At 45.8% G+C, this 71,504-nt stretch overlaps 1 long non-coding RNA gene across 1 annotated transcript; it reads right to left on the minus strand.

The window, feature by feature from the left end:
• Nucleotides 1-31,554: 31,554 nt before the first annotated feature.
• On the minus strand, nucleotides 31,555-48,448 carry LOC115598461. Its single transcript, XR_003987674.1, has 3 exons — nucleotides 48,002-48,448; nucleotides 42,595-42,763; nucleotides 31,555-31,743 (listed from the first exon to the last, which is right to left on the minus strand). It is a non-coding gene; the product is annotated as an uncharacterized LOC115598461 (long non-coding RNA).
• Between the last annotated feature and the right edge of the window lie 23,056 nt (nucleotides 48,449-71,504).

Consider the following 71,504-nt stretch of genomic DNA (forward strand, 5'->3'; position numbering starts at 1 on the left):
TCCAACCCCATCCTGCCATGGTCAGGGACACCTCCCACCAGCCCAGGTTGCTCCAAGCCCCATCCAACCTGGGCTGAGACACTGCCAGGGATGGGGCAGCCACAGCTTCTCTGGGAAACCTGGCACAGGGGCTCAGCACCCTCACAACAAACTATTTCTTCCTAATGTGTAACCTAATCTCCCCTCTTCCACTTTAAATCCATTGAGATCTAAGAAGTCCCTTTCCAGCTTTCTTGTAGATCCCCTTCAGGTGCTGGAAGATATAAGATCTTCTATAAGATCTCCCTGGAGCCTCCTCTTCTCCAGGCTGAACAACCCAACTCTCAGCCTGTCTTCAGAGCATCCCTCTGATCATTTCAGTGGCTCTTCTTTGGACTTGCTCCAAGAGCTCTATGCCTTCTTTATGCTGGGGACTCCAGAACTGGACACAGAACTCCAGGTGGGGTCTCAGAAGAGTGGAGTAGAGGGTGGGGGAATCATCTGCTGGCCACATTCCCTTTGGTGCAGCCCAGGATGTTGTTGGTTTTCTGGGATGCAAGCACACCTTGAGTTTCTCATCAGCCATTACCCCAAAGTCCTTCTCCTCAGACCTGTTTCAACCCAGTCTCCACCCAGCTTGGATGGGGCAAAGGCAAAACAATGTGGGCTGAGAAAAGAAACTGGTGTCATAGGTGGGTGCTGGAAGTCTTTTAACTCCCAGATGTTTTTCTGTTTGTAGTGATGTGTGTAGTGTTTGCTAAGAACCAAACCTGATTTCATGTCTGCTCCTGGCAGAGCTGAGGTACCAACCAGCAGCATGTTTAAAGCAGTGAAGTGATGCTTGGATTCAGCTCCATCTGTGCCCATGGGGACTGAAGTGAAGTGCTGCTGTTCAGCTCCCATTTCAGTGGAATTTGCTGTGGGTGATGACTCCACATTTCTAAATTCTTGCCTGTTAGCTGCCAGGAGGAGCTGAGCAGAATTGGCTCCCAGGACTAACAAGTCTTGGTTTCTGCACAGTTAAGCAGACATTGAGCTAAAATGAAGTGGGGTCATAGAAAGGAGGTTTGTGTCTTGTTGTGGCTTCATGCATGACAACAACTTCAGCTACTCAAACAATTACAGCAATAAAATTAGATAAGCTACTTGGCAAACCTTTCCCAGCCTCGTTTCTGGCAGCTGTAACTTTCTTTTATTTCATTTTTGAGATGAAAATGTCTTAGAACTAAAAGGTGTGAACACCTTGGGAGAGAAGAGCTATGATTTTACTTCCCTCTGCCTTTCACACCAGGGAAAACCAGAGCAATGCCCAGCCAAAGGTGGGGAAGGCACTGGGAGGCTGAAGCCATCCTTGTCCAGCAGCTCCTGGGATGCAGCTGTGTAGGGGAGGAATCAGCATCTGATGAGTAAGTGAGAAGCTGTTACTTGTGCTCTGGGTGGTGAATAATAAACCCGATGATTCTTGTGTTTGCCACGAGAACAATCAGCTCACCCCCACCTGTTTCACTGTTAATTTATCCCTGATGGAAGTGACTGTGGTTCTGTCAGCTGCCTTCAAACGTGAGGAATGGGATTGCTGTGATTCCGGGGAGGGAACATCAGGGGGGGACTGGAGGGCAGAGAAGAGACTGTCAAACATCAGTTCTGCTCACTGATTCCCACTCACAGGTGTCCTCCAAAGCCTCTCTCCCCACTCCTGACTCTAACTTGTGTGGCTCCCAAACTTGTTTCTTTGTGTTGGTGCTGGCAGTGGGGCTGTTGTTAACAGTAATTAAAAGCAACCTGGGTTTAGTCACTCCTTGCCTGATGGTCTCCCCAGTTGGGATTCACCAACCCCACCATCACCAGTGGGATGGGCAGGAGGTGCCCAGGGGTCTCTGCAGAATAAACCAGAGCTGGGAACTGCATGGCCACAGAGCTGGGCATGGCTTAGAGCAGGCAGAGCCACACTGCTTGGTCTCCTTGAGCAAGCTTTCTGCAATAATTACTCATGCTTCTAAAACATAATCTGCCCTTGGGCTATGCCTCTCTCATGCTTCCTTTTCCTTTTCCCTACTGCTGTTGTTTTGGTTTTGTTTTCTGGTTTTTTTTTTAATACTTAATTTTGTGCAGGGCATCTCTGGCCTAATTTGACAACACAGCAACCTGGGTAGGCAGAGTTGTTCCTTGTGATTTAGCAGTGTTACAGTCAGCAACAAATTACCTTTTCTCCTCTGATCAATGTCTGCCTGCAGCTCCTGTCTCCTTTTCCAAGAGGTCAATGATTCTTATTTATCTCTCATTTTCAAACCTAGTGCAGAAAACAGACTTAGCCCTGCAACACTTAGGCTCAAGCCAGCAGAGGAACAACCTCCAAAGTGCAGGATGGGGGGGTCCAGGTGCCCCTGCCCCCTCCTTGTCACCATTGGAGCTCCCTAGAAATGAGCATCTTCTGCTCTTGGAGTGCAGCTGGCACCTCACCTGCCTGCTCAGGGCTCAGCTATAAGTTGTGGCTGAAAAATAAACAGTGCAATAAAACTCTAGGGGAAGATAAACAGCTTAAATGGTAAGGGCAGGGAGGGTGGGGAGTCATGGGGACCCCGGAGGGAGCTCTGCAGGCAGAGGAGGCAATGGGAAGAGCACTGAACCTGCTGGAGGTAAAAATAGTCATGGCAGAGCTTAGAAGATAAGGAAACTCAGAGGGTCAGACAGGGAGGAACCAGTTTGGCACAGCCAAAGTGAGTTTTCATGAGTTACCCACAGCCTGGGAGGCTGCAGGCTCCTGGGGACATGGTGGGGACACATGGGGTGGCACAGGTGTCCTCCTGTCCCACCCACAGCCATAAGAGACCCTTGAGGATTTCTTGCCATGGGTAAATTTGTCCAGTTGCTTTTTTCCCCCAAACTTTGTGTCCAGGGCCCTGCCCTGCTTGGACTCCCCCTTATTTTCATGCTGCTTCTGTTTGTTGCCTCATTATATGATATACTATATATTATATATTAGATTTATATTATATATTGTATATTATATATTATATATTAATTTTATATTAATTATATATTATATATTTTAATATATATTATATTATATATTAATTATATATTCCTGGAGACCCTACACTCAGCCAAGTGAGGGGTGTTACCACCTGAGGTGTACCTGGAGAAGGCTTTTCCTCTCCCAAACCTCCCACCTGCTTCTCTGGGATTACAGGAGAGGATGCAGATCTCCTGTAACATGGAAAAATGGCTCCTGGTTAAGTGCTGAAGAGGGTTTGGCTGCTGCAATAATGTGCAACACCAGCATATGGTAATTAGAGATAAGCAAACAGTTGAAATAAAGATCTCTTCAGTCATCCCCCCCTGTGCACCAGGCAATGGGAGGCACAGGAAGAAACAAGCTCAGAGACACAGGGTGTGAGCAGGTGATTCACTTGCCTTGTGTCTCTCCCTTGTCAGGTTCATTAGATTGTCATTAATTTACACCTGAATTACAGCAAAATACAGGGCTTCCCAAACACCCAGGGTTGTTTTGCAATGCTTGACAAGGAAGAAATGTTCCCAAAGTGAGCTCCCCTCCCTGGCAACATGAGGAAAGGACTGGCTTCATCCCCCATCCCAAAGCAATTTGATGACCCAGGTATTTCTTAAGCCTTTTTTAAAAATTGCATTTATAGAACCATAGAATGATGGAATGTCAGGTTGGAGGAGACCTCAGCCTGAGGTCCAACCCTTCTGATATTCTTCTTTATCTGAGATGTCTCAGCACCCCTTGGACCTGAGACTTCAAACTTTCCAGAGTGGGAGAATCCACCCCTTCCCCTGGGAGACCATTCCAAGCTCTGACTGTCTGAAACCTCCCAGCAGCCCAGGTTGCTCCAAGCCCCATCCAACCTGGGCTGAGACACTGCCAGGGATGGGGCAGCCACAGCTTCTCTGGGAAACCTGGCACAGGGGCTCAGCACCCTCACACCAAACTATTTCTTCCCAATATCTAACAAAAATCTCCCCTCTTCTAGCTGGAAAGCCTTCCCCCTCATCCCATCCCTCCATGCCCTTGTCCAAGTCCATCTCCAGCTTTTTGGACCTCCTTCAGGCACTGGAAGATGCTCTGACATCTCTCTGGAGCCTGGAGCCTTCTCTTCTCCAGGCTGAACCCCCCCAACCCTCTCAGCCTGGCTTCATAGGAGAGGTCAGCCCAGTTCATCCAGTCACTTACCCCTGTCTGCCTCTTTAGGTATGAAGGATCCAGGAAGATGATGGGGAAACCCTCAGCTCTTCCCCCAAACACTAACAGCTGTAGGAGCAGAGGTTTGTCACAGCTTCAGGACTGCCTTGGTTTCCATGCAGCCCTCAGCTGCTGCATGTAAAAAAGCCAATGCTGGCCATAAAATATTGGATGTCTGACTCCATCACAATGATCTCTGACAATTTAATAAGCATTCCTCCTCATGCTTCACAAGCTCTTTCATGGTTTTGACACCCAGCCTCGGGCAGGATGGATGACATGTGCTCCCAGGCCCTTTCCAAGAGGGAGTTGCAGTGGCTGGTACTGAGTCAGCCCCACTTCATCACTGGGGACTGATGCCTTGCAGCCCAGAACCTGAGGATAACCTTGTACTCCCTGACCCTTTATTTTGCCAGGAAACAAGACAGAGGATGTTACCACTGCCTCCTCCAGTGGCTGATGCATAATCCTTGATGGGACAGGGGTTTAATGACTGCAGGGCTGAACTGCAGGGGGAGGAAAGCTTTGTATCCTTCCCGTGTCAGCAGGGATGCACATAAGCTTTTAGATACTTACTTTCCTGAGGTCTGTGAGTGTATCTCCAGTGAATCTTAGAAGAAGGTTATCGTTTTTCTTGTTGTGTGGTGAGGGATATTGGCAAGGAGCTGATACATCTGTTTATTTTCTTCCTCATCTCGCAGGGCGCGCGTCGCACGGTGAACAAGAAGTGGCTGGAAAAGGGATGCTGTTATTTCCTCTTATCTCTGCCTGTGATTTTTGAGATGAGCTGACATGAGATTTAGTAAATATTCAGTTGAAAGGGAAGGGAAATGTTTTCTGCAAAGCTGCAGCTTTTGACTGGAGGAAAGGAAAAAAAAAAAAGTAAAAATTCAGAGATGTTTCTGATTTCTAGGGTAGCTTTGTTAAAAGAAGAGATGGGATGACTGTACCTGGCTGAAAACACCAGGCTGATATCCTTGATCACTACCTCAAGACAGTCTCTTAAGTCACATGTGGCAGCAAATTCCCTATCATAACTCCACCCCAGTTCCTTGATGATGTTTAAAAGGGAAATAAATATGTGACTGGCTGATAAACAGATAAATAACACAAGGAGCAGAGGGGAGATGGAATGGGTCAGGGCAGGACCACAGAAATGTAGTATTAGGGCCTGTTGGGATACTGGGTTAAAAAGTGTCTTGGTATTTATTAACCAGATCTCAGCCAAATGGTGCAAGGCAGCTCCACTGCTCTCAGAAAAAAAGTTAAAAGTAAAAGAAGTAGCTGGTAGCTAGAAGGATCCTGAGCTTCTGTGAGAAAGAAGGGTAAAAAATCTCTCTCACTGTGAAAAATAAAAGATTTAGGGCATTATGATATAGAGATTACAAAAAAACTGCTTGGAAAAGGAGTGGGTTGGCTGATGAGAAATAGGGACATGTGGTTATTCAACTCCAACACCACCTCTGGTGCTTGCTGGCCTGAGGGATGACTTCTGGGCACATGGGAGTCTGGGGAGAGAACAGAGAGCTTGGTTTCTACCAGCTGAAGCCTTGGTTCCCCATCCCATCTGCTGAAGCTCCGTGCAAAGTGTACAAGGATGAAGGGTCTCAAGAAAGAGAGCATCATTCTTGTACCCTGAGCATCAGTGTGTGGTGTGGGCAGATGATGTGTGGGAGCTGCAGGAGGAGCCTGGCTGAGGACACAGCTGCTCTGGGAAGAGGAGATGTTTGTGGATGAAAGGGGAACCTGGATTTCCAGCAGGAAAAGTGGTGACAATGCAGATCTATCCCAAGGGATGGCACCAGAGGAGCAGAGCTGTGGTTACTGCTCCTCCTCCATCCTCTGAAGCTTTTTGAGTCCATTCTTGCTTATTGGCACTGGGATTAGGATGAATGGGTGACTAGACACCAGCAAAACTTGGGATGAGAGTTTCCAGGGGCAGTTCCATGATTCCTGCCTTGTTGTATACTCCGTGGCTCTGCAAGCAAAGGCAAGCAGTGCTATTTCATGGGGTCTGGCACCTATTTCACCAATAGATCAGTTTGTCCTCTTCTTCCAGATAGATTTTAAGCTCACACAATTTCTCTCAGAGACTCATCTGCTCTCTGAGTCATCTCCTGGCTCCAGTGAGGGCATCCCAGAGCCATGGTATAAACCCAACCATTTGGAAACAGCCACTAATGCCATGTGAATGATGACCAAGATCCTGGTTAAAAATAACCCCTTGAGTTTTGAAAGGCTTGGAGATGAGCAGAACTCAGTTCTGATTAGCTGCAAATGTTTGCACACAACGCTGCCCTTTGGGGCTGTGGCACTGGATTTATTACCAAAAAATCCAACATCACAACCCCCCAAAACTTAATTAAATTGAGAATCAACAGTGCTTTGAAACAAGTGAGGTTAAAAGTTAGAAATGCTTTGACTTCTGGCAGAGAAGTGTTCTGAGAGAGGTCTCAGAGAAGGTTATGAAAAGCCAGAAATATTATTCATGAATGTTCAGTTGGCTTTTAAGTAGGAGTTTGCTTTGATTGCTGGTTCCTAGATCTGAGTGGCAATGATCTGTCAAAAAAAGTTGTATTTCATCTCTGGTCCAGGAAATTTTCCTCAGGAACTGTTTGCTGTCTTGTTAGAAGGTTCCTGACTGTTGGCTGATATCTGAAACCCAGCCTGTGAATCCATCCTAGGAGGGCTGAGAAACTTGGTGGAGATGCAGGTGGTCCATCTGGAGAAGAAAAAAGAAGGTGATTACCAGGCATCTGTCAGAGAATCCCAGAGTGGTTCAGCTTTGAAGGGACCTTAAAGATCCTCTAAAAATTCTTCCAGGTAGGGACACCTCCCACCAGCCCAGGTTGCTCCAAGCCCCATCCAACCTGGGCTGAGACACTGCCAGGGATGGGGCAGCCACAGCTTCTCTGGGAAACCTGGCACAGGGGCTCAGCACCCTCACAACAAACTATTTCTTCCTCACATCTCATCTCTCTTCCATCTGGAAACCCTTCCCCCTCATCCCATCCCTCCCTGCCCCTGTCCCCAGTCCCTCCCCAGCTTTCCTGGAGCCCCTTCAGGCACTGGAAGGTGCTCTAAGGTCTCCCCATTGCAGCCTTCTCTTCAGGCTGAACACCCCCAACTCTCTCAGCCTGGCTCCAGAGCAGATCAGATCCTTTGGGATCAATTTTCTGGCCCCATAAAAACCATCTGAGACCCAGTGTGGGCACAGCTCCCACTGCAGCTCTCCAAAAGGACCTCTGAGCTTGGCCATGGCTGATCTTGCAATAAATCCCACTCCCTGACTTCAGCTTCTGGGAACAAGGAGCCTTTGTTTGTGTTTCTGGAAGGTTCTGATTATGCTGTGAGAGAGAAATGTGCCCTTTGAGGAAGGTCCCATCATGTCCCTTTGATGCAGGGTGGCCGAGCAGCCTCCAGCCCACCCCAGGATGCAGGACTTTGGCCATCACAGTTGTCCACTGGGTGTGACTTGGGTTGCCAAGGTGATGGATTTCAAAAGGCCAAATCTGTGCTCAGTTTTCAAAGGCTGAGTTGGTTCTTTTGATCTGTAAACCAGGAGGAAAGGCACATCCAGGACCGATGGCTTTTTTGTTGTTCTGCTTTGTTTTGTTTTGTGGCTGCATTTCCAGTCTGAATGATCTTGGCAATGGAATTCATTGGGTTAAAACCTCAGAGTAAATCTTGACAGTGAGCCTATTCCAGCCCCAGCATGATTAAAGTTCCTAAGGTCACCACTGAACCACAAAATTATTCTTGCAAAAAGACAGCTAAACACCCAGCTTGTGAATTCTTTGATATTTGATGTATCACAAACAAAGTGATGCAACTGAGTTGACTTTTGAAGACTTTTTTTTTTCTTTTTATGCTATTTGGTATCCATGAGCATCCAGGATTCTCTTTGCAAAGGCTGCTGGGTACAGACAATAATTCTTGCTCAGCAGAGCTCATTGGAATAGTTCAGTTTGCAGAGGGAAGTTGGGACCAGCCAGAGAACACATGTGCAAAGACATCTCAAACCTGAATAAAGTCCTGGCACAAGAAATTACTTGTAGATTCCTGGGTTTTAATCATGCTGGGGCTGGAATAGGCTCACAGCTTTTCCCTTGGCCTTTTCTGTTGGCTCCTTAAATTGGTATTTTCTTAACTCTCAGCTAAGAAGGAAGAAATCCTGACTCAGCTGCTCAGACCCCAAGTGAAGAATCCTTATAAATTCAAACCCATCTTCCCCTAATGCTGCTCTCGTGGCTGAGGGAATACAATAACTGAACCCTGCTACTATTTTTGCAGCAATTTGTGTCAAACAAATTTCACCCCCAAATCTTGTAAGTGATGCTTGGAAACAGGCAAAATAATTCTGCATTTCTTCTCCCTCAGCTTGGGTGTTCCTGATCTCTATCACACCAATTTCTTCCTCACATCTCATCTCTCTTCCATCTGGAAACCCTTCCCCCTCATCCCATCCCTCCCTGCCCTTGTCCCCAGTCCCTCCCCAGCTTTCCTGGAGCCCCTTCAGGCACTGGAAGGTGCTCTAAGGTCTCCCCATTGCAGCCTTCTCTTCTCCAGCCTCAACACCCCCAACTCTCTCAGCCTGGCTCCAGAGCAGAGCTGCTCCAGCCCTCCCAGCAGCTCCAGGGCCTCCTCTGGACTCCAGGCCCTTGTCCAAAGCACCACTCTTGCAAGACTCAAAAGGTTTCATGGACTCACGGATTCCCAGACTGGTTTGGGTTGGGAGGGACCTTAAAGATCACACAATCCCTGTTCCCTGCCATGGTCAGGGACACCTCCCACCAGCCCAGGTTGCCCCAAGCCCCATCCAACCTGGGCTGAGACACTGCCAGGGATGGGGCAGCCACAGCTTCTCTTGAAACCTGTTCAAGACCCTCAAATTAAAGAATTTCTTCCTCATGTCCAACGTAAATCTCCTCTCTTTAGGTTTTAACCCATCTCCTCTTGTCCTCTCCCTACACCCCCATGTCAAAACCCTCCCCCAGCTTTCTTGTAGGATCCCTCAGATCCTGGAAATTTGCAATAAGGACACCCTGGAGCTTCTCTTCTCCCTGCTGAACAACCCCAATTCCCAACCCCAGCAACTTTAAACAATATGCACTGACTATCCAGCAGCTCTGCTGGAATAATGTATTCCAGAATTGGAACAAGAGCCATCCTGCTGGAGGCCTGGGAATTTGTAGCTGGTTGTTTCAAGGAGAGAGTGACACTTTATGCTTGATTATTGCCTGGAGCAGTTTTAGGTCCCATTTCTGGAAGCATTCCTCCAGCTCCTCTTTATAGTGGGTCCCATCCTTTCAGAGCAGGCTCACCCATCAACAGCATCTGCTCAGCACCAGGGGAGCTTTAGATTAAATATTAGAAGAATATTCTCCATGGAAAGGGTAACCAAACACTGGAGCAGGCTGCCCAGGGAGGTGGTTGAATCCCCATCCCTGGAGGTATTTAAAAGACATTTAAAAGATTTGGTGCTGAGGGACAAGGTTTAGCACGAGACTTGGTAGAGTTGGCTCATGGTTGGGAGAATGAGGTTGTGGTTGGACTTGATGATCTTAAAGGTCTTTTCCAAGCAGAATGGTTCTGTGCAGCTGATGATCCTTGAGGTCTGCTTTGAAAAGCAAACCCAGAGAAGCATTGCCCTCCTTTGGCCCTGCAGGGATTCAGCAGAAGGGAGCTCATGGCAACCCAGATCCAGTGCAGGTGGACAAACAGGACATCATGAAAACACTTACTGCTCTCTGCTGTCCTCCTCTACAGGGCCAGGTGATGGGGAAACAGGTCATTAATGGCTAATTAATCCCCCCTGAACCCTTGAGAGGACCAGGATAAAATTTGCTTAGGGTTATTCTGACCCCAACCTCCCCAGGACCCCCCCAGCATCTGCCCAGCTGTTGATGTGGCATTTGCAATGGGAAGGAGAGGATGGCTCAGGTGGCCCAAATGGACCAATCACAGCACTCCTTCCTATGGAGGTCTGTATAAAATGGCTGCCAGGACAGCTTTCTGCTGGTTTCTCTGGCTGGGATCTGCTTGTTTGGCATTGCTCCCACTCCTGGTCTCCTCCCTGGAGAAGAACCTGGTTCACTGGGATGGGTCACCTCCTCCTGCCTCCCCACCTAGGACTGGGGTGACTTCAAGGGTTTTGTCACCAGGATCCTGGGATCAGGAACCCCCAACCTGCTGCTGAGTCCAGTCTGGGACTTTTCTGGTTTGGAAGGAACTGCCAAGTGAAGAGGTTGGGTTTCTTATGTACACATTTGTGTATATTTACAATTCCCCATTGTTACTACCACTTTATTAAACCTATCTGAGGTTTTTCTTCAACCTTAAAGTCTCTCCCTTTTATTCCCCTTTTAATCTTCCCCTGGGAGGGTAATGGGGCACCAAGACACCATCTATCACCTGGTTATTGGGTAAAACCATCCCAGACCCCAGGCAGGGGATGGCTGCTAGAGGGAGAGGAAAGCTCATTCTTTGACAGTGTCCAATGAGTAGGGATGGAAAAAAACCCATTTGGGAGGTCCCAGCAGCCTTCTGAAATAGCAGTAGGTGACATCCATCCTAAAAACTCCCCAATCTGCCTTCACTTCCAAACCCCTGCAAAGGGAGGAGCCCTCAGAGAGTATTTAAGCTCATTTGGGAGAGATGTGGAACAGCTGGAGGCCTGAGTAAGCCCTGAGTAAGGTCTGTAATGTCTATGTTCCAGATGTTTCTCTACTGAGTGAGCCTCAATAAGAATTCATCTACCCCCCAAATGAGCAAACCCAGCTGGAATTTCCATTTCTCTTCTGTGCTCTGGAGGGCTGAGCTTTGGGATGGATCTGAGTCACCTACAGAGAAATGACCCCAGAGATCTATTTCCTGGGCTCCTTCTGGATGAGGCTTTTTGGATTTGATGCTGTGAACCTCCTGTGGTTTCCTAGCAAGGTTTTCAGAGCAGAGGGAAGGTTGGGGCTGATCTCAGGCAGTTTTGGTACCTGCTGGTGCCCTTTGAGAGTCCTCCCACCAGGAGTGCTTGCAAACTGCAGAACTGAGCAGCCAGCCCCACACTGGCTCTGAATCAGCTGCTGCTTGGGGAATTTCCATCATGTTTTGGTGGCTTTTGTGTCTCTGTGTGTCATGTAGCCTTGCTGAGCAACACTAAATATTATTCTGGGAGGAATGCCATGGTAACCTGGCAGTGCTGCTTCCAAGGTCCAAGGTAACTTAAAGAGCTTGAATATCCCTCCCCATCTCTCCCTGGTGTCCAACAGATGGAGCCTGGGTGGTCTTGTGCAGTGAAATGAAAGGCTGAGACTCCCAACAAGAGCATTTCTCTCTGTCCTTTCTTGCCAGGCTTTAAGCTTAAAATTTTCTCTCTTTATCTTCTTCTTCTTGTGGGACTGCATTAGCAAAAAGGCTGAAATTTGTACCAGGCTCTGCAGGCAACTGTTTGATCTTCACTGCCTCTTTTTGTTTCATCTTCAGATCAGGCAGAGTGCTGGCCTGGGTGTTAGAATTCTGTGTAATTCTGGAAGCTTTCTGTATTTAATTTTCCAGGAGCCCTTTTTGGCCTGTAATGCTCCTGTAATGTGAGGGGAAAAAAAAAAGAAGTGGAGCAGGCAATGTCCTTTTGTTTAAGCATCATGGATGGTGCTGTTCCCTTAGAATAACCCAAGTTGTTTTCCAGTCCATCTGTTCCTTCAGCTTTCTTATCCATCAGAGAGATAGAGGTATCCAGAGCCACTTTATGGGTCTGTGCAAGTATTGGTGGTTCCTTAACATCAGTTGTAGCTCTTAATGTCTGCTTTGGGAAGGTGTTTTCTTCCAGTGGGATGTGGAGATGGGAAAAGGAGATTTAGATTGGAGTAGGATAGAAAAGAGATTTTAGTTGGAGAGGACCTACAGCAATCACCTACCCAGCTGGCTGAGCACAGAAGTTAAAATGCTGTTAAGGGCATGGTCCAAAGGCACTGAGAGGCTGGAGACATTGACCATCTCTCTATGGAACCTCTTCCAGTGTTTGACCCCCTCTCAGTCAAGAATATTCTGAATGTCCAGTCTAACAGTGGAGGACGTGCTCTGCTCTATGAGGTGGTTAACTATTTCTTTTCTGGAGATGGGGATATGATCAAAATAATTGAAAAGCTTCTGTATCTCAAAAAAACCCCAAACCAACCTGAAATCCCCCAAAAAACCCCAAAACCAAAACACAGTCCAAGATGTATCCAAGAAGAAGAAGAAGAAAATGAGCTCTCAGGTGAGTACCAGGGCTATAAGTGCACCCTCAGAGCTGTGTTTGGGGTGGTAGATGGGGTGCATTGGAAAGACAGATGAGAGCTGCCCAGGGGTTGATTGTAGTCAGGGAAATGTTCATGTGCAGCTGCCCTGCCTCCTTGCTTTGTAATTTGGGAAATTTACAGCTGACAACCTGAGATTTCCTTGCTGGGATCTGGTGGTCACTGCCCATTCCCTCTCTGTCTTTTCACTCCCAGGCCATTTCTCCTCTCTGTGCTGTGTGACAACAAAACCCCCCTGGACTGACACATGTCCTAACAACCCATGACATGCCTGATGGTTGAACCCTTTGTGGCATTATTTGTGGTGAGGTTCCTGACTTGAGAGAAAACCCTATTTAGCAAGTCAGACGTTTGGGCTGGGGTTTAACCCTTAGAGGGCTGGGAGCAAGGAAATGGGACTTGAGGCCTTGAATGTGCTCACAAAGCTGTCAAAGGAGAGAGCTGGAGGTGGAGGATGAGCCAGAGGACAAGGGTACAAGTGGTTCAGGTGTTGTTGGGATTGCAGATGCAGTGCAAGTGCTGCAGGTTTGCTCAGGTGTAAGAAAAGACACCTTGGAGTTGCAGTTTGTGTCCAGGTTTGGGTTTCGGTCCCTTTTGAATGATTGGCTCTGTCAGCAGCTTGAGTTTTGTGGCTTAGATGAGATTGAAGGTTTGCTTCTTGATCTTCCCTCCCCCTCCTCTTCCTCCTGTTTTTTTGCCCATTCCCTGTTTGGAAGATGTATGCTGATGGGAGCAGAACGAGGGAAGTGTCAGCAGAAGGATTTACAGGCAGGCAGAGTCAGGGGTTTTGGAAACAAATGTGCCATTCACCTGAAACATTGCACAGCCAGGGCACAAAGTGCTTTTTTTCCCAAAGAGATTTGCCATGGGGGAACTGCTGATGGGGGCAGAAATTTCCCTTTGGGAGAGCAGATGCCAAGGGCTTAGCTCTGTGCATTCACTGAGGGTTGGGTTGGACTTGGGGTGCAGTGAGGTGGCTGCTGGTGTCCAGTGTCTGTCATAGAATCCCAAACTGGTTTGGGTGAGAAAAAGCTCAGTAAAAGGCTTAAAAACAAAGAAGGGGTTAGAAAAAAAAAGTCCTCAGAATGGCCAGGTATAGAATGAAGGTAAATGAGACACAGGTTCACCAGGAGGAGCTGCAGAGGGGAAAGGAACCCAGCCCAGCAGGGAGAAAAAATGTAAATGGAAAAAAAAAGCAGATGTCTGACTCTCACTGGCAGAGATTTTCATAAAACCATGGAATGGTTTGGGTTGGGAGGAACCAACCATGGTCAGGGACACCTCCCACCAGCCCAGGTTGCTCCAAGCCCCATCCAACCAGGGCTGAGACACTGCCAGGGATGGGGCAGCCACAGCTTCTCTGGGAAACCTGGCACAGGGGCTCAGCACCCTCACACCAAACTATTTCTTCCTCACATCTCATCTCTCTTCCATCTGGAAACCCTTCCCCCTCATCCCCTCCCTCCCTGCCCTTGTCCCCAGTCCCTCCCCAGCTTTCCTGGAGCCCCTTCAGGCACTGGAAGGTGCTCTAAGGTCTCCCCATTGCAGCCTTCTCTTCTCCAGCCTGAACACCCCCAACTCTCAATCTCCTCTCCATCTCCCCTCTTACAGCTGGAAACTCTTCCCCCTAATTCTATCATTCCACCCCTGACATCTGGAGGTGGGTTGAGCAGTCCCTTGTTTTAACCTGAGGAGAGTGTCCAGAAAAAGCAGAACCTCCCCCTTGGCTGTTATTGCTTTTTATTTGCCAATTTCTTGTTACTTTCCACCTTTTAATTTATTTCCTGTGTGACAGTATTTAACACAGAGGGTTTTCTTTCCAGGTAAGGACTCTGTGTATTTAGAACAACTCAGAATATTCTTTTTTTATTAATTTTTTTTTGCCCCTGTCTTTAAAGATGCTCAGGCCAAGTGATCTTTGCTGCAGGAACATGCTGACTACACAGTAGAGCCTTACCCTGAGTGTGAAAGTAAGCAAATTCAATTGCATTTGCTTTTCTTGCATCTTTTTGAGTGGAACGAGGAGATTTTCATGGTAGCATCACTGCAAAACTGAAGGGAGGGGGCAAAAAAAATCCTTTGAAAAGATTTGGCTTGATCAGCTTGTTCTTCCTTTCTTCCTATGATGAAAGAGAAATTGTTATTTTGGACAGCAGAGAAGTCTGCTTCAGGTAGGAGCAACTTGGCTGAGGGCAAAAAGGTGATAGGTGTGGTTAAAAATATGAATTAATGACACTCTTGGGGGTTCTGTCCCCATCATGATGCTGAAACACCCAGAATGGGCAGAACCTCTCTATAAGGTGCAGCACCAAGATGGAGATGGACAACCAAGGAGACCAAAAGGAGAGATGTGGGATGTTAAAAGGGAAAAAAAAAATGATTTTAGTCTAAGATTGCTCCTAAAAGTGACTCTCTTGGTTTTTTACTTCCTTCCTAGATGATTTTTATGCTGTGTCAGCACTGAGTGGATCAGTTCTGGGCTGAGCCCAGGATTCCCTGCAATGTGCCCTCAGCTACTGAGCCAAGGAAATGAAGGCTGGGGAAAAAAATCCAAGGCAAGGCAGGTTTGTCAGACACAGCTGGGATGCTCAGGGAGCTGGGATTAGACACTGATTCCTAGAAGCACCTCAAGGGCAAAATCCTGAGGAATTCCTTGCATAAAATGCTGGCAATCTTATATTGGCACCTGCAATTCAGCTGTTATGGAGCTTTGGGTTCCAGCACATTGATTTTGGTTCTTTCATGGTATTAAGGAATTTATTTGGTATTATACCAGTGTGGATACAACATGGTGTTAAGGGTGTTAGTATTGGTGTTAAGTATTTTCCCATCTCCATTTCCAGCCTCCTTTTCCCCTCACCACTGTCTTTAAACTAATTATTTCTGCCTATTAGCATCAATAATTTTTTTTCTTTTGCTTATTAACAAAGAGGCATAGATTAGATCAGCTGGTTTTAGAAGATAAGTTTTTTAATTATCAAATTAACTATATGCTGCTCAGTTAAATGCTGTCTTTTCCTAATGCAGCCTGTAAAATATTCATTTCTTAATAGCAGATTCAGCTCCCTTCAAACCCAATTTAGTGTTATGCAGATGAGTTCCCTCTTCTGCACATATCATGGAAAGGAATTCCAGTGCTATGTGGTAAAACCTTCAGCATGTTTGAAATAGGAGAATATTGTAATTGTGGCTTAATGTGTTAATGGGGACTGGGAAGAATTGAAGAAATTTGCCCATCAATTACTACACCAAGTGTGGCAAGGTAAGGTGGGAAGTTGGACATCATTATTAATTGGAGACATTGCCTAGAATTTGTTGGATATAACCAATAAGTGGGAATTGGGAAGTGGTTTCCCAAGGGAAGGGGTGGATTCCCCCACTCTGGAAAGTTGGAAGTCTCAGCTCCAGGGGGTGCTGAGACATCTCAGAGAAACAAGAAGATGAGAAGGGTTGGAGCAGAGGGGCCTTGGGGGCCCTTCCCACCTGACCCACCATTCTCTGTGCTGTGGTGTCCCAGGGACTCAGCTCTCAGCAGCACTTTGCATCCTGACACTCCCAACGTGCTGATTCCTGTGAGTGCTGTAAAGTGAGGAAAACTGAGGTTGGATATGGAGCAGGTCAATGAGAGGAGCTTCCTGAGCAGGTTGTCTGCCTAAAGCAAAAGGCAGGGCAGCTGGGGAGATGTTGGTGGCTACCAGTAGCCATCAAAAGGCTTCCTGGGTGTATTTAGCAAAGAAATGGAGACACTTGCAGATCTCCAGGGAGATTCCTCTCCCTTGGCTCCCAGTGCAGGGAATGGGGACCTTCAGAACCCTTGTGCAGCTCCTGCTCTGACAGCACAGGGTCTGGAACACTGGAAAAAGCTCTGGATGGGTAGCAGGAGGCAGAGATCCCCCCCTCAGCCAGCCCTCTGCATGCTGCTCTGCTCACCCTGGGCAGATGCTCCTGGGCAGATTCCCATTGGACACCAGAGGAAAATGTTTCCCCATGAGGACAGTCAGAGCTTGGAATGGTCTCCCAGGGGAAGGGGTGGATTCCCCCACTCTGGAAAGTTGGAAGTCTCAGCTCCAGGGGGTGCTGAGACATCTCAGAGAAACAAGAAGATGAGAAGGGTTGAAGCAGAGGGGTCTTGGGGGCCCTTCCCATCTGACACTCTGGGATTCTCTGATAGATTCTATGAAGCAGAAAAGTCTCATTAGAAATGGGTCCAGTGGCCAAAATAAAGATTCATCTGCTTCAAGATCCTCATCTCCAACAGTGCCCGTCACTAAGTGCCCAGGAAGAGACAAAGACTGTTGTCTCGAGCACAGACCCTATGAGGAGAGGCTGAGAGAGCTGGTCAGCCTGGAGAAGAGGAGGCTCAGGGGAGACCTCATCACTCTCTCCAACTCCCTGAAAGGAGGTTGGAGCCAGGGGGGGGTTGGGCTCTTTTCCCAGGCAACTCTCAGCAAGACAAGAGGGCAGGGTCTCAAGTTGTGCCAGGGGAGGTTTAGGTTGGAGATGAGAAAGAATTTCTTTCTGGAGAGGGTGATCAGGCATTGGAATGGGCTGCCCAGGGAAGTAGTGGATTCTCCGTGTCTGGAGATATTTAAAAAGAGCCTGGATGTGGCACTGAGTGCCATGGTCTAGCAACCGCAACGGTGGTTCAAGGGTTGGACTCGATGATCTCTGAGGTCCCTTCCAACCCAGCCAATTCTATGATTCTATGAAAATAATCTGAATATTAATGTTTTCCTCCCCGAACTCTTCCTGTCTCCACCTCTTTTGAGTTCAGAGCCTTTCTGTGCCAGATGTGCCTGCTGGGTAGGCAGCAACTCTTGCTGGACCTCTTCGTGAACCCCCTGCAAGACCAAAGAGGTCTCTGAGATGACTTTTCTGCTTTCATACAGTGTCACGGTTTAACACTGGCCCGGCAATTAAACTGAATAACAGACGCTCTCTATTAATGTCTCTCTCCTTGATAGAGAAAGGAGAGAGAATAAGGGAGAGAGACTGATGGGTTGGAAACTAAACTACACAACTTTAATGAAACAGTAATGATAAATAGGTAAAATTACTAAATCTATACAAATATACAGGAAAATGGAAACCACATTCCTCCCCTCTCTCCCCCAATAACTCTCACGTCACCACCGAGGCTGTAGGGCAGCCCTGGGAAAGTCCAGGCTGGAATCCTGGGGTCAGCAGCAGTTGGGAGCTGGAGGCAGGAACACACAGATATGGGCTGGGATGGATCAGGAGCACAGGCAGACGAACGGACAGGATCCTTCCAGGATGCCGAGAAGGAAGGCAAGAAGAGAAATCAGGAAATCCAGAAGTCTGGAAATCTGGAAATCCGGAAAAGATCTGGCTCGGCCCTCATGATGCCTCAAATTTATACTGAGTGTGATGTATATGGGATGGAATCCTCTGTTTGGTCAATTCTAGCATCTATCTTGTCTGTTCCTCCCCAAAGCAGGGCTCAGGTGGGACCTCTTTATCCTCCTGGACGGTAAAATGTTTTCCTCAGAGCTGAGCAGTGTCCTTGGCTCTGCACACCAGTCTCTAGCAGTAACTATCAACATCAAGTGTTATCAGTCCTAGAAGCACACACTGTCTGAGAAACTTGCTGTTAATTTCAGCAAGTGCAACTACTTACAAGAGACTGAGCTGAAAGCAAAAGTACAAGACAGAAAATCACCTTTATCCTGGCCCAAACCAGGACAATACAGGGATAGAAAAATCCAGGGAAATATCTGTGACTCCCTGGCAGTTCCCAGTGCTGCAGTGAGTCTGGGGCTGCCCTTTTCCCAGCTGGGGATAGAAGGGAAATGGAAGGAGCAGAAGCCCAGAGGAGCCCTGAGCATCATCATCTGGAGCTGACCCAATCTGTTCCCTAGGGAGGAAAGGGGAGAGAAACAGAGTGGGGACAAAACAGGACAGGGGCTCTGTAGCTGTGTCAGCCTTCTGGCCACCTCTGCTGAGAGAAACATCACAGGCAAGGACCTGAAAAAAGGGGTCAGAGTAGCAAAAAGATGACAAAAAGATTCCAGAGAACTTTCCATGTTCTGGGCAGATGGATTTGTGTTTAATCCATTTTTTAGTCATTGTCTCCCAAAACACTGGGAAAAACATAAATAATAATTGGAAAGGGAAGCTCCGAGCTAGCAAAATCTCCAAATGAACAAAGCATTTTTAAAAAAAAGTTGTTTTTTTTTGGTCTTTTCCAGGAGAGCCACATGGACAAATGGAGGGACATCAGAGACCTGAACACTCTGTGACACCTGGGGACAGGTGAGGCTGAAGAGTTTGCTGAAGGAGAACTTTAACAGTCTGTAGGATTTAAGGATTTTAGAGGGTCAGTAAGAGGACCAAACAGGGAGTGTAGCTGCTGCACTGAAAGTTATGGAAAAAAATAAAAATAAAAAATCAAGCTAGCAAGGTAAGAGAGGCTCTGAGAGAGACCTTCAGGGGCAAGCTCACAGAACACTTGAAATCAATGATGTAGCTTGGATGGGAGCCCTGGGTGGTGTTTGTTAAAAAGATCTTGCAGAACTAGAGAGAGTTGAGAGGTAAAGGCTGAGGTAAGCAAAGCTCTTCTGTAAAGAGCATCTGCAAGCACCTTTCTTCTCCAAGGGGATGAAGGTTTGAGTGGCTGTAAAGGTTGTCTAAGGGGCAGAGGCTGAAAACACAAGTGTCCAGCTCTGCCTGAGCATGAGAAATGGAGGAAATTCAATGAAACTGAAAGGTAAAAAAAATGTCAAGAGGGAAAAAAAATGCTTTTTTTTTTTTTTTTCTTTTTTCCCTCAATTTTTCCCTCAATTTCTCCCGGGTCTATGGAACCACCAGTTGAGGTGACCCCAGCAAGACACACGGTTTGCTGGGTAATTAAAACAGCCAGAGCTGTGAAAATTGAAAGGAGAGGGGGAATCCTCTTTCACTTCATTTAAACCAATCGTCCTCTTTTAGGATTAGCCCGACAGTTATTGTCAGGAGCAGATTTATTTATTTTTTTTCCCCATCTCTTGGTGGTGTGCCCTGCAACTCCCTTTTTGAAGCCTCCTCTGCTGGTGGCTGCTACAAGTCAGTCCCTTGGCTTTGTTTGAAGAAGAGAGTGGATCAGGCCAAACAGTTTGTGTGAATTTACTTTATGTAGAATTAGAACTTGTAATATATGTTAATAGATTTGTGTTTATAACCAGTAGAATTCAGGGATAAACTAAGAAAGAAGTGACCAAAAGCAGATGAGACATGTCAAGACCCTAAGGGGATTAACTTCTGTCTTGGAGATAATTAGAAGTGTAAGTCCTGGCACCACTTAGACAGCTGGGCACTGGGGGAGTGCAAACACTGGCATGAAAGGCAGGATGAGGCTGCCAGAACTAGCAGGTAAGGGGAAGTTTTATTGCAAGGGTCCAATTATCCTCTATAACAAGGGGATGAAGTCATCAAGAGCAAGAAAGGTAAAAAGTTCAACCCTGAGGAAGACTTCGTTACTTCATCTGAAGACCCCCAAAGACCCCCGAACACATCCCCAAAAGGACAACTCCGCCCAGACTCCACCTGTGATGAATATGTATGTAAGGATGATGTGACCTCCCCTTTTACTGTATAAATATCCTAACCCTTTCCCTAACCCTTGGAACTCTTTGTCCAGTACAAGCTGGGGGGTTCCCCGGATCCGAAAATAAATCCCTTTGCTGTTTAAAGACTCAAACTCTGTCTCTAAACAGTTTTGCTTGGCCTTTTTCAGCTTCATGTTCCACCTTGGGATTTTCTCTCCTCCTGACTGCAAATTATTCTTGCTCAGGAGAACTGAACCTGATCCTCAGTGGCTGTAAATTATCCCTGGTCTGTTGGAGCTGTTTCTGCAGGTTTTGGGCATGGGGGTGTTGAACATGGCCCGAGGTGTTGAGTAGCAGCTCTTCTGGATGCTTCATGGGATTCTGAGGTTAAACAGGTGAGCAGGAGGATTTGTTAAATGGTAAATTAATTGTACTTTAACTATCTTGATGAATTGTGCCAGGTTCAGGAGGAAAGCATCCTCATCTGCCTGCTGCAGCAGCTCTGAAGGCTGAGGGAGATCCATGACAACCTCATCATATAATTTAATGTTTATTTCCTGCTTGCTAATTTTATTAAGATCAGTAAATTCTCTTTATTCTTTCCTCAACTAGACAAATAATAAAAAAACCAGACTGAAAATTTATTACTGATAAAGAGGATTTACTGTTTGAAAGAGAAGGAATTTTTATGTATCAAGAGTATTTTATATAAATCATTCCTTTTTTAGAGCCTTTCCTCTAAATCATACTGTGGTGCTAACATGTAGCATATTGAAATGTCTTTGTGGGAGCCAGGCACAAAGACAAGTTATTACTACACTGGGCAAAGACAAATAGATAAGCAAATTAAGTATTATAAAAATGAAGATGAAAAAATGCAGTATATTCTTGATGGCCCATTTGAGGAAATGCACAACTTCCAGGTTTTTTTCTAAAATGTTTGCAGCTGATAGCTTGGATTTTAGCTTAAAAGCAGTAGTTCCTGAGTTACAGACCTGCTGAGAAGTGGGGTTCTACTGTGGAAAGCAAGGTTGGATTTTCAGGTCTTTGAGTGGACCCAAGGGACTTTGCCTCAGTCCAGCCCTCTGCAGGTCTGGGGCTCTGCTGCTGTTTGGGTTTGGGCCAGGAAGGCACTTTAATATCTGCTCATCCTCACTTTACTGCACTGGTGTGTTGGGAGTGGTTTTGGCAGGTCCAACTCTGTCTCATAGGATCCCAGACTGGTTTGGGTTGGGAGGGACCTTAAAGCTCCTCCATTGCCACCCCCTGCCATGGTTCTTGCTGCCCCCATAGCTCATCATCAGCTCCACAAGTGGAAACTGAGGAGATATTTTGGATAGGGTGACATTTCCCAGCAATTTGGTGCACCAGGCAGGAAAACTTCATCAAGAACAAACCTGGGTGCTTTAAACTGGCTGCTCTCCCAGCAGGTACTGGGGGCAAACTGGGAACCCGGAGAGGCTGAAGCTCACTACATCCCTGCCACCCACTTTTCTTCCAAACCTCTCCTACACCAAGAAAATGTTAAGAGCACCCAAAGTCACAATAATAATGTTGTTGATTTTGTCAGGAATCAGCTGGAAATTAAAGGGCTTAAAACCAAGGAAGGGGTTAGAAAAAGAAAGTCCTCAGAATGGCCAGATATGGGTAAATGAAGGTAAATGGGACACAGGGTCACCAGGAGGAGCTGCAGAGGGGAAAGGAACCCAGCCCAGCAGAGAGAAAAAATGTAAAAGGAAAAAAAACAGATGCCAGACTCTCACTGGCAGAGATTTTCATAAAACCATGAGATGGTTTGGGTTGGGAGGAACCAACCATGGTCAGGGACACCTCCCACCAGCCCAGGTTGCTCCAAGCCCCATCCAACCTGGGCTGAGACACTGCCAGGGATGGGGCAGCCACAGCTTCTCTGGGAAACCTGGCACAGGGGCTCAGCACCCTCACACCAAACTATTTCTTCAACACATAACTGTCTGGAATAGTGACTGTTTAAAGGGGAACAGCCATTTCTTTCAAGGCTGTTGGTGAGGTAAGAGACAGGAATCCATCCAGTTGTGGCTGCCCCATCCCTGGCAGTGTCTCAGCCCAGGTTGGATGGGGCTTGGAGCAACCTGGGCTGCTGGGAGGTGTCCCTGATCATGGCAGGGGGTGGCACTGGAAGGTCCCCTCCCACCTAAAACCAGCCTGGAATTCTGTAATTCTGTGTTGGTATTTAACAGCTTCCAAGTCTCTAACACTAAACAAGAGGTGTCTGAAAATTTTTCCTCCCAGGACTATTTAGTCTTGTGATTCCCTTTTATTTTCTCCTCCTTCAATAAGATGTTTGTTTGGGCTTTTTAGTGAGTTTTCTCCAGTAATGAGGTATATTCAGGTTTTCCTGGGTAAATCCTGCTCAGCTTCAGTATCTTTGCTTGTTCACTTGCTGTTCATTCAGAGCTCTGTCATTCCTCCTGCACTAAGACATCCATCTTAAAATTGCCTTTTTGTGTAGCAGCTTCCTGCAGCACTCAGAAGTGCAGAAAACGTTTGACATTCCCCAAATTCCAAGCAGAAAGGGGGAGATGCATCACAAAAGTGATGAACTTTCCAGCTCTGGTTGTAATTCAGGAGGCAATTGAATGGTTTGCTCAGCATCCCCAAAGACAACTGTAGGAACAAAGATGTGAAATGCAATTAGGTTACCAAAATGATATCCTGCTGTTCTACCAACCTGTCTCTCTGCCAGGGACTTGGTATTAGCTGGGGTCACACAGTTAATCATTGCAAATTTCCCAGAAAACTGCTTAATCTGAAGCTTTACCTTTAAGCAGAAGATTTTTCAGTGTAGGTCATGACAAACAGATATTCACCTCTGTTCTAACTTGAGGGTGTTGGGTTGGTTTTTTTTTTTTCCTTCCAATTATTGTAAGTTTTTCGGGGCATGTGGATCAATAAAACTGATTTGTAGCTTGTGTAAGACCTCTGTAGACACAGCTTCCAAAGAACTAACTAACTTTCCCTTGGTGAGAACATCTCAGGTGACAGAGGATGAGAGGGAGACATCACTAAGCTGAACGAGCTGCAGCGTGAAAGATCTGTAATTGAGTTACAAGATGTATGTCTTCCCCTACCTGGATGACCTTTCTTTTATTTTTTTCTCTTTCTTTTTAAATCTCCAGGCTCTCTTCCTTTTAGCAAACACCCAGGGAATGGTGACCCCTGTTGCAAATAGCTTACAGTAAAAGGGAAAGAAATATAGCAGGGAAAGGTTGGCTTCGACTGCTAGGCAGAGCCATCCTGGAAGAGTGGAACATGCAATTATAACTCAGGTTTAAGCAGGTGAAGAAGTGAATATTTTCAAGGTCATCTCTTGCTGTCTGGAGCCCCATTTGTGGCTCTCAGGCAGTGGGTGAAACAGGAGGAAGATCAGAGGGACAACCAAGAGGACAAAGTTGTTCTCGTCTTCCAAGTCCTCTCCATCACTGGGCTGGGATCTCACAGGAGGGAAGGAGTGGAGTCAGAGAGGGGGTCTGGGAAAGACATGAGGAATAAAAGGGCCGTGTCCATAAGGCTCCTCTATTGCTTGTTGTGTTTGGCCCACAGAGAGCTCTACCTGGGGGATGATTTTCCTTTCTCCTTTCCATTTCTTGCTGGATGACAGGAAGCAGCCAGGCTGCAGATGGGTAGGACCCTACATTTGGTAGGGGTATGGAGCAGAAGGGGACTCTCAAGGTCACTGGATCTTTCCTCCTGTACTTTCAGATCAGCTGGTCATGGGTATGTCCTCCAGAAGGACCCACAGAGCATCCCTTCCAAATGCTGCCAACCCCTGAAGGCTGCAAAGCACTTCCCAGTGCCCTGGAATGACCATGACTTTCCAAAGTCCTTTTCCACTTTACTGCCCCACAGACTCTGCAAAATAAGAAGGAGGGAGAGCCACGGACACATTTAAATGAGCTTTTCTTGAAGGAAATCTCACTCCCCCATCATCTGTCCATGTAAGCTACATTAGGCTATAAGCCATGTTGACTAATCCCATTTTGCACTCCAAAGCTAATGCTTTGACCAAATGAATTTGGAGCTGCTGATAAACACAGCTGACTTTTAAAAAAAAATTTGTATTTAACTCCTTTTTCTTTTTTTTTTTTTCTTGGCAATTTGTCTAATCCTTGCTATTTAGGGAGTATCTCCACATTTTATCTTATTAATGTTAGTCATGTTAATGAATACCCATCACTAGTATTAAAAAAAAAATAAAGATTTTAATCCTTAATTCATTCTTATAGGAGCACAAAAGCTGTTTGGCACAAACTAGCAGGATTCCTGACAGCACATATAACTCCTGCTCTAATTGAGTGAATTCTGCCTGATATTCCCTGATGGGATTGTAATTGCTGCATAGCTGGTTAAAAAAAAAATAAAAATAAAAAGGAAAAAAAAAGTCTGCAGCCCCATCCATGATCTCGTCCATCAAATCTTACTGAAAAGACAATGAGCAGTGGCCAAACATTTCCATCTGTGGCCATTAGCAAGTCATTAGATCCCATCAATGATGCTGGGCTGCTCCCCTCTGCAGCACTTGCCCAGCGTTTTCTCAGTCAGATCCAAATCTGAATGTCAAATTGCAGAATCTTCCAAAGATTTGACTTCAAAGAAAGGGAATCCAGCAATTCAGAGCTCAGAACAAAATCTGAAGGGTTATTAAAAGCCTTTCAGCTCTGAAGGGTTTTGTGCAGATAATGTCTCCAAGCCAGCTCAGGACCTGCTGGGCTGTGCAGATGCAGCAAATAGAAACTGATGCTTGCAGCTGCTTTCCAGGTAGATTTATTTAAAAATTCTGGGGTTTTCATGACCTGTAGCTTGCTAAGTGCAACTAGCAGGTTTTCATCTTCAAAGTGGATGAAATACTCAAAAGATTGGTATTATTTGAGTGCAGCCAACTACTTTCCCTCTTTACATTAAAATCTCAGCCATGTCCGGAAGGCTGGCAGAGGGGTTGTTCCCTTCAGCCACTCCAGGTTTGTGATCCAGCCAGCAGCAGGAGAGGGCAGAACCCTTGTGGAAGGAGCTTTTTTTCCCCCCATAGGTGTCAGAAAGCAGCTCTGATATCCAGACAATTATCCAAAAGGAATTATTCCACCTTGGCAGCAAGGGCACAGCACTTGAGTGTCCACAGCTTCATCCTCCTGGGTTACCAAGAACAATGTCTCCACCTTCAGCAAGGCAAGTTGAAAACTCTTTTTTTTTTTTTTTTTTTTTTCCTAAATGTAGATTTTCTGCCATTCCACCTGATCTCTTGGCATGATTAGCAGAGAATTCCAGACTAACCTGCAGTAACACCTTTTTCTTTTTCACTGTCCTCAACGATGTGCTTCCCCCAATTCCAATTTATTCTGCATCTCATAGATCACTGCAGGATGGGCCCTGGCAGCTCAGTGTGTGAACAGACAGCTTGCATTATCCCTAATGGCTTTAATCAGATCACACTCTCTATTTATTCTCCAAATCAATTTCCCAATGAATTTTTAGGAGCTTTTGTTTCCATTATCTCAATTTTTAATCTGAAGGACTTGAAGCTGGGGGACAGTAATCACTTGAGTCCTTTCTGAGAATGATGATTTTTTTTTTCTGTAGGAGTCTTACAACAAAACCAGACCAAGGATTTTTGGGCACCCAATCTGACTTTTACTTTCTCATTGTAAAAGCTTCAGGTTAATTTGTTTTAGAACCAGTGGATTTCGGGAGAAATTAGGCATTTATTTTTACACCCTTACCTTCTTCTTTTGATCAGCTCTTCAAGCCATGAGACTTGAAACCAAATTTGTGGATGATTTCCTTAGTTGGGGCAGAATGTATTATTTCTGGTAGGAAATTCTGTTCTTAGAAACCCAGGTAGGAATTTCAGTTTTACTGGTTATTTCCTCCAGAAATTTGTCAAAGAACTTCTGTAGCTTTGGTGGAGTCAAAAAGGTTTTCATTTCATTTATTTCACCAGTTTTTTAGAGCTAATAATTTCTTCTCTTGATGTCAATTGGTAACTTTACTTGTCTGAAAAGAAATAATTTCATGCATGGCCATGTCAAGTAGATTTAAATTTTTTTTTGCTGATCTGGCCAGAAACCTTGAAAATACTGATAAGTATAAACAAAAAAAAAAAAAAAAGAAGAAAAAAAGAAAATTGTAACTTCAAACAGAATGTCCCTCAAAACACAAAGCCAGCACTGGGGCTTCACAAGGAATGAGGCAAAAGAGCAATCTTTGAGGAAAAGTTGGAATTAGCCTTTTCTCTGCTTTCCATAGGAACCTTATCCATTTTCCAGTGAGATCAAAGGGACTTTTTTCTTGCTTCACTGCAGCTTTGAAGAGCAGCTAGAAAAGCAGCAGATTTAAGTAAAAGAGTGCAAACTGCTCTCAGTTTCCCTTTAGTATTACAGTGTCTGTGTTAAAGTACAGAGGGGAAAACCCTGTAGTTGCTGGTGTTCCTGAGAATACTTTGACATGCACATCAAAGGGAAGAACAATTCCAGCAGAAATAAGGAGAGCTTGTAAGAGCAAGACTTCATTTGTATTTCTTTTCCTCTAATATTCCCATTATCAACATCTCACAACCCTTTAAGATGGGATAAACAAAGTTGTCACAGTGAGATGCTGGCTGTAGTGTTACAGGAGAGAAAATCAGGAGGTTCTGCAACAAAGTGGTTGAAATTCCATTGCCTTTAAGCTGAGTTGGTGACTGACTGATCATGGAATGGTTTGGGTTGAGAGGGACCTTAAAGCTCTTCCATTCCCACCCCCCTGCCATGGTCAGGGACACCTCCCACCAGCCCAGGTTGCTCCAAGCCCCATCCAACCTGGGCTGAGACACTGCCAGGGATGGGGCAGCCACAGCTTCTCTGGGAAACCTGTTCCAATGTTTCACCACCCTCCCAAGAAAGAATTTCTTCCTCCTTTCCAACCTCAATCTGCCCTTTCTCTCCAAGTTTTAACCCATTTCCCTTCTCCTCTCCCTACCCCCCCATGTCCAAAGCCCTCCCCCAGCTTTCTTGTAGCCCCTTCAGATATTGGAGGACCCTCAGATTCTCCCCCTCTCCAGGCTGAACAACCCCAACTTCTTGTGCCTTTCACTTCAAATTCCTTTCTACAGAGAGTTTGCACAATTAAAACCCCTGCAGCTTCCCAGACACAGCTTAGCAGGACAGGTTTTTTACCTGGGCAGCCCCAGCAGAAGGCAGTTTTGTGTTACTGTTAAGAGGACAAGCATTTAGATGAGCTGAAATAATGAGCTGCATTTTGGGTACCTGGTTGCTGCACAAGGCTAATTACAATCTGCCCTTTCACTTCTTCTTGTTGCCTCAATTGGGTGTATTATTAATGGGAAACCATTACACTGCAGCTGAGAAATCCCCACCCAGAAGAAACCCATCTGCTGCATTGCCAACAGCAGCCTGGAGAGAACCAAGCCTGGAAAAGCCCATCTTTTCTTATTTAATGCATCCAGCTCCAGGTTGGTTTGACACAGCAGGGTAGTCTTTTAGAAACCCAGCTGAAAGTGATGGAGGGGTGGCAAGGAGAGCACCTCATTTCAAACTTACACCCAAGAGCATTTTGTGTCAGGATTCTTGCAAGATTCCTTAAATCCAGCCTCGAGGTGCAGACTTGCAAGGGCATAGCAAAGCCAGAACCATTGACACCTCATTTTCTTCCCCAGCACAGTTCTGAATCCAGATAGAATCAGTTTTCAACAATATCACTGTCAGTGTCTTTTTTTTTTTTTTTTCTAGATAATTTCCTGTCAAGGGGATTAGAGGCCTCCAGGGAGAAGACAGCAGCTGACATCCCTCCCTTCTGATGTTGGTTTTATCTGGTATGGATGCTCCCCTGGATGCCAAGGGCTGTGGGAAAACAGAGGGTGGGAGCTGCCAGGTTGGAGCATCCTTGTTGGAGACACTCAGACATGCTCAGAGTTTCCCAGATGCCATCCTTTGTGTGTGGTCTTAAATATTTCCCTAAGAAATCAGGGAAAGATCACTTCTGGTGCAATAATGAGGTGCACTGAAGTAAGATTGGGCTTTGCAATGCTAAATTAGACCCCTTTCATGATAAGCAGCATCCCAGCCCTTCAGAGGATTGATGGGTGTGTTATGGGGTGAGGTGGTGCTTAGGGTGAAGGAGAGCTGCCAAAATCTGCTTCCAAAAGCTCCATCCAAGTGCTCTGCATCTCCTGGGAATACAGTACCTGTGCCACAGCTTAGTACTGAGCTCATCTTAGGAAAAATGGTCCTGAGCAGCAATATCTGGGGGTCTTGGGTTCAGGGCTCTCAGAATTCAGCCCCCATTGCCTGCCTGCCAGCTGGATGCAGAGGTGATGCCTGCTGGGCACTTGTAAGCAAACCAAAGAGGAATTCTGGTTTTTTCCTCCACTGATTAGCTGCACGTAGGAACTCAGAGTTCTGACTCACCCCCAGGTTCACCCCTTTGGCTTAAGAAACATGAAGGGGTGGTTTTTAAAGACCATTTATTTGTTCTGAGCACTTCTCTGGTTCTTTGGTTTCGTATTTGTCCAACTTTCCCCTCCTTAAAGAGCAGCTGTAAACTTTGATGTTTAAAGCAAAACTGCAATTAAATTCTGGTTCTTCAGAGCTGTAAGAAAAGTGTGTCTATTGTAGTTGTAAGGATGTGACTGTGAGTTGGTAACAGAGACTGAAGTAAATCATTTGCTTACAGTGTTGTTTCAGCTGTGGGATTCTACTTCTTTTTTTTTCCCCCTTTGAGCACAGCAAACACAATTTTTTTCCTTTAGACAAAGCTTGTTCTTACTCAGTGCTTTTATTGAATAATCAAAATAATAGGGATAACATAAATAAATGTTCTTATATATAATTTAGGAAGGGCTGTGCTTGAGCTTCCAGGCTGATTTCAGTAGAAATTATTGGGGAGGTTTTAATGCTTTTCAGATTGCCACCCAACTGCATTCTAACAAGTACAGATGCTGCAAAGAAAGTGCCTTTTAAGCTGAGTAAAAGGGAGATTCTCTCTATTTTCAGGCTGTCTGGATTATCAGCTTGGTTTTTAGTTGTCATTTTTAACAGCAATGACAAAAAAACCCCCACATTGCAGGGTTTTAAAAGCAGGCAGCAAGGTTGCTCCTTTCCTGGGACTGGTTTATTCCTTTTCAAAATACAGGGAAAGAAGGAAGGGAAATTGGAGATAAGTTTCAAAGCTTGGTGCTGAAATCATTTGGGTTGGCATCAACCTTAATACATTGGAGCTGATCTCAAAAACTTCTCAAATCAGCTGTCTGCAGAGTCTTAATTAATAATGCTGGAGCCTTCCACCTATTAAAAGGAATCCATTTACTTGAAGGAAGAGAATTACATTCTTGGCATATTTTCCCTGCAAAGCAATTTGTGTTCCCTTCCCGTGCTGCTGTGGCCTTGGATGCAAGAAAAAAAAAATAAAGAAAAAAAGAAGAAAAAAGACTTTTAGGAGTCTGTCAGAAGACAACTTTCAATGGAAATTTCTTCTGCAAACATTTTGCTCCGACAGCTTTATTAGGGCCTGGATGGGAACTGGAGGCTGAAGCTGCTGTATTGATAGGTTTGAAGACAGTGGATGAGCAGAGCCTGCTGAAAGCAATTTCCCAAGTCAATCACAATATCCAGCACTTCACAGAGCTACTCCAAGAGACTTTTGCCTTCTCTCTGCTTCAGGACAGTTCTTTTTCCACCTTTCCACATGTACAGTGTGGCCCCTCTGCTCCTCATCGTTGCCACCCACCCAAAAGCAAAGCACAAAGTGCCTCTGATTTCTGCAAAGGAAAGCTGGGGAGGGACTGGGGACAAGGGCAGGGAGGGATGGGATGAGGGGGAAGGGTTTCCAGATGGAACAGGGGAGATGGAGAGGAGATGAGAGGGAGAAATAGTTTGGTGTGAGGGTGCTGAGCCCCTGTGCCAGGTTTCCCAGAGAAGCTGTGGCTGCCCCATCCCTGGCAGTGTCTCAGCCCAGGTTGGATGGGGCTTGGAGCAACCTGGGCTGCTGGGAGGTGTCCCTGACCATGGTTGGTTCCTCCCAACCCAAACCATCCCATGGTTCTATGAAAATCTCTGCCAGTGAGAGTCTGGCATCTGTTTTTTTTTTTCCATTTACATTTTTTCTCTCTGCTGGGCTGGGTTCCTTTCCCCTCCGCAGCTCCTCCTGGTGACCCTGTGTCCCATTTACCTTCATTTACCCATATCTGCCCATTCTGAGGACTTTCTTTTTCTAACCCCTTCCTTGGTTTTAAGCCCTTTAATTTCCAGCTGATTCCTGACAAAATCAACAACATTATTATTGTGACTTTGGGTGCTCTTAACATTTTCTTGGTGTAGGAGAGGTTTGGAAGAAAAGTGGGTGGCAGGGATGTAGTGAGCTTCAGCCTCTCTGGGTTCCCAGTTTGCCCCCAGTACCTGCTGGGAGAGCAGCCAGTTTAAAGCACCCAGGTTTGTTCTTGATGAAGTTTTCCTGCCTGGTGCACCAAATTGCTGGGAAATGTCACCCTATCCAAAATATCTCCTCAGTTTCCAGGTGTGGAGCTGATGATGAGTTATGGGGGCAGCAAGAATGGGAAGGTTGTGGTTTGGCCAAGCCTGGGTGGAGTGGGAAGAGAGGAGAGGAAAGGAAAGGAAGAAAAGGCAAAAAGGTGGAGTCCAGTAGGTCTTGATTCATTAATCAAGATTAACCCTTGATTCTGAGTTCATTCCTTGCCACCTCCTTTTGGCAAACACATGAAAAGCACCTTAATTCTGCTACTATTTTTTTTTTAATTATTTCCTTTCTGTCCAGCCCAGTTCTCCAGAAAGAATTCTATTAAAGTCTGTGGTACAAATGTGTTTGGAACCTGGAAGCTAAAAAAGCCTCTCAGTCAATCCCTGTTTTGGTGACCAAATCACAGCTGTAGTGGCAGGCTCAGCTAACAGCATCAGAGCTTTCCATAGCAACATGGAAAAAATATCATTTTCACACTGATTTGCATCAGCACCCTTGTATTTGCTGCTGAGCATCACCACATCCTTTCAGATACTAGTAATTTCCTCCCAGCTGACACTAAATATGCAGGTTTGGTGAGGTGTGCTGGTTTTTCCATGCATATTTATTTTAAATGAAGTGCTAAGTTTCCTTGCATTAGCTCAGGGATGGATTTAAGGAGTGGAAAAATGCGAGTAAGCTTTTGTTTTATGGGTTCCAGTTTTTATAATATACTTCCTTCAAGGAAGGCTGAACATGCTTTCCTCATTGACAGAACTCTTTGAAAGCTAATATTTTTACTAGTGTTCACCCAGTGCTGTAAATTAATTTAAAATACCTTTTAAGGATGTAATAACACGACGAGGAAGGGGAATGGAGAGGAAAAAGTGTAGTGAGAAAATCAAATGGAAATAATCAAAGCTGATCGTGCCAGCCAGCTTTCAAACTTTATCTAATCATGAACTTGAAGGAGGCAAAAAGAATAATAATGAAAAAGATCTCATTTGCTTCAGCCTAGAGACTTACTTTCATTTTTATCCTTAATTATTCTTGGTGGCATTCATTATATTCTAGTTTAGCCATCTTAAAAAGCACCTAAACTCTACAGTCCTCAATCTATCATCTTGGCTTTTGCTACAGTTGGTGGAGAGACCTGGACATCTCTGAGGAATTGTCTGCTGTGAGAAGTGAGGATCTTCCAGGTGAGGTGCTGGGAGGATGGAGGAAGGTGATGGTCCAAGAACTGGCAAGAAATACATCAACAGTTCTAGAAAATGAACCTTGAATATTATATAAGTAAATAATAATAATAATAATAGTAACAATAATATAATGAATATATAATAAATATATTTCTATTTTAATTTATATTATAAAATAAGTAAATGTAATATATTTATTATATATATATCTTACATTACATATATTATATAAAATACAATAAAATATATAATAATATAAGTGAACCTTGGAAGGTATTTGAATAGAATCTGGGCTCCTATTCCAGCTTTTTCCCAGACATTCTGGTTTCTCTCAGTGCCAGAAGGAACTGTCCCTGTTATCTGTATGGCTCAGGCTCAGCAGACCCTTGTCTCTCCTCTCTCCTCTCCATTATAGATGTGCCAATGGGTCAGGGATGTCCCTGTTGTGCCAAAGGCATCCCCATGCTGATTCCCATGTCTCACAATTCCAACATTATCTTTATGTTCTGCCTTTTATCTCTCTTTTGCCCCTGTGTTTGGAATGGTCTCCCAGGGGAAGGGGTGGATTCCCCCACTCTGGAAAGTTGGAAGTCTCAGCTCCAGGGGGTGCTGAGACATCTCAGAGAAACAAGAAGCTGAGAAGGGTTGGAGCAGAGGGGCCTTGGGGGCCCTTCCCACCTGGCACTCTGGGATTCTGGGATTTTAGGTTTGTCTTTGGTCTCCAGGGTCTGGGATGTGACTTACTGGGCACTTTCCAAAGGTGGAAATTGGCAATTCCTGCTCATTGCCAGAAATTTTCTTTCTGGCCCATGGAAGTTGGTTTTGGTTTGATTTGGGGCTTTTTTTGGGGTTTTTTTGGGTTTCGTTTGTTTGTTTTTTGTTTCTTTTTTTTCCAGATCTTTTGTGCACCTTTCAGTCTCTTCCATCCTTCTTCTATAAATGCCAGAACTGTGCTTAGAGTGACTGTGCAGCCTCTTCAGTGCTCTGTGCAGAAATGAAATAACTTCATGGAATCACGGAATGGCTGAGGTTGGGAGGGACCTTTGGGATCATCTCCAACCTCCCCACCTCACATCCAGCCCAGGTTGCTCCAAGCCTCATCCAAGGTTTCCAAGTTTTGTGCTTCCCTCCCTTGGGTGATTTCTCTCCTCTCTACCCCAGGCTCACTCTGAGCCTTTCTCATTTGCTCTAAGGAGAGGCAGCCCAAACTATTTTAAAGAATTGGGAAGTAATCTCCTCATCACCTTTCATGCTGTCCACTGTAAATAGAGTAGGAGAATACCAAGCCATGGGATTTATTTTATTTTTAATGTGCTACAGAAATCCAGTGAGATGGCTTCCCTGCAAATACCTTTATTCACCAAATGTTTAAGCTCATAAAAGAATGAAATCAGATTTGTCTGACATGACTTATTTTTCAAGGAACAGTGTTGACTGGAATTAATTATATCCCTATCTTTTAATCCTTATTGATCTCCATATCAGTTTCCTCATTATTTTGCCTGGGAATGAGGACAGATTAATCAGCCTGTAAATTACTTGTTTCATCACAACTGCTTTTTAAATGTGAACACCACATTCAGACTTTTCCAGTCTTCTGAAACTTCTTCTGTTTTATCTTACTTATTAAGAGTTAATAGCAGTAGGGGGGGGAAAGATATTTCTCACATAACTTTTTTTTTTTTTCCTAAGGATTCGAGTGAAATTTATCTTGCTTGGCTTAATTTTCCTTTGTTAACTTTATTTTTTTTTTTTTTATGAGGCTTAGGAATGGCCTGGAAGGTTTTCCACCAACACTTCTGGATATGAAACCTCCCTGCTCTTTTCCAAAGCTGATCCTTAGGTTTGCACTACAGATAAAGCTTCTGAGGTCCTCACAGAAGAGGTGAGCCCTGGGCTCTGACTTTGATTGAGTCAGAAAATCTTTATTAAGGCTGGAAAAGGCATTTTTATGATGGCCAAATCCAACTGGGAACCCAACACTGCCAAACCCACCAAGTCCACCACTTCCCATGCAGCGCTACAGGCTGGGGACAGAGTGGCTGGAGAGCAGCCAGGCAGAAAGGGACCTGGGAGTCTGGATTGCCAGGAAGCTGAACAGGAGCCACCAGTGTGCCCAGGTGGCCAAGAAGGCCAATGGCATCCTGGCCTGTATCAGAAACAGCGTCACCAGCAGGTCCAGGGAAGGGATTCTGCCCCTGTGCTCAGCACTGGTTAGACCACACCTCGAGTACTGTGTCCAGTTCTGGGCCCCTCAGTTTAAGAAGGATGTAGAAGTCCTGGAACAGGTCCAAAGGAGGGCAACCAGGCTGGTGAAGGGACTTGAGCACAGACCCTATGAGGAGAGGCTGAGAGAGCTGGGGGTGTTCAGCCTGAAGAAGAGGAGGCTCAGGGGAGACCTCATTGCTGTCTACAACTCCCTGAAAGGAGGCTGTAGCGAGGTGGGAACTGGACTCTTTTCACAGACGACCTTCAACAAGACAAGAGGGCAGGGTCTTAAGTTGTGCCAGGGGAGGTTTAGGTTAGATATTAGAAAGAATTTCTTCACGGAGAGGGTGATCAGGCTATGGAATGGACTGCCCGGTGAGGTGGTAGATTCTCCGTCCCTGGAGACATTTAAAAAAAGACTGGATGTGGCACTCAGTGCCATGGTCTAGCAACTGCTCCGGTGGGTCAAGGGTTGGACTAGATGATCTCTGAGGTCCCTTCCAACCCGGCTAATTCTATGATTCTATGATTCTATGATTCCCCCTGTGGATCTTCAATGGTGAAACTGGGAAAGGTGGCAGCAGAGGGGCATGGGGAGGTGGGAGGGAGGTGAGGAGCTTGGGGAGCTCCTGGTGGGCACCAGCCAAGCTGGAATGAAAAATTCCCCCTCCTCCCAGCTTGAGGCTGAACCCCTCAGGCACTGCTGGCAATTCCCTCCTTAATTTCTTTTCCTTTCCCTTTCCCAGAACATGGTTGTGCCACCCAGAATAAGGGGGATCGTGTGAGTGGGTGGGGGAACGTTAAAAGATGATTTAATAAATAGTTCTTATTGATGATAATGCCTTCTTGGTTAATTTTAGTACTTTGTCTCCCTGCTTTTGGAGGGTTCCAACAGTGACAACTTTCTGCTGCGTGTAAGTGGGTTATTCCTTTTCTGATTCCTCCCATGTAATTACAGGAGGAGAGCCATTAAAATAGATATAAATTTAGTAGGGGTGACATTTCACTTTTATTCTTTGGAATTCGTGCCTTGATAAATTTGTAACTTGTGATGTTTACATGTCAGTGAATACAATGGCCGTGACCTGCTATTGTAGCTGAAAGTTCATTAGTTCTGGTAGATTAGACAGTATTAATTAACTAAGATTAAACATTCTTTTAAACCATCACAGCCTGCCATCTCGGTGTGGCAGCTGATTAAAGAACATTTTCTGGTTGTTTGTTAAACCAGACTGAAGTGACAATGTAATTATATTTATTCCATCAAACAGAAAGGTCAGTTGACAGGGCTGATGTTTTCTGTTAATTACAAGTGGGTGATTTCATTGATTAAAAATATGAGCTTGTTAAACTTGGGCAGAGAGCTAAGAGATATAGAGGAACCCAGGGGAGGCAGGAACAGGGATGGGTGGAAAATTATTTGAAATGTTATTTCCAATCCCTCCTGTTCAGAGCCTTGGCAGGAGAAGAAATTGGTTTCAGTGTTCATCATTCACCAGTCATTGGGGTCCCTGATTTTGGGGGTACAGCTCTAGGTTACATCAGAAGGGTTTGTCTTGATCAGGGTGCTGACTGGGGTCTGTATGGATCATAGAATCATCATTTAGGTTGGAAAATACCTTTAAGATTATAAATTCCAACCCTCACCCCATCCCTGCCCAGGACACCCCTGCCCCATGTCCCTCATCCCCATATCCCCAGGGCTCTGAAACCCCTCCAGGAATGATGGGGACCCCAGCCCTGCCCTGGGCAGCCTGGGCAAAAAAAAAAAAGCTAATTTCTAAATAATGATCATGCATCTAACTGCTTCCAAAAGTACCTCTAGAAAGCAGACACTGCTCCACAAATAACGCAAGTGGCAGCTGGGAGTGTTGCAGTTTGTCTCCAGTGATACAAAGCCTGGGGCTGGTGTGGTAAACAGCAATTTTTGGGCAAATCTTTAGAGCCTCAGATCAGCAGGGGTCAGAGAAAGGTGATTTAATGCTCTGTTGATGGAAGCTGTAGAGATAATCCCCACATTTGCATCCAGGTGCAGGGACATTGCATTTCTTAAAGTCACTTGGGGCCAGGTCCTTTAGTGCCAGGTTTCTGCTGAGCTGGGATGCCATGGTCACTCCTGGCTGAGAGCACAGATCAGGGATCTGAGGGGAAGGACACAGAAAATTTCTTTTTTCGCTCTCTCTTCTAAACTGAACTTCCAGAAACAACCTCACAGATCCTTGCTTGACATGAGGGAGGTCCATGTGATGTGTCCCTGGAGCTCCAGCCATCCTTCTGGAGACTCCAGGTTGGAAGGTGCTTTGGCAGATGGCAAGAAGGACTTTTGTCCTGTTTGATCCCTTTCCTGCACTCAGTATTTTGCAGGATAAAAGGATTTTGCTAACTGAGAAGTGAAGCAGGCAGGATAAATAAGCAGAGCCAATGAGAACTGAGCAGAAGGGTTCCAGTAATTCTTGGCAACCAGAGAAATAAAGATGTTCCTTCTCCCTTCATAACCCCCAGATCCTCTCAGGATAAAAGCTGCTGCTTAGACCAAGCCCAGTGACTCTTGCAGATTCTCTTTGGAAACTCAAAAGGCACCATGTGGTGACAATGTCAAAATGAGCATGTCTTGTGCAGGGCAAGCCAGCCATGAAAACATGAGGCTTCCTCCAGATGGAGAAGGCACTGGGGCCTTGGAAATGATAGGAAAAGGTGCCAAGGCATCAGGAGCCAAAAGCTCCTGTTAGCAACAGGCTTCAGCACTGCAGGAGGAAGCAGCAGCACAGGAACCTCAGTGCCTTCCAGCTTCAGCATCCAACAGTCCTGTTGGAAAGAGCTCCTCTGGCTTTGAGGCTCAGACCTGGAAGTTCATCCTGCTGCTGATCTTCAACCTGTGCTGGGTGCCTCCTGGCATGGGTATTTCCTTGTAAGAGGTCAGATAAAAACAAGAAAAAAAAAAGAAAAAGAAGGTGACTTGCAGCATTGATCATCTTTCAAAGGAGAAGGCATTTTCCCATCATTTTTTGCAGGAAGTTCCCCCATTAAATCATGACCCTGCTCTAGGCTTGGCCACTGGTCAGTTTGCAGCCTGGCAGCTAAAATCCAATCTCCTAATCTCCAATCCCAATCTCCAGCATCCAATCCCAATCTCCAGCCTCCAATCCCTTGCTTCAGTGGCTCCTGTTTGGGAAGCTACCAGCTGAGGATCTGAGTGGCACAACCCTGATTACATCCTTGGCCCCTGCAATTCCTGGGCTGCTCCTTTCCTGATCATCCCGTAGGAGCCTTGATTCTGTGGAGAGGTTTCCCAACCTTTTCCTGCCTTCCCAGCTAGGCACTTCCCTTTTCTCTCAGATGCCTCATCTCAAATTCATTTCCTATGAAAGCCATTGAGATGAGTGGTTGGTTGCAATAATGTCCCCACAACAAACACTAAAAGAGGGCAGAGGGCTCCAAACGGGTGCTCCTGTCAAGCTTCTCACACTGCTACAGGACCCATTTTGCAGTTAATGGAGAGGTTTATGGTTCCATTAACTCTAAAGGGAGTCACACAATTAAATGCTCCACAGCTTCTTGGAAATTCACTCCTGGAAGCCTCTCACACTCCTTCGTCTCTCTGGCATCATTCAGACTTAGCATCAACATGGCAGAAACTTGCTCCATCTCAGCTTGTCAACTATTCCAGACAGAAGGAACACGATGGAGGGGAAGGATGGGTAAGGAGGAGGATGTGGGCACATTACAGAGGCTGGAGGAAGGTCTCAGTTTGTTCCCCAGCATGGCAAGGATGTGGGCTGAAATCCAACCCAAGTCAGAAGCTGGTAACTGCTGCCAGTGGAGGGGGAGGTGGGGACTCATGGCATTAGCAGAATTTCTGCATTCATTGACCCATGTAAATTGTTGTAGGGTTGTTTTTTTTTTCCCTTTAGTGCTCTCACCAAACCACAGCAAGAAAAAGAGGGAGAGGAGTGAGACAGAAGAGAAAGTTACCATCCTGGTAACTGAGGACCAAGGTACTGATGCTCTTGCAGCTCTGCAGAAAGGACTTCTGTGTCTGGCCAGCATCTTCCCCAAACCCTCTCTTGAAATAGAATCTTAGGTTGGAAGGGGCCTTAGAGATCCAACCCCCTTAGAGCCTCCAAGCTCCCTGCCATGCCCAGGGACACCTCTCATCCAGCCCAGGTTGCTCCAAGCCTCATCCAACCTGGCCTTGAACACCTCCAGGGAGGGGGCAGCCACAGCTTCTCTGGGCAATCTGTTCCAGAGTCTCAGCACCCTCCTGCTGAAGAACTTCTTCCTCAGCTCCAGCCTGAACCTCTTCTCCTGCACTTTCCATCCATTTCCCCTTCTCCTCTCCCTGGACACTGAGGAAAAGTCCCTCTGCAGCCTTCCTGGAGGTTCCCTTCAGGTACTGGAAGGCAGCTCTAAGGTCCCCCTGGAGTCTTCTCCTCTCCAGGCTGAACAATCCCAGCTCCTCAGCCCCTCCTCCTGCCAGAGCTGCTCCAGCCCCTGGATCAGCTTTGTGGCCTCCTCTGGACTCATCCCAACAGATCTGTGTCCTTCCTGTGCTGGGGACACCAGAACTGAAACATTATTCTAGGTAGGGTCTCACAAGTGTGGAATAAGGGAAAATCCCCTCTCTTGCTCTGCTGGCCATGCTCCTCTTGATGCCTCCTAGGACAGCGTTGGTCACCTGAGTAATAAGTAACTAAAACCCAGCTTTTACCTGGGAGACCTTAATCAGGTGTAAGGCAAGGCCAGGAGGAAACACAGAGCAGAACACAGAGCAATTTCTGCTTTTTGAAATCATGTTGCAATGGCACGAGATCCTTTGAGAGAGGTTGCCAGGGGCTGTTCCACACCTTATGTGGCCTTGTACTTAATGCAGGTGACCTGCTGGAAGCTTTTGTGTTATTCCCCCTTGCTGGTTTCATCTCATGCACAGCCACGTTGAGAAACATTCCTTGATGTTGGAAGAGTGGAGGCTTAAGGGTTTTCTGAGAAATTCTTGTTGCCTCTGAAGTTTCAGGCAGGCTTTTCCTGTTGTCATGTCACTGCCATAAAATACAGTGACAAAGGAATTCTATCAGACATTAAAAGCCCCAGTGAAAGCAACATTTATTGACCTGTGTTTTGGGACACTGAAATGCATGAAAAAGGGAAGATTTACAGAGTTTTCTAGGCTGGTTTTTCCTTACAGACACTCATTAAATATCTCTCTCTCCCAAGGCATGATTCTTCAGCCATCTCTCAGATCTTTCATTCCTCCTTCTTTTCTAAGAATAAATGTGTCTAACCCCCCTTTAAGCCCCCAAATCCTCCAGCTTCCAGGGCTTTTACTTCCACAGGGCTGGGGACTTGGACATCAAAGATCAAGGCCACCAGGTCCTGCAGTGCTTGACCTCCCCTTCCCTTTGGTCACTGCCATCCCCCAGGGGGAAGATCAGCACTGTTCCTAAATCCACACCTCTTCCTTGCTTCATCATTTGGGAACTTGGTGCCTCCATAACCAGGCTCTAACCCAAGGGGGGTGTTGCTGTTTTATTGCCCAACAGTCCAGCCATGGCTGAGGTTCAAAGAAAACATCTCGGGCTACCTCTGCCCTTGAGATTCCCAACCCTGGAGGTGTTCAAGGCCAGGTTGGATGAGGCTTGGAGGAACCTGGGCTGGATGAGAGGTGTCCCTGGGCATGGCAGGAGATGAGCTCTGAGCTCCCTCCCAGCCTCACCCATTCTCTGATTCTCTGAAATGAAAAGAACCTCCAGGGAGGGCAGAAGGCAGGCAGGCTGCAATGCAAGTATCATTCCCATCTTACCATTCCTCCTGGAATTTTACAGGTGTTTGACCCAGCCTTAGGACATGTTGATCCAGTCCTATTTTTTCCTATTATTCCTTTAACACATCCAGAATCAAATACCCCAGGCCTGTAGCATTCCCATATTAGTGCTTGATTAGCATTTGTACCTAACACACAGATTTACCTCTGCTTGTACAGGCTCATATTTTTTATTTTCCAACTAAGTGTTGAATAAAGGATTACATTTGATTAATCCATGACACCTCCTGAACAGCACTTCCTCTCATTCCCTTTGTTCCTTCTGATGCCTTCACTTTGATTTACATAGCAAACGAAAAAGGAATAAATCCCAGCTGCTCTCAGCCTGAGATTTGGCATTTGAGAGGCATGACAACTAAATTCTGGGAATTCTGGTCCCCTCCACCTTCCCTGTTTCAGTTTAGGGGCATCTTGGATTTTTTTATGGACAAATGGTCTTTTCAAGGATGGGCAAAGATCAAGGTTTGCCTTTTACTCTTTTCTAACTTACCAGTCTGGCAGGAAAGAACTCCCCAGGCAATGATGGGGTGACAAAGGCACAGGCTGGATTTCACCTGCCAGCATGAGAAGAAGATGTTTTGTAGCAGAGGAAGTGCTGGAAAAGAAGTGTGGAGTGGGAAGGAGAAAACATCTCCTTCAAAAACCAGTGCAGAAGCTTGTGGGCTCAGCTCATGTGGTTGCACAAGCCTGGTAATACTTGTTCCTATTTCTCTTCGAGCTGCAGGTCCTAGCATCAGGGGAGTTTAGAATAAATTAAGTCTTTTTTTTTTCTTTCTTTTTACATTTTTTTAATAAGCTGATATATATTTTAAAGATATTTGAGGCTTCTATAGAGTGATAAGGACAATGTGATGTTATCTGCTCTTGTAAGGGTGTTTCCTGCTGTTGGCTTGTGCATGGGATGCAGCAGGACAGAGGTGTAGACAGATGGACAAAGTTCATAAAATGCAGTAAAGAGTTTAAGGGAGTTTATAAACTTCCATGCCAAAGAAAAATAATTAAATCCATTTCCATGAGCTTCAAAAATTCAGAGATGCAAAATAAACCCAATTGTTTGTTTAAAGGTCTCCTTTGGGATTTGGAAGCTGATGTAGGATTTCAGAATATTTGAGGCTGCATTCTCTTCTTCACATAAATCTGACAGCTTTGGTTCAAGAGGGGATCCCAAACCAATCCTGAATTAAAGCCATGTAAATGTACCTGTGCTGTGAGTGCCCAAATGCCCAAAGGCCAGGCAGATCAAGGGAGAGACTTTCAGCTGGTATAAATCCAAGCAATTCCATTGAAACAGCAGAAATCAATGGAGCTGAGGGTCTTGTCCTGACTGTTTTGCAGTCAAGAAGCCTTTTTTTCCAAGGAGCAGAGAGCTGGGGAAGCAGCTTTGAGATGGACCAACCAAGGCTTCTGATGGGCACAGCCATTGAGGCAGCCCAGAAGTGACAAGTTAAAGGGTTGGTTCCTCTCCAGCAGCAGGCAATCAATTTAATACTGAAGAGAAAAGAAGAAAGAAAGAGAAATACTCTGGGGTTTGGCTTTTGTTGGGTTTTTTTTTTTCCTTTTTTTTTCCCTCTCATCTGTTTTCTTCTCATTTAGAACAGAGGTTGTCATACTTCCCAGTAATAGCAACTGATTTGTATTCAGTCAGAAAGTTTGGCAGTTACATTAATTTGGAAGTTTCTTGCAAAGATGATCCAGTATTTACTCTGGTATGACTGAAACAGCTCCAAAATGGAACTATAATCCACAAAATGGGTCTTGAATGACGTTATTATCAATTCAAATTATGCCCTGAAATGCCAGGCTACAAATGAAGACTTAAAGGGAGCAGAAACCTAAGGCTGGTGTTAGTATGCAGCAGGGTGGTTTTACTTGTGACAGAATAATTGCTGGGATTTTCATGAAATCACTGAAGAAAGCAGTTTCCAAAAGGAATCTATTTGCAATGGAGATTCCCTGACCTGTGGAACAGCAGAGCAGTGACCTCCTGCCTATGGAGAGGGCATGTAAGTCAAACTAATTAATCTGGCCATGAAATATCTTCCTTTCACTCATCTTTACATGGTGCTGGGCTGTCATCTGGGTGTAATGAACTCTAGCAGACAGCCTGGGGTCTGGCAGGAGGGGGTTTGGATCCGGGAAGGAAGAGATGGGGAGATGGGGAGGGCTGAGAAGGGCTGCAGGCTGCCCACCAAAGGGAGTCCCTGCTCCCAAACACCTTTCCTGGTCACCCTCACCTAGGACTGAGGGCAAGAGGTAGTGAGGAAACCAGATCTGGGCCAGACCTTCCCTTGCATTGGTGTTTCTGGAGGTTTTTGTAGGCAATTCAATTGGTGTGTTGAGCATGATGGACTGGGAGGACTGGAGTGCAGAGGATTGTCCAGGAATGTCTCAGTAGTGTTTGGGTACCAGGTTCAAATCAGAGTGATGTGGTAAATTAAAGATCTTCCCTAGATAATATAGAGCACTAATCACAAAATCACATACATTTTTTTGGTTGGAAAAGAGCTTTAAAATCCTCAAGTCCAACCATAACCCATCCCTGCCCAGGCCACCCCTGCCCCATGTCCCTCATCCCCACATCTCCAGGGCTCTGAAACCCCTCCAGGGATGATGGGGACTCCAGCCCTGCCCTGGGCAGCCTGGGCCAGGCCCTGACAACCCTTGCCAGGGAGAAATTGTTCCTAATATCCAACCTAAACCTCCCCTGGCACAACTTGAGGCTCTTTCCTCTTGGCCCATCCCTTGTTCCTTGGGAGCAGAGCCCGACCCCCCCTGGCTCCAACCTCCTCTCAGGGGCTTTTAGGGAGCAAGAATCTCTCCCTTCAGCCACCTTTTCTCCAGGCTGAACCACCCCAGCATTGGATACCTTCCATGCCAGATCCTGGGCTGGATCCTGGGCTGGATCCCATCAAGTTAAGCTCATCCACGCATCATTTACTGAGGAGTCAGGGCAGCAGGGCTGAGCACATTGCCTGAGGTCTGTGTCTGGCTCCAGAAAGCCTCCCATGGCTGAGGGCTCCTCGTCCTCCACTACTCTGCATGCATAAATAAGAAGTCAGTCAAGTTCTGTTCCAGCCAGGAAAGGAACAGAACCTCTGGGTGCTCGTTTGCTGCCACCGAACCCCCAGCAGCTCCCTGCGTCTGGATTCACAGTGATTTGTGAGGAGTGTAACCAGGAGCAAAAAGCACCCAGCTGGTTTACAGGCAAGTGCACTGGCATAAAAATTTACTTGGCTTCCCTGTGGTTGTGTGGGTAAATGCAGACACGAGAAACCTGGAAAAAAAAGCCCAAACAAACCTGTTTAAAAATTCCACCCCAAGCAGAGGAAAAGGAGAGAGGTGAATCCTGCATGCAGTGTGTTGCAAAGAGGCATCTAAAGATCATTGTGAGCAACTGGGAAGCTGCTGAGTTTAGCTTCGTTTATCAGTTCCTTTGGGTTTCTGAGATAAAGCTGGGGTGTTGTTTTAGCAAAGATGCAATTGTTGGGTTTGTGGGTTCTCATTACAGAAGGATTTCTAAGGGAAAGACACCCAAGAGCTGGCTGGTGGTGTCACCTTGCAGAAACCTTTTCTAATTCTGCCTTCAGCTGGTGACAATTTGGGTTTTGACAAGAGGCATCAGTGAAGCCACCGTGGAGGGTTTGCAGAGCTCTTTCTTTTTGCTGCATTGCTGTGACCGTGTCTGCAATTCCATGGTCAGGCACAGCACAGATTCCTAGCAAGAAAATCCCTGGGATCTGAATGAGACAAAATGGATTTCTCTTGCCTTGTGTTGTTACCTACATATTTCTACATGCTGGTAACCCCTATCAGTGTGCCAGGGAAGTATCAGAGAGAGAAGTGTCCCTTAGGTCTCTGGGGTAAGAAGGATCAGAACTAAGGTGCTGGGGATTTGGGCAGAAAGGTATGGGAAAGGGCAAACTAATAGGAACTAATAATAATAACATTAATATTATTATTATTAATAATAATAATAGAGCTATGGGGATAAGGGAGAAAAGGGAGTTGAGAAGAGGATGAGGAAGATGAGAGTTAAATCAGAGAAGGGAATCTTTGGCTGCCAAGGGGAGTTCACTTCTCAACAGCTGCCAGAATCAAGGATTCTTCCTCTTTCCCCAGGCAATGCAAAGTCATGGTGAGTTTGGGAAGATTTAAAATCATAGAATCAGAGAATAATTTGGGGTTGTCAGGTCCCCCAGCCCAACCCCCCTGCAGTATCAGGGACACCCTCACCTAGATCAGGTTGCTCAGAGACTCCTCAAGCCTCACCTTGAATATCTCCAGGGATGAGACCTCAGCCCCCTCCCTGGGTACTCTGTGCCATTGTGCCACATGGGATTAAGCAGCCCCTAAACAATCCCAGGAGCTGCATGATACAATCTGGATCCAACCAGAGAATTTGCTCACCAAGAATTCCCCAAATGCAGTTGATGCAGTACATAGAGAGGTGAGCAAACCCCAAAGAGCAGATCCCTGGAGACAGAGCTCTTGCTGGGTTACACTTTTAGAGCTCTGCTCGAGCATCTTTCCTGAGCAATAACATAACCTAAAGCAGCTGCAAACCTGCATCCTTTGTGTATTCACAGTGCATTCACTTGCTTTATTCTGCAGTCTCCTCTTTGAGGTGTGGATCAATGAATTTTGGAGGCTTTGCAGAGCAGTTCTCAGCCTGGTTTCCTTCCAGCTCAGATCAATGGGTTTTTTTGGCACACTTCAAGGGGCTGCAGTTCCAGCAGCCAAACGCTGTGCCAAGGACTGGTTTGCTGAAGGAACTTAGCAGGAGGTAGAGTTTCCAACACTAGATGTGGAGGACTGTTCTCTGTTACTGCTGATCACAGAGATAAACAGGCAGATTTGTCTCTTCTCTTCTTGCCTTTTTTCCCCATCATTCTGCTGTGGGCTACCAACACGGCCACTGAAGGGCTTGCACTGCTCAGCCCCTTTGGAGACCTCAAAGGACAATTTAGCTGAGAGTGGGCACGTTCATCTGTTCTCCCCTCGTATTTAATGGGCCTCATTAATCACTGAAATCACTGAAGAGACATTAGCATAAAAGTGGCATAAGAAATAAGAAACTCAGAGCAAGATGGCAGTTGGTTCAAAGCCAAGCCATGTTCATTTTCTTTGCTTCAGATTCTTGCAGGGAAAGTTTGATTCCCTTGCAAGTAACGTTTTCCATGGGAAGACAGAAGTAATCACATGAAATATGGAAAAATGAAAACGCCTCTTACAATTATAATTTGGAAATGAAATTCTGCTTCGTTCTGGCTTGTGGGGATTCACGAAACTCTACGGTTTTTGTTTCCCTGTTTTAAGGTTCCCTTACCTCCTCTTTGAATGAAACATCTCATTTGGTTCTTCCATTGTAAAAGAGAAGAAAGAGATAAAGGGATTTGAAAGTGAGGTGTACTCATGAGCATGAAATGCTGTGCCTGGGTTTCTGCCAAGGAACTGTTATTTCCCATGTAACAGAGAAAAGAGACATTTCCAGCACAATCTGTGATGTGGCTTTTGAAACCCACTGGTTTTTTGAAACTAAAGGCCAAGTTGGGCAGAGTGAGGAGCTCAGTGCTGCTTGAGCACCTCTCCAGGTCCTGGAGCTCCATGGAGCTGGTCTGGGGGATGCCCTGTTGGGTCAGGGATCCCCTTGCTGGGTCAGGGGGACAGCAGAACATTTGCCCTTTGAGTTTTCCTCTTCTGTTTCAGAATTTCCCTTGGCTCCTTTCCTAACATGACCTCCAAGGAGAGGCTCATCAAGGATAGCTCAGGAATTTCTGTTCTGTTCTCAGGGCAGGGAGCTCAGCACAGTTTTCTTGTTTGTGCTCACAGGAATCTGTTAAAAAACAGGGTGAGAGCATCACTGCTCCATCCTGTTGCTTGATTCACAAGTATTTAAATGACAAAGTCAATTCAATACAAGAGACCTGCAACAATTCTGCTTCATCCTTTTTGTGATGATTTCCCTTTCAGCTCACGAGGAGATGATTTTTTTTTGCCACAGAAAAAAAAGGGAGGAAAAGACTTAATGTGAATTTTGACTTATTTTGTGTTTATTCCTGTAGTGATTGATATGTTGTGCTTGGAAGAGCATTAAGCTGTAACACTCCTGTTGAAAGAAGGTTTTAAGCAGTGGTTTTTTATCAACCTTTCTATGCAACTTTATTCCCTGGTTGGCTTGAATGAAAGGGGTAGAAAACTGGGATATATTAAGAAGAATTATCTCTGTAATTGCTGTCATCCCACCTGAGGTTTCCCTCCCATCTTTCTGCTGCTGTTCCCACCCCGATAGGAAAAGCCAAAGGAGATCAAAGGATGCCTTCATGTGCAGGATGTGTCCCAGCCTTTCCCAGGGATGAGATGGCTTTGGGATGAAGCTACACTTGAGCACAAATTATGATGGTTAAAAGAAGGGGAAATTCAAGGCTTTCTGTGCTATGGGACAGCCACACAAATGATCTCTTCTCAGCTCAAACACTGTAATTCTCTGTGTCAGCTCCACAGCCTCCCCGTGACTCAGCTCAGGCTGTAGTTATCATCAGGGACAGAGGACAGAGGCCTCTTCTCTTTCATCACTGGCTTCATTTTTCTTGATTCCATCACTTCCTTGCCTTTAACCATTTCTGAGCTTGACCCCAGGATTTCCTCCCTTCATCTCAGGGAACTCTGGTGATAAAAACTGAAACACAAAGTCCTTTTTATTTCTTCCTCCTTGGGTACTGCTTACTTGGGGTGTTGGGGAATATCAAAGAGTGGCATCAGCAGAGGAAATGGCAAGGTGGAAAGATCAAAAGAGGGTGTGAGCAGCAGCAGGGGCAGTGATGGCTTCATCAGATGAGGAGGGAAGATGCCAGTGAGTGGTGGTGACAGCCTGTGTGTTTCTGCACCATGACACGAGGAAGGTTTTGCTGGTCTGACTGTGCTTTCAGGAAGGAAACAACTTTGGGTGAGGCAGGCAAAACAAAATAAAAAATAATTTAAAGGAAAAGGAAAGAGAGAAAGAGGAAGTTGGAGCTGTCAGTTGGTCTCAATTTGTCTTGTGAAGTAACTACAACATTTTCTGGGCTTTCATTTGCAGATCAGCTTCTTTCCTGAACTGTCTTGCTTCCCTTTCCACTCTCTCTATCACCACCCAAACTGAACACTGAACTATTTCCAGTCTAAGTAGCATACAGCTTTTCTGTTCTACATGCAACAATTTCCCTCTTCAAGGCCGTTTTACAATCACAAGAGGCTCCTTGGAGTCCTGCTTTGATATATCATGTCGTGTCTCCAATAAATCCTAACAAGAGCAGCTCTCCAGAAGCATCTCACTTTTATTTTTGCCCAAGGCTTCAGTGCCTCATGTGCAAATGTGTTTGCCTGCATTTGCCCAGCACTTTGGACTTTGATGCATATTTTTAAATGAGATTTTACCAACCACTTAGGAACATTTCACGTGGGAAGACATCAACAGCTTAATCCTGCTACAACTGTACTGCTGGAATTGCTCACGAGCTGTGCTAATGGGAACAGGTCTTTTGAGGAGCTCTGTCTCCTTTGCTGGATGGGTTTGAGTGGCTATTAAAAAAAAAACCAAACCAACAAACAACACCCCTGATAAAGCAGCTTCAAAAATTATGGAAGTCCAAAAATCCCTGTTTACACCAAAACAATAAAGATTTCCCATGCCTCAGTGGTTGCACGTGGAAACAAGGAAAAGGAGGCATGGTGAAATGATTCCAGAAAGGTTCCTGAGTCCATCAGCTTACCAGGGACAATTCCAGCTTAGCAGGCAGCACACATTTTTCCCAGACAGATGGCTGACATTGGTGGTAACACAAGTGGGATGCTCAGAAGAAGGCTGCAGAAAGTCCTAGTTAGCAACAAGGTAATTGCTGTGCAGCCTTATGTTTCCCTGTCATTTCTTCACTAAATACAAAGGAATATTAAAAAAAAAAAAATGGAGAAAAAAGCTGTCTGGTTGTACTCTAGAATGACAAAGAGAAATCTGGTGGGATACAGAGCTGGGATGCAGAGTGAGGAGTCAGAAGGAGCTTTTGGGGTGGGATGCAGCCAGCTGTGGAACAGCCTCCAGCCATTGCTGGGGATATTACCTGAGGCTGAGCAAAACTCCAGCAAACTGGAAATCATCACAAAGTGATTCTGTGCTGTGAGGAGTTTTATGGTCACATTTAATAAAGAAATTACACTTTCTAGCAGACCACCTAATGGCATTGTGGGTAAATATTATACATAAAAAGACATGCCAGAGGGTGAAAATATTGTAATCTTACCTTTGGTGCAGCTTACAGCATATTCCCTCTTGGGCTGTTGAAATTCAGTGGGCTGTAATGCTCTCCAAACTTCCCCAAATGTCTGTTTTTTCCTGCTTCTGGGAAAAGTTCTGTGGACTGTAGCAGAGGCAGCAGAGCCTCATTTCCTCCCTGTAAAACTCAGAAGTCTGGCAGAAGCAGAAGGGAATTAAATAGACTTTCTGACATGCAATGGCCATTGCAACATGACAGCATCAGGACCTGATGTGACAACCTCCCTCCTGTCTCTTCCCTGGTAAAAAAGCATCTTTGAAGGTGAAAATAAGCTGCAGGCTGTTATGGCTGGAGGGTTATTCAATCAGGCCATCAACTTCAGTTTTGTTAGCACTCCAGTCAGAGGCAAAGAAAACACCTTGTTGCTTGTTGTCAGCTTCCTCAGAATCACAGACTTGTCATAGTTGGAAGAGATCTCTGAGAGCAGCATGTCCAGCTGTCAATCCAGAAACAAAACAAAAGGAAATAAACCAAAAAGGCTCAATGAAACAAAACCAACAACTCCCACCAGGTCCACCAGAGCATGTCCTGAAGTGCCTCCTCTATGGGGGTTTTGAAGCCCTGCAGGGCTGGTGACTCCATCACCTCCGGGACAGCCCTTTCCAATGTCTGACTGCTCTCTCAGGAAAGAAATTCTCCCTCAGATTGAGTCTAAACCTCTCCTGGGGCAACTTCAGGACCTTTCTTCTGGTCCTATCACTGTTCACCTGGAAGAAGAGCCCAGCACCCACCTCCCTACACCCTCCTCTCAGGGAGCTGCAGAGGGCAATGAGCTCTCCTCTCATCCTCCTCTTCCCCAAACTGAACATTCCAATTCCTACACCCTCTCCTCACAGGATTTGTTCTCCAGACCCTTCACCAACTTTGGTCACCTTCATCCATGGGCCCAGACTCATCTTGGGCTTCTCCATGCAGATGAACAACACTGGGGTGGCAGCAGCTGCTGCTGTACAAGAAGGAGACTGCAAAGCATTTAAGGATTTTTGGTCCACAGAGCTATAAATATTTCAGGCTCAGAAGGAATGCACAGCACAATGCAATCTTAGCAACCAACCAACCCAAAAATCATCTCTGAAAGTTTAATTACAGGAACAAATGAATATTTTGGTGTATATCCAAATGGGAATGTCTTCATTATCTGTGTCTTTTGTGCCAGCACGCCTGAGGCCATTACACTGGATAAAATTGATGGGCATTTATTCTTGCATCAGCCCTGGAGTATTGAGTCTGTACAAGCTGGTGTTTCACTTGCTTTTTTTTGCCATTTCCACATTAAAGCCTTTGCCTGACACTTAACAAAAGTTCAGTGTCTTGCCTGTGTTAAATGAACACCAATTTGGCTGCCACCAGCTGAATTTGCAGTGCTCTAAAGTTTACAGACATCACCAAAACCAACCCAGACACTTCAGCAGTGCTACAAGAGCTGCATTTAGCCCTTCCAGAAATCATTTGAGCCTTTGTAGATACTCGAGTGCTGTGAGATTGGGTGGGAAGAATGGGAAAACACAGCAAGATCAGCTGGGAAAACAGCTTCCTACCACGGTGTTTTGTTTTTCCTGAATGAAAACATAGAAGGCAGTAGCTGAAAAGTGATGGCAATGTGCTTTACACAATAAACAGATTAATAACATGGGATGTAGAATAGAGGAGGGCAATTTGTGCTGTGTAGGAGGAATGTCTCCTGAGACAAATCAGCCATCTGAGAGCCCTGCTACCACTTGTAGTAACCTGGGATGAGAGGGCAAGGATCCTCTATGGCCTGATTCTCCCTGGTGCTGAGCATCCACTCATAGGGAGATGTTCAACCTTTGGCTTCTCACCAGCCCATAGGTTCCTGCCCGCCCTGGTGGCTTTCTATGGCCCTCAGATTCGACTTCATGAATGTGTATATCTTGCCTTGGACAGAAAATGTGTGAGAGTTTGATGGAGTGATGTGTCAGGCAAGTGTCAAATTGGTTTGGTTTGGTTTGGTTTTTTCTGTTGTTCCAAACTGGAATTTTTCATTTCAATTTTTCTCCAATAATCACTGAACAATCTGCAAGGTCAGAGGGAAGAATTCCAGCAGGGGCTGAGTCTCTGTGCAAGGCAAGCCATGGAAAATGCCACTAACCTGAGGAGTTTGGTGGGATGCTCTGGGGATTCTTTAGGGAAGAAGTTTTGTCTGGACAACCTCTAGAGTGGTTCATTCCTCTTATCTCACCTTTGGATGGATTATCTCCTGGAGCTCTGGGCTGCTCTGTTTTATAGAAGCAGAGTAGGTATGCAGTTTTCATTAAAACCTTGGGACTAAAAGCCAACAACAATGAATTCCATTGGGTGAGGAATAAATAAGGTACCAGTCAAAATTCCACCTACTCTTACCAGGAGATTTCATTGGGTTTTTTTGCTCAGGAGCTTCTGACTCCTGCACTAGACCCAAATTCCATGGCCATGGGAGGAGACCTCAGCATCCCATATAAATTCTCTCAAACCTGAGACATTCACACCCTTCAGACCTTCAGATTTCTGCCATGAGATGACAACTGGAAGATAGGTCTGGAATTAAATGCAAAAAAATCAGTGAGGCATCTTCCATCTCTTCCCTGGGCATTCAATCAAATCTCTTGGGAAGAGATTGTCAAAAGGAAGGGAAAGAAAGGGGCAGATCAGCTGTGGGGAGGTGTAAAGCATGGGATGTGCCAGATACAGCTCATTCCTGGAGATATTCCAGGTAAGGCTTGAGGAGGCTCTGAGCAACCTGATCTAGGTGAGGGTGTCCCTGATACTGCAGGGGGGTTGGACTGGGGGACCTGCAGAGGGTCCTGACAACTCCAATTATTTTATGGTTCCATGCTCTTGCAATCTGCTGGAAACAATAAAAACTCTGAAAAACCTTCAGTTCTCAAAGATTTTTCAAGCCACCTCTGATTTCGCTGGCAACAGCTGCAGCAAAAAAAAAAAAAAACAAACAACTTTTGTTCTCCCAGGTGAAATACTCTTTCCAAAAGGATTTCTCCCCCCTGGGAAGAGTTCTCATTCCAGGACTGCTTCACTCTACATCCCATCTTTGGCACAGCTTTGCCCCCAGAGTCCTTGGGGAAGTGCCTTGCACTGACATCCACCCAGCAATGCCAGGAGCAGGGTGAAGGAGGAAGGACATGCTAATAAACTGAGAGATTTGGGGTTTTGTTTGGGCTCTCAGGGAGCTTTGCATGGCAGAGCAGTCAGTGAGGAAGCAGGACACACACTGCTGCCATTCCCTCTGGTGATGGATGGGGCAGGGAGGTTGATTTATGACCACCCCGTGACATGAGACACTTGCCCTTGTCCCTGAGCTCTGCAAGCCTGTAAGAAGAAAGGAGATAAATGGCAAAATACTGCAGCTGCAGAAATAATTACCTTCCAGAAATCTAAACCCAAGCTATATTTCCCTTCTCTGTTTCAAACCTACAAGTTCCAGCAGGGGCAACCTGCAAGGTAGAGGTGGCCTTTCAGGTTGCCATGCCCAGGGATGGTAATACAGGCTCTGGTTTTTCACTCCAAATATCAAATGTGGTCATGATGTGCCTTTTTGGGTGCCAAAAACATCCTCCAGGTCTCAGTGGTGGGAAGATGTTGGTATTCAACCAGTGCATGGAGAAAAATGGTCCTGTGGTGACCTGCTTAGAATCATAGAATCACAGAACTGGCTGGGTTGGAAGGGACCTCAGAGATCATCAAGTCCAACCCTTGATCCACTCCCGCTGCAGTTCCCAGCCCATGGCACTCAGTGCCACATCCAGGCTCTTTGGAAAGATCTCCAGACACGGAGAATCCACTACTTCCCTGGGCAGCCCATTCCAATGCCTGATCACCCTCTCCAGAAAGAAATTCTTTCTCATCTCCAACCTAAACCTCCCCTGGCACAACTTGAGACCCTTTGTGCCCTCTTGTCTTGCTGAGAGTTGCCTGGGAAAAGAGCCCAACCCCCCCCCTGGCTCCAACCTCCTTTCAGGGAGTTGGAGAGAGTGATGAGGTCTCCCCTGAGCCTCCTCTTCTCCAGCCTCAACACCCCCAGCTCCCTCAGCCCTTCCTCACAGCAATTCTGCTGGATCCCTTCACAGCCTCCTTGCTCTTCTCTGGACCTGCTCCAGCACCTCAATCTCCTTCCTGAGCTGAGGGGCCCAGAACTGGACACAGGACTCAAGCTGTGGCCTCCCCAGGGCTGAGCACAGGGGCAGAATCCCTTCCCTGGACCTGCTGGCCACGCTGTTCCTGATCCAGCCCAGGATGCCATTGGCCTTCTTGGCCACCTGGGCACACTGCTGGCTCCTGTTCAGCTTCCTGGCAATGGAAGCTGAATGGCTTCATGTGACCCATTGGGCACGGTCCTTGCCTTGTGCTGTTGGCCAAGTTGTGCTAAAGGATTGGTTGGGAGAGCACTGCTTGGAGCAGACCAAAGGAAATGGACCTCCAGTGAAGGATGATAGATGACTGTGGTCCACAATTTGAAATTCTGTGCCCAGGTGGTGTTTAATTTAGTGGGACAGAGCAGCCAGCAGTGCAGTTACAATGCTGGGGCTTCAGTTTGCTCCTCTTTCACCAATCATTGGTTGTTTTTTGTTTTTTTTTACTATTTCCTCTTCTGAAGCCCATCATGGGTTTTATTTTAAAGAAGTTACTCTGTGCCAATCATGTGAGCAAGACCTAACCCAGCCAAACTGGTGCATCCTCAGCCTTCTGCTGAAACAGTAAATGTAATGGATGGAGCAACACCAGTGGTTCTGTGCTGAGGTCACTGTCAAAATCAGAGTTTCAAATGAGCAGATGTTTCGTGTCTTGAATTGTCCTGGCTCCAAGCGTAGCATTTCTGGATGAAAATTAACAGTTTTGGCTGCAATCTGTCAATAACTGCACTGCCTGACCATAAATTCTGCAGTTCCCAGGTGGCAGTGGGGATGCAGGAGGAGCAGGTCCTGCCCAGCATTCATACCCATGGTTCCACCCCAATTCCTGGGGTGCTCCTGGGTTTAACCCATGGGGCAGGACCCACACCCTTTGTCCTGAAAGGAATCCAGGGAATAAAAAGGGGCTGAATGGAGAACTAGTGATGGAGGCATCACTGATGGGAAGTGGTTATGAGAGTTGCTGACTCTGAATCCTCTTCATGCTCCTCCTCTCTCTGAAATTTCTTTATGTCCTCCAAAAGCATCTTAGAATCACAGAATGGTTTGGGTTGGAAGAGGCCATGGAGTGAGCAGGGACATCTCCAACCAGATCAGGCTGCAGAGTCCTGTCCCATCTGACCTGAAATGTTTCCAAGGATGGGAGGACATCCCTGGATGTTTCCAGTGCTGGGAGAATATCATCAGGACAGAGTTTGGGGTTCTTGGCTTAGGATAATGAGGGGATGGAGGTGCCTCCTTAGCCACTCTTTTTCACCCCGTATACCTCTCTGCTCAATCTTTCCTTGCCACCAGCTCTGGGCAGCTTTCTGCCTGGCATGCAGAGGTTTTGGGGTTGCCTTTCTCTGATGCCTGATTCTCATCCTGCAGAACTTTTTGTGTTTCACTGCAAGAGGCCCAGGGCTTTGTGCTTTGGTGGCATTTGGCTCAGAAATCCAATTTCTCCTGAGCAGCTTTGTGCTCCCTGATTTCTGGGTGCTTGCCCTGTGACCCTGGGGGCTTCACAGCTCCGTGTGGATTCCCAGATCCAGAACATCCTAAGAGGGTTAGAAGTTCTGGAATTTGTGTTTCAAAACTGATGCCCACAATTACTGGAGGTTTGCAACCCTGAACCCTCTCTGAGCTGCTCCCAGTCTGTAAAAACCACCCCTTCTTCACCTAGAAAATGAGATGGGTAGGTAATGCCTCTGCTTTTGTACCAGAGCTTGAACAGCACACACTAAATAAGGACTTAGATGGCAGAGTGAACAAAGCTAAAAAGCAGAATATTGATTTTCTATTATTAAGGGCATGGCCTCTATTCTCAGTGCGAGGAATGAGGCAGAGGATCTGCAAATAAAAATGGGACATGAACCTGAAATTAAAGATAGCATCAGAAAGAGCTCCACTTAGAGGCTAAGACTGAAATGTGCAGCTTTGTTTCTTTTTCTTAATTTTATTTGTTGACATTATATCATTATCAATTTTCCTTTTCTTTTCCTTTTCCTTCTCTCTCTTTCTCTTTTTTTTTTTTTTTTTTTTTTTTTTTTAATTATTTTTTTCTTCTCCCAATTACTGCCCACAGATGCTCACTGGGTCAGCCTGCACCTGATGAAGTCTTTGCAGTGAGCATAGCATTTGCTGAGCTCTTGCAGGCAAAGCCTAATGAACCTCAGCAGCTGAATGATTTCAATTAACAGGAGAAACAGGACCAGCCTTTTACAGAAGATTTTCTAAGGTGCTTTTTTTTTCTCTACTAAAAGTGTATTGTATAAATGTAGCAAATGCTCCCCTCTCTAGGAAGTAAAATTAAAATGGTCAAACCCTCCAACCATTAGTGACAGGGACAATTTTTTTTTTCTCTTTAACCCACTGATGCTTTCAGTGTTAGGTAGAGATCTCCACTCACAAGGGCAGCTCAAGACATCACTTCCACTAAGCCTCTACAAACACTGATGGAAAGACAAATTCTTGCTTGGCTCTGGCCAGAGTGGGTCCAGGTGTGGTGCTGTTTCCCTGGGGAGGTGGCAAATGCTCAACACCAGGCTCTAGGGTGAGAGGTTAAAATATATGGAGATAAATCCCAGAGTGCCAGGTGGGAAGGGCCCCCAAGGCCCCTCTGCTCCAACCCTTCTCATCTTCTTGTTTCTCTGAGATGTCTCAGCACCCCCTGGAGCTGAGACTTCCAACTTTCCAGAGTGGGGGAATCCACCCCTTCCCCTGGGAGACCATTCCAAGCTCTGACTGTCCTCATGGGGAAACATTTTCCTCTGGTGTCCAATGGGAATCTGCCCAGGAGCAACTTGTGCCCATTGCCCCTTGTCTTGTCCATGGGACTCCTTGTCCATAGGGAGTCTCCAGCTGCTCTGGACCCCCCTTGAAGTCCTGGAACATCAAAAGACCTTTTCCCATTAAGATCTTTTCCCAGCTCAGAAAGGTGTCTCAGAAAAGCTGAGGGATACTCAGTGATCCTGGAATCACTTCCACACTGAGGTCACTCCCCAGCAGTGCCAATGCCTGAGCTCTGGGGCAGCTCTGGGTTTCCACATCTGGTTCTTTGTACCTGTTTCTTGGCTCCTCAGTCTCCCCTTATCTCAATATAACATTGCTAATAAGATTTTCAATATAACCTTCCAGTTTCTCTTCCAAAACAACACACTCTCAGCCTCTGAGGCATTAAGGAGAAAGGGACCATTAATTATAACAATCTCCACATGGAAATACTATCTCCCTGTATCCTTTCCCAGAGACTAAATCCATACTGAGGGCAAAGACTCCTATCAGCAGCAGGAATGTGACATCAGATTGCTATTGATACCAACAGCACAAAAGACAAGAAAAACAGGTGTGAAAATGAAACCCTTTGGGGTCCCTTGGTTTGCACATGAAAAAAAAAATAACAAAAATCTTGTTTTGTCTGGAATTAGAATCAGAGAATTAGTTTGGTTGGAAAAGACCTTTAAAACCACCAAGCCAAACCCATCATTGCCAAGGCCACCACTGCCCCATGTCCCTCAGCACCACATCTACACAGCTTTGAACCCCTTCCAGGGATGGAGACTCAGATTTTTAAATAAAATGGTGACTTTTAATTAAAATGGCAATTCGTGGCTTTTAAATATCCATTAAAATATCCATTTTATTTACCGTTTTTTTAGATTTTCTGAAGAAATCAGCATTCATCCCTTACTACTTAAAGACACATGTAACCCACCAGATCACCTGCACCCTGCATATTGATTTCCAGGCTGCTGTCACTTTTTTTTCTTAGCTTCTTTGTCTACTTGTAAAATCCACCAGAGGTCTGGCCCCTTTCTGTGACTCTGTTAGATCCCAGCAGGGCACACTGAAACCCATGCTTCCCACTCCAGACACCTTTTTGCCTCCAATAAATCGGTGTTTGTGGGAAGTGAACTCCCCTGATGTGTCCATTTATTCCGAAATTACTCTTAACTTTTGACAAACCTTCTTCTGCTTCCAAGAGGACAATGAAAAATGAGACAACTTGAGTCCAGCTACTGTTGTGGTGAGCCCAGGCACTGCAAACTGCTCTCAGGAGCTGAGCTAATTATGGAGAATGGAGCTAATAAAGGTAAATAACTATTAGCCAGGCATTCTTTATAACCATGCAGTTGTACAGTTGTCTGGTTATTACACGGCTGAACAGAAGTTGCAATTTGATTACAAAGCTGGAGTCAGAAATCCATCATCCAAATAACTTTGTAATCAGTCCCTTGCCTCAGTTTTGCCTGATTAAAATTGCTGTTCTTTCATCCTCTCTCGTTCCCCAAGGGAATTTTTAGAGACCCCACAGCTAAAGGGAGAGATGTTTAAAGGTCCAAGGTTTGCTGTCTGGGGTTGCCTCCCCTGGGTTTGAGTGGGGAAGTGTCACTGAGTGGGAGCTCAGAGGATGGAGGGATGGAAAAAGGAAGAATAAGATGAGCAGAGCTGGTTGGAGGGAAGCTTCTGAGGCCATTTCCAGCCCTTTTGCTCTTCAGTGCATTTAGGTATGAACCCCAACCCTACTTAGCAGTCCTGGGGTCCTGATTTGGGAGTTTCATAGAATCCCAGACTGGTTTGGGTTGGGAGGGACCTTAAAGCTGCTCCATTGCCACCCCTGCCATGGTCAGGGACACCTCCCACCAGCCCAGGTTGCTCCAAGCCCCATCCAACCTGGGCTGAGACACTGCCAGGGATGGGGCAGCCACAGCTTCTCTGGGAAACCTGGCACAGGGGCTCAGCACCCTCACACCAAACTATTTCTCCCTCAGATCTCATCTCAGTCTCCTCTCTTTCTGCTTAAACCCATTCCCCCTTTCCTTTGCCTGCAGACTTGGTTCCTCCATGGAGCCCTGAGTGGTCTCTTCTGCTGGGCATGGGCAGAGGAAGCAGCTTTTGGAAAGGAAAGATTTTGCCTCACTTTTTGCATCTTTTCTGACACAGAGAAATGTTTCCCATATTTCTGTCTTCTTGACACAGCTGCCTGACTCTGGGACAGCTCCAAGGCTTTGCTGGAGCTCTGCTTTCCACCTGCTCCTTGCCCACAAACCTCATGCTGTGCCTGTGCTGGAGATGCACATGGGCTGCACTGCCTGCACTACATCAATGTAAATAGAAAACACCTGCAGGATTGCATCCAGCTCATAACAATAGCAGGGAACAGGCTGCAGAAGAGGCAGTTTTGCTCAGGGTGTTCAGTCTGAGAGCACCTTAGTAATGCCTTTAATAAATAACACTAGAGCTGGCAATAGTTTTCCCCTCTCATTTCAGCATCAAAGCTGTCATTGGAAGCTTTCACACACACAAAAATATAAAATACAGCTTCATGCTCTTGGCTTTTCAGAAGTGCTCTCTCCCTAATGCCCTACGTGTCCAGATAATGGAGCTCTCCCTCCTTCTGCCAGTTCTCCCAGGTCCTCAGCCTGATGTTTGATTTAAAATTTTGATGAGAAATCGAGCAGCTGATTTATATTTTTCAAGCCAGCAGCACCCGTTAGGTTCCAGCCACAACTTGTCAGAGCCAGCACATTTCTGAACTGGTTTTGGGTAGCCAGGGATTTTAAAAGAGATCCTGACAGCTCAACCTGTAAGCCACTGAAAGTCTCCATTTAGAGAAGAAAGGGACAACTTGATCCTATAGCTCCTGGGGTCAGTCCAGGACCACCAAGCTGAGGGAATTTTCAGTCTAGTGTTTCTTGAGGCTTGGGTAAAAGCTGCTCCTGGGAGGTTGGGCTTCACCTCTGCCTTTGGTCCTTGTGTCAGTCCCAGTGTCTGCATCCTGCTTGGGAACTGGTGTCCTGATGAGCATCACTGGCAGCTCATTCTGCAGGGCAGGAGAGCTGAACTCTTGGATTCTCCATGAAAACTGGAGCTATACGAGGGAAGATTTACCTCCTGGGTTCATCCTTCCTTGTCACATCCAAGGCCTTTGGCAGCCTTGTGCCCATCACCTCACCTGGTCTGGCTTTGTTTCAGATGTCAGATAAAAAGGGAGATGGGTGGAGGTTGGTGACACCACAGTCCCAGGTCCTTCAGCTCTGGCAGAGTGGCAGAAGTTCCAGTTTCCAACTTGACCAGCTCAGCAGTTCCAAGTGACTGGGGAAGACCACTTGCCCTTCCTGGGACTTCCAGTTATGGCTTTCAGGCTCCACTGGGTGCTTCTGGGTGGTGTGTGGAGAGTGGGTCCACCCTCTGGAGGATGGATGTCAGGAGCTGGAGCCTTCCTCCCTTAGGAGTTAGGTGAGGGATTCAATGGAGAAGGAAAAAGCCCAAGTCCTGATGCATTGTAAAGTGTCTGGAGAAATCAGGTTAGGAGCTGATAAATGGGGACCTGCTCTCCCCAAACCTTTCACATCACCACCCTGAGGCTGCCCTGCCCCTCTGGCATTTCTCAGAGCAGCTTTGACACAGGACACAAAGAAAAAAAGCTCCCCATGGTGGGACACCTTGCACAAGAGGGAAGATTTACTGCTAGGGAGGAAAAAAAGGAATTCTGGCTCCAAGTTGAGGTGGTTTTGCAGAACAGTAGCAGTAAAAAGCCATCTTGGAAGGTTTCAAGAGCCAAGATCTAAGCCTCACACAACACATGGTTTACTGGCAATTGGTTTGTGTATTTTTCTGAGCATCTGGCTCCATCCCTGCAGGTTAGACAAAAGATCACCATGGTCTGTCTGAATTATGCAGCAAAGTAGCACGCCCAAAGGTTTCAGTGGTAAGCAGTGTTCCTTGGTGTTGTTTCACAAAACATATACTTGCCAATTAGTTGGGCACTGTTAACTAAGCCATGACTCAAAGCATCTTATTATGGGAGCTCGTGTCACCTCCCATTAGTGCTCAGCTCAGAAAAAAATGAAAATTTGTGGTCTGGAAAAAGAGGAGCACTTTGGCTTTTCAGATCTGAGGCACCCACATGCTGCACTCCCTGTCTGGTTGTCCTGCTGGTTTCCTGGGGATTATTTTGGGATAGTGGCACAATGGCACAGGGTGCCCAGGGAGGGGGTTGAGGTCTCATCCCTGGAGATATTCAAGGTGAGGCTTGAAGAGGCTCTGAGCAACCTGATCTAGGTGAGGGTGTCCCTGATACTGCACGGGGGTTGGGATCTGCAGAGGGACCTGACAACCCCAATTATTCTTTAAATCCACGATTTCAAGAAACCCCAATGAAAAGCAGACCACAAGAGGTGTAGGCTGCTTACAGAAGCCATCAGAGCCCATTTCTCTCCAGGGATTGCCTATTCTGACTCCCCAGTTTTCCCAGGGCTCAGAGGATGTTGTTGTGCTCCATCCAAGCCCTTGCTGATGCTCTTCTTCAAATAAAAGTTGAGGTTTCTGTCTCTTGCTTTCTTCTATCCCTACTCAGGGTTTGACTGCTTCAAGGTCAAGAAAATCCCCTTAGTTGCAGTGCTCCTCATGTATTCGTTGTGGGGATAGAGGAGAGGATCTGAATAATGTTGGAAAAACACATCTCCTGGTGCAGGACTTTATTAGAACTGAATCTGCACTGAGCTTTCCTGCTTTCCTTTTTTTTTTTTTTTTTACTTTCTATTCAAATGAGCTCAAAATAGATAATTAAATGCAGATCACCGTTCCAAGGCATTTTCAGATCCTTCCAAAGACAGGAACGAGGCAGAGAAAAACACAGAGAAATACAGAAACTGTCACAAAAGTTGGGAAAGGGATTAAACATTGCCAAATCGGACTCAATTGTTCCAGAGGCTCTTGAAATCTGTTTCTCTGAAAGTTGCTGCTTCTCAAACCCAGAGACAGAAAGTGAAACTCAGCTTTGATTTTCTTTTTTTTTTTTTTTTTTAAAAAAAAAAAAAAAAGTTTCAAGAAAAGCTTTTCCAGACAAGAAGTTTGGACATGAGAAATCAATTGAGTTTCTGAACTGAGAGTCAAACAAGAACCGGTGGTGAGGGGTGGGGCTTTTTTTTTTCCAGATTTATCTGAAGATAAATCAACTTGTGATTTTTTTTGCTTTTAAAGTTGTGTTTTAATATTTGAAGACCTAATTTTGAGAATGGCAACAGCATGATAAATAGATGCTATTTTTCACACAGCTCGTCTAGGTTGGAAAAAGTGAGGGTCTTACAAAGAAGGTGATTTATTTGAGCTATTCAGCTGAGTTTTTCTCTTTCAAGTTGTCTGAGAAGGTCTGGGCAAGGATCTGAAGGCTGGGTGCTTCTTCCCAGGGAAATTTCTCTTTGAATCTCTGGAGCACTGACAGCTAATGATCCAGCCCTCCCAAAGCCTGGCAGGAGCACAGCCTTTCAATGGGCTTTTTCCAGTTGCACTTCACCAGCCCACTTGGGCTTTTAGATCCTACAGGGAGCAGAAATTTCCAAGTGCTGCAGCTGAAGCTGCACAACATCTCCTGAACACCTTCCTCCTGTGCTCCCCATGGATTTGGGGTCAGGGCTCCTGAGTGGGTGGGACACTGAGCTGAGATCTCCATCTCAACCTTTGCAGCTCCCAAAACTTTTCCTGCTCTCAGTGTGAGCTTCCACACCTCATCTCTTATTGTAGAATCCCAGACTGGTTTGGGTTGGGAGGGACCTTAAAGCTGCTCCATTGCCACCCCTGCCATGGTCAGGGACACCTCCCACCAGCCCAGGTTGCTCCAAGCCCCATCCAACCTGGGCTGAGACACTGCCAGGGATGGGGCAGCCACAGCTTCTCTGGGAAACCTGGCACAGGGGCTCAGCACCCTCACAACAAACTATTTCTTCCTCACATCTCATCTCTCTTCCATCAGGAAACCCTTCCCCCTCATCCCATCCCTCCCTGCCCTTGTCCCCAGTCCCTCCCCAGCTTTCCTGGAGCCCCTTCAGGCACTGGAAGGTGCTCTGAGGTCTCCCCATTGCAGCCTTCTCTTCTCCAGCCTCAACACCCCCAACTCTCTCAGCTTTCTTTGTCCCCTTGCATCTTGAAGGAATTATCTGTGCCCCTCACCCTGGTCCCTTGCCTGCCTGACCATGGCTCCTCCAGCCCACAGTTCTCACTCAGCTCCCAGGTGCATGACCCAACATTATTCTCTTAATGGACAAGCCCACCCAGAACCTTTGTATAATGGAGAAAAGGCCAAAGGGAATTTAATGGACTCCTTTATCCCTTTCATTGTTCGGAAGCAATTTTATTCAAACAGGCTCTTGGAAGAATTTCCGTGAGCTCCAGAGGATCAATTACAATGAAGAGATGATTAAAGAGTAGATAAAGGTTTTTAATAAATTATAAACTTGCAGCAGAAGTACTTTAACAAAATGAAGTTATGATGGTAGTGATATGATCCTTCTGATCATTTCCCATTCCTGAAGAGGAGATTAGAGAAAGATCAGTGAAACACTGGAGAAACAGGAGGTGTGAAGTTAAAGTTCAAATGCAGAAGAATGCTCCAGTGACAACAGGAATCGTGTTAAAATCAGAAAATACAGAATTTGTACTGCAACCTCCCTTACCCTCCCCAAAATTCTGTAAATTAGATCTTGGTCAACACGATTTGTGGAAATTCTTTTGCTATTCAGATTGAAAGCTGTGCTGCTGGGCACAGAATGAAGATCACACAAATCTACTGTGCTCTTTGTCTGCATAAACGTGAATATTTAAAGGCAACCTTCTGGAGGAACCCATAGTTTAGAATTCAGAATTTGCTTTCCAGATTCATTGTCTCCAAAAAACCTCATTTCAGTCGAGTCAGTCCTGGATGTGAGGAAAGGTGCTCAAAGGAGCTCATCAGATAAGCAAACCAAAAGAGAATTCATGTTATAAGAAGGTTTATGTTGTTGTGTTATAAAGAGGTTTTCACTCATCTCTGTTAGGAATTGCATTGATCAAGTAAATGCCCCACAGGGATCTGAAGCCTAAAAACCTTCATTCTCCCCCAAATCAGAAGGAAAAGTGGAAATGTCCAAATCTAGTCCAACAAATGATCAAACCCAAAGCAAGTAACTTTGGGGAAAGGAGTAATGGAATAGTCAGCATTAAGAAAGAGAAAAAACCTACAAGTTCTGCATTGCTCTCCCCAGTACAGCACAAACCATCAGATATGCCATGAATATAAAACATGGGATGCCAAAATTAACTGCAGCCACTAAGAAATGCCAACAAACATAAGATAAAAGAAGTTGGTCCAAATGAGACATTTCAATCTAAATTGGTTTGATCCCCTTTCCCCCGAGAAAATCACTGAAATTGCCTCTGATGGAAAATTTCTATTTCAAGAAAACTCACATTATCTGCTGGAAAAAAAATGCTACACTTGCTTTTTCTCCACGGGTAGCTCCAGTATCCAATAATTCAGGTTCTTATCATCATCCTGCTGAAAAGCATCTGACCTTGTGCTTAGTGATGCTGATTTTAATGAGACTCTTGAATCAGTAAACTGCTTCTCAAGAGGAGCAGAGGGATCAAAATGTCACCCAGCATCATTTCAATGGAGTAAGTTGTTCAGAGCTGCTCCTGGCTGACCTCCAGCTGAATAAATGCCCCTCTGGGAAAAAAAAAAAAATCCCATGCTTCATATTTACTCATCTAAGAAAAGCAGTGCAGGTCTGAGCCATCCTGCAACATACATCATCCTTTTTCAGGTTGCTTTCAGACTTTTCTCAAGCCATGAACAGGGGGTGAAAAGCAGCAAGGTGTGCCTGAATAAACTTTCTGCCATTTCCCTTCCCACTAATGCTACCAAATTCAATTACTGTTCACGCTGATGGCATTTGATTTCTCAGCTGTTCTATGAATATATATATATATATTTCTTTTTTTTTTCCTTTTTTTTCCAGGAAACTGTGTCTCAGAATGTTGTGTGCTAGTAAATCAGCAGAGCTCGATTAAGCCCAGGGAAAGATACTGATTTACTCTGCCAGAGTTTTTCTCACTGCATATTTATTCTCAATGATCTGAGGATACACAGAGATTGAAAATGGGAAATGACTAATGCAGCTTTGTGAATCTCCATCCATCTGGCCAATCTTCCCTGCTTTACAATAGGCACAGGGAAGGAATAATGCTTAATGGTATTATTTCTCCCCTTCGTTTGCTAGTTGACTAATTCCATCCTACAGAAGCAGCCTGGCATCAGTCTTGGAGAAATAAAATGCAAGAATGTGGCAGAAGAATGAGTGCTTGCTGTGACATTCAGCTTGGCTCTACCTTTTCCATCTATTCCCAGCAGAGCCCTTCTTACATACAACATAGAATCATAGAATCATAGAATTAGCCGGGTTGGAAGGGACCTCAGAGATCATCTAGTCCAACCCTTGACCCACCGGAGCAGTTGCTAGACCATGGCACTGAGTGCCACATCCAGTCTTTTTTTAAATGTCTCCAGGGACGGAGAATCTACCACCTCACCGGGCAGTCCATTCCATAGCCTAATCACCCTCTCCGTGAAGAAATTCTTTCTAATATCTAACCTAAACCTCCCCTGGCACAACTTAAGACTGTGTCCTCTTGTCTTGTTGAAGGTCGTCTGTGAAAAGAGTCCAGTTCCCACCTCGCTACAGCCTCCTTTCAGGGAGTTGTAGACAGCAATGAGGTCTCCCCTGAGCCTCCTCTTCTTCAGGCTGAACAGCCCCAGCTCTCTCAGCCTCTCCTCATAGGGCCTGTGCTCGAGTCCCTTCACCAGCCTGGTTGCCCTCCTTTGGACCTGTTCCAGGACCTCTACATCCTTCTTAAACTGAGGGGCCCAGAACTGGACACAGTACTCGAGGTGTGGCCTAACCAGTGCTGAGTACAGGGGAAGAATCACCTCCCTGGAATTCCCCATGTTATTCCCCCCCTCCAGTCACTGGTCAGCAAAGGGGAAAGATGATGAATATAAAGCTTGCTGCTTTGATAAAAGAAAAGGAAGAGTTTAAATGACTGCTCTATAATTCTTACATTGTTCTTTTTAAAGCAACCCCCTCCCCTGACTTTAATAATAGAGTTCCCTGACAAAATGAGTCATGTGCTTGAAGCCAGCTCATGAGCTGCTTTTAATACTCCCAGCATCTTGTTCATCTATTAATATTTTCAGAGCTTCCATGTGTTGCTATTTTGGAGAGCAGCAATTTAGAGAAAAATTAACTCACTGGAAAAAAAAAAAAAAAAAGCCTTTTATTAGTGGTGAGGGATGTACCAAGATGACCTGTTGGACATCTCCTCTGTGGGCTGTGATCTGGGAGTGACTCAGTGCTCTGTAGTGATTTGTGAGCAGACACTCAGTTTTAGGGCAGTGGTAATTTTAGCATCTGGAATTGCAAAATAACTTGAGCTGTAACATGTCACAGCCTGGTGCTGGGCATGCAGAGAAACAGCATCACCCAGTTTGCATCACGAGCTGCCAGAAAAAACAACTTTTTAGAAGAGTTTATGTGTCAGAAACCTTGAGGTATTGCTCAGCTGCTCTTTCTGAATGAGGAATCTGATGTATTATTTGTAACACCTACCAGTGACTGAAAGCTGGATGTCACTGTTGGAATTTGTTGCTCTTTGATGGAATTGCAGTCACAGAGTCAATCATAGAATGTTAGGGATGGGAAGGAACCTCAGGAGAGTTGTCACATTTTGGTCTGATGTCAAGTTGGTTTGGAAAGGAATGAAAGATCAGTAAACACGGGTTGCCCCAAGAATATCAGGAGAACTGTTAAAGCAGTAGTCAGCATCTGTTGTCTATTTTTTCTTCTGAAAAGGCATGGAAAAATACATTCCCATGGTTTTATTAATTTGGCATTTCCTTGCTGAAAAAGTGAAGGTACCTCCAGCAAGGTGTAAATAAACCTGGATGTCCAGGTCTGCAGCTGGTGCAGTCCCAGTGATGGGATCAGGACATATGTGGCTGACACAAGTGCTGAAAAGGGCTGAGCTGCCCTGGCCAACCCTGTTCTCTTATTCATAAGATTTTAAGGAAAGAGAAGCATGTTTAAGATGCTGCCTGAAACCAGTAATTAAGATTTGAGTTTTAGGAGTATTAAATATAGACCAGGAAAAAAAAAAATGACATCTCCGCCTCCATGTCCTCAAGACAATCTGATAAAATAGAAGAGGAGAAAGAATAATTGGGAATAAACTTCACATAAATCTGCATGTCATCTGCATAAAGACTGATCTCTTATCCATCTCTTCAGATGGTATCAGTCAAAGGAAGCTTGTGGAGCCTGAATAAAGATGAGCCCAATGAGAAGTCCTGTGGGGCGTCTGAGGAACCAGGCTGGAATCAGAGCAGCCCAGGCAAAAAATGATGGATTTAAAAGAAGATGAAAACCTGAGCCCAGCTAAAAGCTGTGCTGGAGGCAGAGAGGTGCTCAGGACCAGGCAGGTTGTGGCTGGGTCCTCTGGGTGCTGAGGAGCAGAGCTGAGCCTGCAGGATGGTGCTAGGGATAAAAAAGGCTGAAAACCCTCAGAAGGGAATGGCCTGGGCTCAGCCCAGCTCTGGAGGAAGGGAATTGCTGTAAGGTCTGCCAGGATTGAAGGGGCTGCTTTGAGATGTGAAGTTACAGACCTCATGTCACCATGGAGAGGAGAAGGCTGAGGGGAGACCTCCTGCCCATGATCCAGGACTTAAAGGGAAGTACAGAGCATCACTGGGTACCCCTCAGCTTTTCTGCTTTTCTCTGGTTGAAGAAACTCTAAATGTATCCGAGACACCTTTCTGAGCTGGGAAAAGATCCTTATGGGAAAAGGTCTTTTAATGTTCCAGTATTCAAGGGGGGTCCAGAGCAGCTGGAGACTCCCTATGGACAAGGAGTCCCATGGACAAGACAAGGGGCAATGGGCACAAGTTGCTCCTGGGCAGATTCCCATTGGACACCAGAGGAAAATGTTTCCCCATGAGGACAGTCAGAGCTTGGAATGGTCTCCCAGGGGAAGGGGTGGATTCCCCCACTCTGGAAAGTTGGAAGTCTCAGCTCCAGGGGGTGCTGAGACATCTCAGAGAAAGAAGAAGATGAGAAGGGTTGGAGCAGAGGGGCCTTGGGGGCCCTTCCCACCTGACACTCTGGGATTCTATGATTTTTATTTGGGGTAAATTGCACCCCTGGTCTCAGGACAATTCCTGTTGCAGGTTCCTGGGCAGGACGTTGGGCAATGCCATGGGTGCAGGACAATCAAGAGCTGTCATTTATCTCCCTCCCTGCAAATCCCTGGCAGAGCTCCATCAGATTAAGCCAAGTGACTTCATCTGGCAGAGATGGGAGGGGATAAGAGGCTTTCAGTACCCTCCCTCTCTTTCCATACACAAAGGGGCAAAGTGCTGCAGGAACAGCTTCTTGGGTCTCCTCCAGCTGCACAACAGGAGAAGGTGGCATCTCTCACCTCTTCCCATGTTTTGAGAGCACCCCTGGCTCCTCACCAGGGAGTCCTTTTACTGGAAGTCATGAATAACGGAGACTTAAACACTGTGAACTCAAACATCTGCAGCCACAAGAGCCTGGTGGATCAAGTCTGTAACAAACCAGAGGGTTTCTCCCAGCTCTCTTGCAGGAATGAAGCCCACCACCTTTTTTTTCCCCATGCTTCCTCCAGCCTGGTTTGGTTTGCGGACATGAACTGATGGGAAATTCCCCACAACAAGGCTTATGAGCTTTCCAAAAGTGAGAGGTTTCCCTCAGAGGGTTGAACAGCCTGGTCCTGCTCCCAGAGGTTATCAGCCCTGCATCTGCTGTCCCCCCCCAGCCCCATGAGCAAGGGGCAGTGCTGAGGATGAAGGAGCTGCTGTGACATTGGTGGCTGGGCAGACACTGGGGACAGAAGGTTCTAAAATCCCTCCTGACCACTCTGCTACTTCAGGAACTGCAGCACAGAAACTGTCTTGTTGTGTGCTGACTCCACTCAACTTTGGGAGTTAATTACCCCTTTTGTGCTAATTCCCTGCTGGGCAGGTTGCTGCTGCAGAAGCCAGAATCATAGAATCATGGGATTTTCAGGGTTGGAAGGGACCTTCAAGATGATCCAGTTCCAACCTCCCTGCATGTCCAGGAACACCTCCCACCAGCCCAAGGTTGCTCAGATCCTCATCCAGCCTGGCCTTAAAAACTTCCAGGGATGGGGCTTCCACCACCACCACCTCCCTGGGCAACCTGTGCCAGGGTCTCACCACTCTCATGGGGAAGAACTTCTTCCTAACATCTCATCTAAATCTCCACTCCTCTAGTTTGAACCCATTCTCCCTTATTCCTGTCACTCCCTGACATCCTAAAAAGTCCCTGCCCAGCTTTCCTGGAGCCCCTTTAGGTACTGGAAGGCCACAATGAGGTCTCCTTGGAGCCTTCTCCTCTCCAGACTGAACAACCCCAACTCTCTCAGTCACAGGAGAGCTTCTCCAGCCCTCTGATCATCCTCGTGGCCCTTCTCTGGATGTGCTCCACCACATCCATGTCTTTCTTGGAACAGGGACTGGACACAGTACTCCAGGTGGGGTCTCATAAGAGTGGGCTAGAGGTGGGGAATCACCTCCCCTGACCTCCTGGCCATGCTTCTCCAAGCTCCCTGCTCTCAGCCCTTCTCATGGTGCCACACACAACAATACTGGGGCCACAAAGGAAAAACACCCAACTACACAGGCTGCAGGAGCAAACCAGCATGGAAAAGGGTGGGTTAAGAGGTGAGGATGTAAGACCTGCTGTAAACTGTGTGTAATTTCTGTTGGTGCTGTCCCACAGCCCTTTCTCTGGATATTGTACAGCCCCCTTGCCAAGGAACTCTCATTTCTCACCATAAAGGCAGATTCTCAACGAGTTTCCTCTCTAATGTGGATTTCTGCTGTTGGGTTGGTCTCAGTGATGAACATCTTCCACCAGTCCCTGTCTCTGAGCTGTGGGAATGATCTCCCATTTCAGAGCTTTGCAGTCAGCTGCCTTCTCTGCAACAGTTTAAGGAAAACACTGCTTGGCTTTTTTCATTTGCCTTCATGCTGCAGAAATACAGGGAGACATCAAAATCCACACCAATAAGCTTAAAGGGACCCTGCTGTCCCCATAGCAGCAACAGGGAACTCTATTCTAGACCTTTTCATCACCTCCTCTGAGGTCTGAGCAGATTTGTCCATCACCTTCCCTGGGGTCTGAGCTGGACTTACTGCTTGGACACCACAAAACAAGAAGACATCTGAGTGGCTCTCCATGGGGAAGTAGCAGAAAAAGTGAGACAATGAAGTTGCCCTGGTTATAAATTGCTCCTTTCTACATCTCCTCTTCACTCCTGGTAATGACACTAAGATGATGAGCACATGTTCTTGAAGGAATCCTTAGGTCTAAGGAGGGAACCATCTTGGCAGCTAAATATAACTTTAAAGTCAGGATTTGAGCACCCTGATCTAGTTGAGGGTTACTCTTGGGGTTTTACTGCACTGGGTTTGGACTGGATGACCTTTAGAAGTCCCTTCTAACCCCAATTTTTCTAACATTCTATGATTCCACAAAACACCTCAGAATGTAGACCCATTCCCACTCCAGAAAGTCCAAGAGCTTTGCTGATCCAGAAGCTAAATTAATTAGTAGAGATTTCATAAACAATACCTTATAGATCATTTCTGCCCTGAGCCCTAAATATTGTTTTTTATTGCCTTCAAACAAGCACACCAGGCATTGACACCATTCATTAAAATAAATTACTACCTGCCCAGCTTTTATTAATGATGCCAGCTCTGCTGTAATCGTGGCCTACAGACAGATTGCTCAGAGGGTGTAAATCAGTGATGCTCCATTGTCGCCTGTGGTAGGAAGTTAATTTAAACCTCTGAGAATCTGGTCTGAGGTGCTGAGACAAGTTTTTGGAAACCTCTGGGCCAGGTGGATCACAGCTGGCCTGATTAAAGTACAAGCAAAGTTGGCTGGATGGAATCCAGAACCAGCTGATTACCCAGGAGTGGCCCAAGAACACATAAATCATGGATTCAAAGTATTGAGCTCTGGTTTCTAATAAGCTTATCTCCCAGCTCCAGCAAGCCAGTCTCTTCTGGGAAAAGCCAATAAATAATTGTAAAATGAAATAGGAATCTCAGAAATTATTGCTGTTGTTTAGAATTTATTAAGTGGGCTGCACTGGCATGGAGGAAAACATCCTGTGCACTCAGCCACAGGTTATACCCTGTGAATACCCAAGGAACACAGAAGAGCTAAAAGAGGACAAAAATCTAGAGCCACCCTTCCAAGCTCCTTAATTTGGGGAAAAGAATGTTTTATAATCTCATCCAGAAAATTTATCAAACTTCATCTTTTAACTGCAAGCACTTTGGCTTCCTGCACACACCAATGCTCCCTGGGGAAGTCAGCTAAAGCATTTTCTAATTTCTAGCCCAAAACTTCTTCTGGTCTGTTCAAACACCATTAGTCCTTGTCTCAGCATTTTTGTTAACTCAATTCCCTTCTGGATTCTGCTTATTTTAAATTTTGTTTTCTTTTCCTTTTTTTCTTTCCCTTCTAGATATACTTATTTAAAAATGCATTTCCCTTTAATTTTGCAAGATTCAACATCCAAATGACCTCAAAACCCAAATAGATCTTCTGTGAGTGGTCTGCTTCCAGAGAAGACTTCTGAGATGCTGCAGAGCAAGGACCAGTTGGTTTAACAAAGGGAATGATTCCTGACCTAGCTAGCTGTGAATGTTGGCCTCATTAACACACAGAAAGGATCCTGAGAGTCCCACAGACTGCACAGCTGGTGGCTCACCTCTGCACTGCCAGAAATCTGGTTACAGTACCATGAATAGAATGGTTTGGGTTGGGAGGCACCTTAAAGCTCATTGCCACCCCCTGCCATGGTCAGGGACACCTCCCACCAGCCCAGGTTGCTCCAAGCCCCATCCAACCTGGGCTGAGACACTGCCAGGGATGGGGCAGCCACAGCTTCTCTGGGAAACCTGTTCCAGCATCTCACCACCCTCAAATTCAAGAATTTCCTCCTCATGTCCAACCTCAATCTCCCTTCTCCAAGTTTTAACCCATCTCCCCTTGTCCTCTCCCTACACCCCATGTCCAAAGCCCTCCCCCAGCTTTCCTGTAGGCTCCGTTCTTGGTGGTGGGGAAGCAGAAATGTAGAGATAAGCAGTGATGTTGTGGGTTCCTCATTCTAATCACAGCAGGGGTAAGGGTCCTCCCTGCATCTGCTGGAATGCCTTACACAGTACATCACCCAGACAAAGCCCAGAGTTCCTCAGAGTGGGGTTTTATAGAGAGGAGCCTTAGCTTTGGGTGTGGAGTTCAGGGCTGTGAACTAAATGTAGTGTCTGAAGGAAGAAGCAGGGCTTGGATATTGGCACCTTGGTATATCTACCTTGGATATTGGCACCAAATAGATTCAAACAGAGGATGGAAGGACCTGGGTCTGAATATTCCTTAGATCATAGATTCCTTGGATGTTGCCTTTGCCATCATATCCTCAGAACTGCCTGATCATGGGGCACATGATTCAATGAGACCTTGGCTTATGATGCTGATAAAAAAGATCTTAAATCTTTTTGCATGCTTCATTTGCCTCTATCCTGCTCTCATTGCTCAGATTTTTATTCCTTGGTGGCTGGGAGCATCTTTGTTCTGGGTATCTTTTTGTACTCCTGAGCACACATTGTCCTGCTCCAATTTTGGCACTTCTGTGTGCTACCACATTAAACATTATATTCAAATGATGTATCCTAATGATGCCCGAAAAAGAGCAAGGGAAGTATCTCAGGAAAAAATCAGGATCCTTACTCAGAACAAGATGGACAGATCTCTGCAACCATCAGAGGGACAAGGTCTAACAAAGGCACTGTTGTTAGGGAAACCACTTTCTCCTTACTGATTAAAATAACATCTCATGGACTACAGAAATCAAACCTGTTCTGAATATTCACTATTTTTAACTCCTTTCAGAACAAGGACCATGGGCCTATTGCATGGTTTTACCTCTTATTCCTTAAAATGAGTCGAGGAAGTGGGATAGGTGAGAGGGCAGGAATAGGGAATGGGATTTTGCCTTGGTGAGCTTCATCCTAAGGGGAGCATTTGCAGATGTAAATACTCCCATTGGGATTTCTTGCACCAGGATTGCAGATAAAAAGGCAGAGGAAGTTGTGACCATCTGCTCATTTCAATGCAGCTTTCTTTGTTAAATACACTCCCAGCTGACCCCTGGGCTTTGTTATCCAGAAGCCAAAAAGTCCCAAGGCACTGAAAGGTATCTACTGAGAGATGGGACCATCATCTTCTCCTCCATGAGCTTCAGACTCACATCTCCAAGGGGGATGGATGGATTTTAGAAGACCACAGAAAAATTGAGGCTTGAAGAGAACTCTGGAGCTCTCTAGAATTAATCAGGTTTCACAGGGACTTACCCAGTCAAGTTTAAATATCTCCAAAATACTTCTCATCCTCTTCAAATCCCTACACCAGTTTTTT

Source organism: Calypte anna, chromosome 5A (assembly GCF_003957555.1).
Source record: "Calypte anna isolate BGI_N300 chromosome 5A, bCalAnn1_v1.p, whole genome shotgun sequence".
NCBI lineage: Eukaryota > Metazoa > Chordata > Aves > Apodiformes > Trochilidae > Calypte > Calypte anna.